Source organism: Epinephelus lanceolatus, chromosome 18 (assembly GCF_041903045.1).
Source record: "Epinephelus lanceolatus isolate andai-2023 chromosome 18, ASM4190304v1, whole genome shotgun sequence".
In the NCBI taxonomy this organism is placed as follows: Eukaryota; Metazoa; Chordata; class Actinopteri; order Perciformes; family Serranidae; genus Epinephelus; species Epinephelus lanceolatus.
Window position 1 is genome coordinate 31,142,979 of NC_135751.1, and position 67,928 is coordinate 31,210,906.

A 67,928-nucleotide genomic window follows, 5' to 3' on the forward strand; every position below is an offset into this window, starting at 1 on the left:
TAAACTGCTAACTGACACCAAGGTTGCAGCACTAAAGACAACTTTATTTACTTTGTGATGTCAGGTGGAGGACTGGGCCTCACATTCTTCAACACTGCCTGGACCCAGTTGCGTCTCATCCCAGAGGTCATAGCACAGAGTGTGTACACGCCATCTCTGGTCTGTGGAAACAGAAATATTACAACGTTAAGGGGAATGTGGTGGATGTGTTGGCTTTAAGAAATGGTTTCTAGTCGTATTTATGTATCCTGTAGTAACATCTTGTCACAGTTTATCTAAAATGTTGGATTACCTTGATTTTCTCTCTGATGGTCAAGCATACAAAATTAATTTTCTTAAAGGGACAATTCACCCCAAAACAAAAAAAACAACAACATATTTTTCCTTACACCTATAGTTGTTTTATCAATCTAGACTGTTTTGGGTGTGTGTTGCAGAGTGTTTGAGATATCAGGTGTAGAGATGTCTCCAGGTCATGATTACTGGAAAGAGACATTACTCCTAAGTTTTCAAATGTCTTTTTCGGTGCTTAGAGCACCACAAGCTGAGTGCCATCTAGTTCATTTATATTCAATAGAAGGCAGACATCTCTACAGCCAGTATCTCCAACACTTGGCAACTCACCCCAAAATAATCCAGATTCATAAATAGCACTACAGGTATGATGGAAAATATGTAATTTTTGATTTGGGGGTGAACTGTCCCTTTAAGAAAATATGTTTTGTTGTTAGTGATATAAATGTGTGTTGTGAAACTGTTTTACAAATGTAGTACAATAGGCTGTAAAGAAGAATTAGATGTGCATAGACTGTAGCAGATTTAGATTGATTGTTATTGGTACATACAATAAGAAAACAGCACAATACAAAATACTACATAACAGGAAAGCAGGAATATTGGACATTTTGTATCAGGTAATTGCAATGGCATTCAAATCCAGACAAATATCACATACTGTATTCAAGAGTTTCTGTAGTTCAGAATTATTTTGGTTCCTCCTATCTTTTTTTAAAGAAAGTTAATTTCAACTTTTGAAACTGTTGCTTCAAGTATTCCTTCAACTTCTCCCTACAAAACAACGTGAGAGCAGGCCAAAGACAACAATGTAGTTTACGTCTGACACCAGAAAAGAACTGGACTTAGACTTACAAAACCTCAATGAAACAATGTTACAGTAAGTAAGCATATTTGCCTTCAGATCAAATGAAGTCCAGCTAAGATTGCAAGGGTACAGAGAAATAATCAGTTCACAAAACGAAGGGGAGGAAACACAGGAAGTGGAGTTTGCAGAGAATACTAAAAGTTTCCAGATATTTAACAACATAGACATTTGAGGGACACAAACCAAAATCAACCTTGGTACAAGTGCAATGTGTGTTCACAAAGTTTCTCCATACTAGGTCCATGCCTAAATGCCTCAAAAGAAACATCTCACCAAACAGTCTCTGCACACCGAGTCGAAAAGTCAGAATGAGCATCATCACAAATGATCCATTCTTTTCTAGCATCAACCAGCATCAACTGCTGGAAGACACTGTTTGACACTGCCACATACTATTTAGCGTACCTGCCTCCGTAGCAGCTAAATAAGTTGATTTTGAATTGCTCTAAATATTCATCAAGCCATGAATGTGTGGATACAATGAAATCATCACCATAATTAATTAAAAATTAATTATGATGATATATGTGCTTTTACGTGCATTACTCATTTATTTCACTGTTAATTTGAGCAGGTATTGAACTCACATGAATTTGAAAACCACAGTTCTTCTGAGCTGGGTAGTCTTTGATGTCAAAACATGTGGACAAGTTTATCTCACCCTCCACATCAGCTGCCTGAAATGAACAATCAGGGAACAAGACAGCTTAGGGCAAATATGTCTGTAACATAAACCTGCATTCAGACATTCACTCACAGTTAATGTTGAGTAAAGTGTCATGAATTTCTTTTTAAGTTTGCTATAGGATCAATCTCCATATGAACAGACATATAAGCTGTAAAATTACATTCATTTTTTAATTTAATGAAGCAGAATAATGCAGAAACAAGCACACCTCCTCAGCTATTGAATCTTTGTAGAACCTCAGGATTTGGTCAGTCAGGACACACCAGTGTCTCTGCCACTATAAGTAGAGCAGGACGAGATTATTAGCTTGTCAGACCTGTTATCATGCCACTGTTCCTAAAATTTCAAGTGACATTGTATTGGCCAATTCACCTGTCCAGATGCATCCTGCCGCATTATCCATCCTTTCCTAAAGTTGAGCAGGTCAGGCTGAAGAAGAAGCAAAGCATCTTATGTGCCAAAGAAATACTAGGGTACTCCACAAATGTTATCTATTACTTTACCAATGATCATCATTTATTATCTAAATGTGTTTTCATACACCGACTTCTGTGAGAATGTGTCAGGATCAGACTCACAATAGCGGAGGCCTCAACATGTCTGCACTCAAGGGATTTTAGCCCAAGGTAACAAGGGAGTGCCGAGCGTGAGATGTCAGGAGCAGAGCGTTTCAACTCCTGGGAGAGAAAAGAGGATAGTACTACAACTGAGGGGATGTGAGAAAATGGGGGATTTGCTGCTGTTTGCAACCAGAAATGCCAGAATTAACAAGAGCAGCAACTAGTTTTGTTCTTATATGCACCTTCTAAAGTACTGGATTCATAATTCACAGCACATGTTCTCTTGGTGGTGTATTTCTTAACATTAGGCCTTAAATAAAGTCATGTTAAAAAAACCCCAATGAATTGGATTTAAAGGCAGCAAAAGAAGACTTCCAACAGTTGGTGGAGAATATAGTATCATCAGCATATACTGGAGCTTTCTACAAGCTATTGGAAATATTACAAAGTGACATTAATTGGGAAATATGAACACTAGTATTTGAATGGCAAGACGAGGGCCTGTTTCCACATGGCGCTTTTCTTCACTAGAAAAGCAGTCACAAGGCCCTGGGGAGCACTTCATTCCAGCACTTTTTCTTAATGACATGCCACGTGTGGGTTTTGTTTCTATGGCGACGACATCTTGAAATTAACTTTAGCTAGGTAGCTATTGTAACGCTACATTAACAGAGGGCTGAATACACAGTTGACATCAAGCTTACAAAGTATACAGTGGTAAAAGCCAAGCGGCAACCCCTGAGGTTGAAAAATGAAGCCCATGTGGATGTGCCAGGTACGGCAGTTTATTGGATGGCTTCTTGAGGCTGGCCCCAAAACAGAGTCAGTCCCAATAGATTCCCATGTTAAAATGCCCAACTTTACAGCGGAAATAAACATGTTTATGGCCTGGTACAAAAAACAGTTTAGGTTTGGTTTTATTGTTAATATAGTTCAATGACAACTGTACGGACTTGGGGTTTTTTTCTATCTCATCTGTTTACATTTTATTAAGGCCCAACGTTACACATATTTAATGGCAGGGTCACTTGAGTGACAGGACATCTGAGAGGCATTGCTATAGTCAGTGAGTCAGATCTACTCTTTGCTCCTCCACAGTGCCAGCCTCTCTTTCAAATATGGTCACTTCTGGCTCCAAAAAAACAAGATGCTGACAGTGAAAATGCCAAACTAGAGGCTTCAAAACAGCAGTCCACAAACCAATGGGTGACATCACAGATGCTACATCCATTATTTACAAAGTCTATGATAAAAGCACACCACTCAACAGCAACATCCAGCTGTTTTATTTTGCATGAAGCAGCAATAAGTTAATAATAATAATAATAATAATAATAATAATAATAATAATAATAATAATAATATATCTTGCAGGGCGCTTAGAGAGAGTGGCTGACTGAACAGAATCAACAACATGGTGTTTGTAGGACAGTAATCATGCAGAAAAGAAACTATCATTTAAATGAATGAACAACACACGGCCCAACATGCAGCATGCCTTCAGCAACCAGCAAGAAACCAGAGTGAACAATCCCTCTAATCATATACTCCTGCTAGTCCCACTCTGTGCATTGCCACAGTCATGAGACAGTGCCATTATTGGCTCTGAAACCAAACTGGTGTGGATTTTATGCCAGCAGACAAATGTCTTAATTTGGCGTTTTTATATAAGCAAGTCAACAAAGAAATTGGGTCCTTAAGATCACTGTAGTGCCCACCTTTATATGGAGGGGCTACATGAGTCAGTTCTAATCAACTCGCAAGAAAATATACAGTTAATATATGTATGTAATATGCAGATTGGTAAAAACAGCAGCAGCTAACAGTCACTTTAAAAATGTACTCATAAATACACATTAAAAGTGGAAGTACCTGTTTCTTTACTTGGTTGCAGTGATGATGACATGCAGTGGCAGAAACTAAAGAGGAGGAAGACTCCAGTGGCTCAGAGGAGCTGCTTGTTTTCATTTTCTCCGCTTGGTCACCATCACATTCTTTGCTGTCCCTTTAAAGATAGAAACACACATGGAACAGACTGACAAATGTATTTCATTTGAAACATAGCACAGTAACAGCATTTCAAATAAAAAGAAAAATCCAGGAGACTGTGAGAAAAAACAACAAACCTTAGTTGCTCCACAGAAGAGGACTGCTGGCCAGAATTGAGGACTGACTTTTCTGTGCTTTGTCCTTTTTTTACTTGTGAACTTGAAACTACACGGTCTGAATCTGTTTCAGAGACAGCAGTAAAGAATCAAAAGTGGTAAATAAAACAATTTAAGAAGCTTCTTCAGTGATATTTATCATTATTTTCTTACAAAGCTTCCTTTTAATTTAACAACTTCTTAGTTGTGGTGCAACTTAAGAAAAAAACCTAACAAATAAAATAATAAAAATTAGCCAAACTATTTAGATTTTTAGACATATATAGGATTTTTAACTGTAATATAAGAATGAAATTACCGTCTCCAGTGGGTCTTTGGTCAAGTCTGCTGAGAGAGCGGCTGTTTCTCATGAACTGAGCAGCAGTGAGAGAGGAAGTGTGGAGGGAGGAAAAGCTCCGGCTGCTACAGAGGCGGAGAGCTGGTCTGGCTGGGCGAGACGATTGTCTAGTACCCTGGTGGCCAAGGCTGCCTCTTTTCAAACTGCCACCAGCTTTACTGCCGCTAGCAGTTAAATCACTCCCTTTGCTGTTGAGGCTGTTCCTCCTTCCACCACTAACGCTGGTTTTACTGCTGCTGGCCTGTTTACCTCCACTAGATGCAGCCACAGTTGTTGCTGCTGGGTCCTTTGGGAGAGAGAGAGAGCAAGAGCAGAGGCTCAACAGTAATTGTTGAGAAAATAAGTCGCAAAATTATGTCGTTCTCTATAGTTTTTAGCTTTGAGGATGACAACATTTAAATATCAAACATCACACCTCGTGGTCACCCCTGTCCCAACATGGACTCATCCAATCCAGTCACCTCTGGAGAGAACATTTTAATCCCCATGAGCTCTTAATTCACTTAAGTACCATCTGACCGACACTGTGATCTTGGACACACACAAACACACACTTGAACTTAATCACACTTGAGCATTGGAAAGCCATCAGACACAGGCGGTCTATTCCAGTCTCTAGAGATGCAGCCTCACCAACTGCAGAGGTAATCAATCTGTGATTGGACCACAAGACAGAGAAATCAATTAGAGGAGGCTCGAAGAATCCTGACTTAGCAGCTTGTGCTGGTTGTAAATGCACTGACTTGAGTTTCAGCCATTAATGGCTACATAAATAAAACAATACATGCACATCCAGCAAAAACCACCCACTCAGAGGAAATAATGTCCATGTGAAGTGAACAAAACAGAACATTTCTATTGTTAATATAGTCAAATGTTATATATTTTAATATCAGTATTTTTATTGGGGAATAATGTTTCCCATTTATGTTGTGAAATGAATATCCCAAGGGGCCTCAGAGCATAGACCAATAATCTAAATACATCTTTGCATGCACAGTCAGGAGGAAGTTGTTATAAAGTAAGATGTCGTACTACGACTCTTCAAACCACATTTGTCAGTGAGCTTCACTGCTGATATGAAAACCGGCAAAACATAGTCAGAGCAGTTTCATATTCAGCACACTTACAAAATGAAACAAAACCTTGCAAATTTCAATGTTTCTGACTTTATTTGTTATGTTGATGTGTTAATTGAGTTAATGAGTATAAGGTCCATGGTTTAGACACTAACATGTATTTTGGGGATCTTATTTAAAGGACCCCACATGAACCAGTTAATTATGAGCCAATTTAACAACTCAGAACATTTCAACAACTCTGCTGTGCTGCACACATGGAAGGATTACTGAACAGAACAAAGGCCCAGGGGCCAAAAGTGTAAGGGGGGCCTCCTGGCCCCTATACATGCATTACTCAAATTAACATGTGCTGACCATAGACTGTATAAAATGGTGCTGACCAGGAAGAGATTCAAAATGACCATGAAGAGATCCAAAAACACTACAAAGAGACACAAACCAACTACAAAAGAAAAACCACAAAGACACACAAACTGACCAAAAACGAACCAAAAATACCTCAAAGAGACACAAAACCACAAGAAGGTACATTACAACTACAAAGACATGCAAAGCAACAACCCAAAACAACTACAAAGTGTGTGTCTTGCCCCTGTGTAGGAGAGGTTGGGGGCCTTTTGTATATCCTTGCTCAGGGGCCCATTGTGTAGTAATCCTCTCATGGTTGCACATCGTTTTAACACAGCTAAGTCCTGGTCTGTGGTGGGAGACGTTTTTTTTTTTTTAAGAATGAAAAATTTAAATGTTAAGTAAGTCATAAGGTCACATATTGCCTTATCCACAAGACACGTCATATCTATGCATCAATACACACTGAATCTGATAAATCTGAATCTGAAAAATGCCAGACAAGGAAACCCTTGGTTAAGGTCATGAGCATCAATTAATTATGAAATGGGCATTTCTGAAGTGAATGTGGCACTGACCTTCCCTCCTTTCTCCTGTGCAGGTTTGTTGGTCCTAGAGTTTACCAGGGTCTCAGGCCACCTGTTATTGATCAGATTAAGATAGTTAAACATGAATCATCCTGTAATCCTGCACTTTCAGGAAACAATTAGTTAGTGGGGGTCACGGTGTTATTATCACATTTTATTTGGCTATATTTAAGGAAAGCATTCCTGTTCTGGTTATTCAAATTTATTATTTATTTATTTGTAAGGCAGCTGATGAGCAGCTTCTGGATATGGCCAAAATTAATGGAAAACATCTGAGTCATAAAGTTTTCTAGCATGCAAGGGAGCCTATATGGCACTGGATGGCATTTTCTTAATTCTAAGGCCATCATAGAGGGTATTTTATCACGTTTTGTCTTCTGTAGGGGTATCCAAGAGGGTATTTTCCCTCCAATATCAGCTTTTCTAAATCAGTCTACTGCGCTGTTTAAAATGTAATGCAAAATCGCTACCTGTGGTCAAGTAATGTTGCAACAAATTGTCACTTTAATTGACATGTAGTCAATTACTGCCCAGAGTTAGCAGGATGGTGCCAGGAATCATTAACATTTGGGAGTCATGAGAGTGTTATGTAGAGACTACGCACACAGTTCATGAAGGTAAGGGTTAAAAAAACACAGACACACACACAAATCTATATCATATCCTTAAGAAAGAAAGAATTCACTGCCAATCAATTGATCAGGTGTAGTGACAAAACAGGTAAAAAGTACAAACTTTTGCAAACACGCTCACTGTCCCTTCTCATTATGTTGTTACTGATGTATTCAATATTTCAACTGCCATATGAGGATACTTTTTTTTTAGAATTTTTATTATTATTGAGATGTTAGGGACAGCACAATCCCAAAAGAGCATAAAACCAGTGTTGCCCTAACAGTAATGTAGGAAACAGTTAGATAATGCTGACTTACCTTGGCGTCTTGGACATCATTTTCAAAAGCACAATTAAAAACCACTAAATGAGGCATAAAAAATTCTGGCTGATACTGTTATCCATCTGCAAAACAGGTGCGCTCCCTCTCACTCTGGCAAAAACAGGTCTATACAACAGTGTCCCAAAGAAACACACACACACACATACACACACACACAATCCCACACACAGTTGACAAACTCTATTAGTGTTTGCAAGATTAAGCCAACAGATTAACAGGATTACGTCACTGTAATGTTGGTGATCTTGACATACCTGCCTACAATGTCTGGAAATGCTGCAAAAGTCTAGTTTCTATCACATCTAAGTATGTAATTTACATAAATACAATCCACAAGAAAAGTCGAAAGAAACTAAAGAAAAATTAGTTTTTTAAAGTCCAACTGAGGGGATTTGACTGCTGACCTTATGTTTGCACTGCTTATGACACACAGTGACAAAGCTGTCACTGCGGATCTGTGAGCTGTGACCTCACCTGGACTATCAAAAACTATTTCTTAGATTCATCACTAGTCTGCATAAAAACACTTTGAGTCTTGAGACTATAGGTTAAAACTACATTATTGGCCATGAGGCAATTCTAAGCAGTGTTGGAGAAATAACTGATTACATGTAACTGGTTATATGCAGCAAATTACATATAATTAAATTACAAAATAAATGTAATTGTGACCAGTGGCATTTACTGAGGAAAAATGTGTGATCTAATTACAGTTGATAATCAAAATGTTGGTGATTGGGGTCACACTGAATATATTCTTTTCAATTAAAAATCTATATGTAGAATAAAAAAAATATCACTCTGTTGCTTTGCTTTTTTTTCTGTGCAGGAATGCCTTGTTTTGCCATGGGCTAGTTTTCAACTTTATTGCTCAGTTTAAAACATACATTGTCAAAAAGTTATCAAATGTAATAAGTTACATTATTTTGATGAATTAATTGAAATGTTTACATTACTTATTAGCCTACATTTTTTACAGTGTAACTAGTAGGCCCAATCCAGCACTGATTCTAATTAGCTGTATCTAGTAGTATCAGGTAACATTACAGATTAAAGTTAGACTGGTGTTGTTAAAAATATACATGCAATACATTTTACACACTATGTAGGCAAGATTTCTTTCCTTTTTTCCAATTCCAAATGACATGGCATAAAAATGAAATGTAACAAATGTTAAAAGGGTGTTACAAGGTGTCTGATCGCTCCTACGTTGAATATCCTCCTGGGACCCTGTCTCCTCATATGATGACATCATATTTTGGGTTTAGTTGACCTTATAGACGGAATCGCCTTGTTGTTTACATTTACTTCTGGGTAGAAAACCGGCGCGTCAGTTGAATGAAGACGAGCGAGACGAACGAGAGGTAAGCTATATATATCATTGTTTAGAATAATTTGATATTTGTAAAGTCTATAAACCAATGATTGAACAAACATTACTACTTCTGTATGCATGTTTTTGTAATTAGTCATGGTTATCGTAGATTAGTTGAGCTAAGGTTAGCTGTTCAATCATTGGTTTTATAGACTTTACAAACATCAAATTATTCTAAATGATATATATAGTTTACTTCTCGTTCGTCTCGCTCGTCTTCATTCAACTGACGCGCCGGTTTTCTACCCGGAAGTAAATGTAAACAAGGCAATTCCGTCTATACTACATACTACTTAACTTATAACTGTTGTCCTCATTCATGGAAACTTTTTTGTGCCACCTAGTGGTAGTAAGAACACAATACACTAATCCATGTAAAAACAAGATGGCAGCCATCTCTGCCAAGTCAGTCTGCAGCCGATCCCGACACAAAACTGGACAAGGACCAAAAGCTGATCGGATTTTATGGTTGAAACTTGTTTATGATTTGTTTATTTATGATTAATAACGTTTGAAGTGTGATATGGCAGCAAATATGACCAATTTTAGCAAAATTTTAGGTGTTTCCGCCTCGGTTGAAAACGCCGCGCTAAAGTGCCCTCTTGAGTGGCGAAAATGAGAGGATGTGCCCTATCAGCTGCCCTGTTGAATGATGAAAACAAGCTGATGTGCCCTTTTGGCTGCCCTTTTGATTAACAAAAATGATAGGATGTGCCCTTTTGGCTGCCCTCTTGAGTGATCAAAACAAGACGATGTACCCTATTGGATGAAAACGAGTGAATGTGCCCTTTTGGCTGCCCTCTTGTCCCCATGTCATACAGTAGGTGCCCTTTTTTTCCTTTTCGCCCTTGCCCTTCAAACATCCTGAGTCCGTCACTGATTGGGACTTTATTGTTGTCTCATTTGAGGACATTGGGACTTTATTATCCTCTCGTTTGAGGACATTTGGATTTAATTATTGTTGACAATGTTTAGTTTTTTATACTTATCAGGTCCTACTGATCCGAAATAGATAAGACAAATTAAAAATGCATACCAAACTAAAGTTTGGCTCTCGGGCGGATATAATAATAATAATAATAATAATAATAACTTTATTTGTATAGCACTTTTCAATATAAATAACAAAGTGCTTTACAGCATAAAATATCAGCACACACTCAATATCAACACAAAATACATACAAATTAAACATTATATCAACTTAAACATAACTTCATAAAAGCCTTCCTGTAAAAGTGTGTCTTGATGAGCAATGTAAAATAAGGAACAGACTCTGAAAACCTGATTTCCTCAGGCAAATCGTTCCAGAGTCTAGGGGCCCTGATTGCAAAGGCCCTGTCGCCTTGTTTTCAGCCTAGACCTTGGAACAGCTACAGTAGCAGGGCCTTATCAGCAGATCTCAGACTGCAAGCTGGTTTGTGTGAGGATAAAAGGTCTGAAATATAGGCAGGGGCTAGCCCAAGTCTGGCCTTAAAAACAAAAGAATTTTAAAATCAATCCTAAAATGAACAGGCAGCCAGTGCAGGGATGCTAAAACAGGGGTGATGTGGTCACATTTTTTTGACCTAGTTACATTTTGTACTAACTGTAGATGGTGAAATGATTTCTGGCTGAGACAGGTATAGAAGCTATTACGATAGTCGAGGCGTTAAGAAATAAAAGCATGGATGAGTTTCTCCAAATCTGTGGCTGAGATAAAAGACCTGACTTTGGCTATGTTTCTCAAATGATAAAAACATGTCTGGACCACTTTTTTTTTTTTTTTTTACATGAAGTTCAAAGTTCAAGTCCTGGTCAAAAATGACGCTGAGGTTTCTGGCTGAGGGTTTTACAAGAGGTGTTAAATCGCCAAGGCTTTCCAAAATGGATATGAGATGTTATTTAATAGTACCATGGGTACAGTTGGCACATTGTAGCTTTGAGTTCTAGTTAACTTCAACTGCCAAAACTAGATTTTACAAACTGAGAGACAAGTTGCCTTTAATAGGCACACTAAAATAAATCATTTGGCAGAGGTATTTTATTTTCTGACCATGAGTAATTAATTTTCACGCAAAATTGGTGGTTCTTATGCCAAATCTCAACCCATAAAACATTTTAACTAAACACACTTTTGCTAACCTAAAATAGCCGACGTTTACTATTACCCTATACAGACCTTCTATTTTCCCAGGTGACCTATATGCAGCATGTGAAACATTTGCGGTCGACGTCAAAGTTCGACGTTTTCAGCTTCAACATTTCTATGTAACATACAGCAGAATGTCTGTTATTAAAACTTTGTGTATAATATCACATTAATAGTTAGGTTATCTCAATTTTTGCATCTGTTCTGCACTGTTTCCTCCTCGCTCGACAACACCAGCACTGATTGGCTGGTTGTCACGTGACCTCACAGCTGATTTCGTTGGATGGAGTGTTTTGCTTTGGCCGTTCATCATTTTAACTAAGTTAGCCATTTCTGGTTAGCATCGCTGCAGGATAGCAAAGCAGCCATCGTCAACTGTACAAAGCTACTATGGCACAGGCAGCACAGGCAAATGTCCTCGACGCAAACAACTCTCAGATCCAAGTGGAGCACGACAAAAAGCGTCGGCAGTTTGTGATAAGACTAAATGGTAAGTTCAACATGGAAACATTAGCATGCTAGCTGGCTAACGTTAGCTCAGCGGTTGGTGTCGCTTTTCTCGCTGCCAACATCGTCGCCGTGTCCTCATTGATAACTCCAGCTGCCATTTCAGACAAAGAGGTGTTTGTCGTTTCACTCAGAACAGATGTCACGTCTTTATTCGGATATTATTTCGTGTCAGGAGTTGAACAGACGACACTGCCTCCTGGTCAAAGCTGCTGACTTCCTTGACTTGTAACTTCAGCAGCTTGTTTTTCGGAAACATTTTCATCATTCCATTCCTGAAAGCAAATACGCAACCTTTAATAGCATCCATCACAAAAGACAATTTAATAGGCGTCAGTAAATATCAATCATTAGCGAAGTTCCCGTACAACAACATAGTTCCTCTCCTTATTTGTTATCCGTTATGCTTAAAACACCCATCATCTTAATTTCCTTGATTAATCAAGATCTGTATTATATTAGTTACACTCATATGGGTTTAGGCAGTCATTTTTGAAACGTTTAAATAAAAGCCAGTGTTGACAAAATGATATATATATCGTTTGGTAAGTTTAAAACTCAATGTAAGTTGTTGTTATGTATGAATTCAGATATGTGAGATGTGTTTACAGCATAAAGGTGGAAGCCATTTTTCCCTGAATGAAGATCTTTATCATGTCTGTTTCTCTCCACCCAGCTATTATCCCTATCCACAAACATTGTCTGCAGCACATCACATGGTATCAAACCAGTCACTCTTTTGTTTTAAGTAGACTGAATGCTCATTCACTTATCGAACAGCCATGTTGCAGTGTTATATGTATATTGCAAGCTACTACAACTTGATCGGTAACTTCACTTGCAGTCTGGTACTCAGATTTAAATGTCATAGCTCCATAGTTAAACCAGCATGAGATTGTGTTGCAGGCATGAGGTAGAAGTCTTTGTTTGTTGTGATAGCAGTGAGCAGCAGTATTAATTAATCTTCTCTGTAAGTTTTGTCCTCAAACACAGACAGTTGCCCTCTTATGTATTATTATCATGTATTGTCAGTATCTCCTACAAAGGTGGGGTCAGGTTACTTTTGGAAAGCTGTAGGAAACTAGGTTGGGTGGAGACAAACTTAAAGGTATACTGAGCAGGATTTTCCTGAAAAACAATGTATAGACTCATACAAAAATAATCCCTCTCAATCATCACTTACAATCCACTAGTGTGTGGCAGTGTATTTATCTGCAGAGACTCAGCCCTCTGCCTGAATTTTCCTAGTTTCTTCTTATTGTGTTATGTTCTGGACATTCCTGGCCACAGTGTGCAGATGAGGCTGGGACTATAATAAAGTAGCACCCAGGGGGCATATCAGAAGCAGCACGCATGCAAGAGGAAGCTGCAAAAATCACAGACACAGCAGCAAAAAAGAAACTAAAAACACAAATATAACGAGGTCAGTCTGGGGTTGGTTTTCACTTTCGCTGGTGATACTGTTTACAAAAAGTAGCCTATAATTAAAGAAAAGAAATAAGAATAGAATACCTTTAACACAACAGAGACCTATGACTTCTGCCTACCCTCAGGATCTCATGATCGAGCAGTTCTTCTGTATGAATATGTTGGGAAGAAGACAGTGGACTTGCAACACACTGAAGTTCCAGATGCTTACAGAGGAAGAGGAATAGCCAAGCACCTTGCCAAGGTAAAACTCATAAGCACTGGTTATTTACATCTATCATGATCTCAAGAGAAGAGATTGTTTCTCTCTGTTCATTTCTTAAAGGCTCAATCTGTAATCTTTTGACCATATAAATTATGGCATATAAAAAACAAACCAAAAAAATGTATAGACCGTTTATTGTGAACTGCATTGTCTGCACATGAATCCAAATTACACTAACGATTAGCTGAAGACTCATCTTACTGTATTAAGAGAGAAGTAAGAGAATTAGTACCTTATTTTAACGACTTCACTGGTGATTTTACCACTTATAAAAAACTGAAGAACACCACATGAAGTTGAATTTCTCAAATATTAAAGTCAATGACCAAAATGTCCATATTAAAAGCTGTCTGATAAGATGCCTGTCAGAACTGTTTTGATGCGATTTTATGCTTCTGTGATGGCAGGCAGCCATGGATTTTGTGGTGGAAGAGGATCTGAAAGCCCACTTGACCTGCTGGTACATTCAGAAATACGTCAAAGAGAATCCTCAGCCTCAGTACTTTGAACATATTTATCAATGACCCCACATGGCTGCAACAGAGAAGGCGAGGAGACAGAGACTCCCAAGGAGTTAAGTACTGTGTGGCATCATGCATTGGAGTTACAGGCTGACATACAACAAAGGACCTTCCAGGCATTGTTAAACGTGACTCTGAGTGACTCCAGAGACAACTGATCTCGTGGCAAAGACGTCCGTGAGCTGAACGTTGGGTCTACGGGTCAGTAACACGGGGATACACACTCACCACAAACAGGAAGTGAATCAGCTGGCCAGTACTTGTTAAAACATGAGCAAATAAACTAACCAAAGCTGAAGCGTGTTACCTCAGAAAGAAAAATTCAGGATACAGACCCATCACTGACTGGAAGCAAGGTTTTAGGCCTGTATTGAGAACAGATGTGAGTCAAATCTTATGTTGCAAATTTCCTGTCCTCCTTTAGACTCACTGGTTGTGAGGAGCGCTGCAAGATGAACGACCCAGTTGTCTTTCTCCATGATAGTTTGAAAGGAAGCAATGACGGCTTCACTGATAATCAAACAGCAATGACTTTTATATTTCAGATTCCTTTTGATATTGTTTTGCTGTATTTTTTTTTTTAAATTTGCTTTCCCTTCCTCTCAGAAATAGTGTTTCTGAGGGCTGAATTACTTTTTTGGTAGACTGTGAATGCTAAACGCATCTTTGTCAAGCTACTCAAAAGAGGTATTTTTTAGGTGATTGCGAGGAGGTATAGGCATGAATTTGGTGGGTAATGGGTAATTTTTGAAAAATATAATCTGCATTTTGGAGACGTTTATTTTTCCAAACTCAGTTTGGTTCCAGCATAACTCTAGCCACTTCTGTTCGTACCAATAACAGAAATGTACTGTTGATTATTGGGGTCATGAATTGATTAGTCAAAGGTGCAGGGATTTGTAAACCAAAGAAGACAAACTGAGTCTAACTCTGGAGACAAAACTCATTATTTTCGTCATTATAACTGTCAAATATTACGGACACCCGTGATAAATTGGGTTTGAAGCTTGTCAGTCATCTAAGTGTGGATATGGATAAATATCTCTGCTCAAACCAGCATTTCAAAATCAGCACTGTTACATTCAGGGCATTTACATTCTGTGGTGTCCACTGTCCTTTGTTCTGTCTGACAGGAAAATGACACTAGATGGCCGAAGGTTATACACTTCTTTTCTCTTGTCATTTGATCTGTTTTGTTGTTGTTTTTTCTTCTTGTATTCACAAGGCTGCTTTCACCAGCTCATGTCAAAATGATAAAAGTCGTCACGAAAGAAAAATTTTACTGAAAAAAAAAAAGGTTTACTGTAGTTTCCCTTTTTGGCTCATTGGGAGCTTTTGCTGTCGACAATCTTCAGTGTTGAGGAGAAGAATACCTCAGGTTACTCAACGCCTTGGCAGGACACATCAACATGCAAGGCAGACTCCTTTTATCTGCTTTAATCACTTAGAGGTAATTGCAGGAAGCCACTTTCCCTTTGTGAATCTTTACTTTAGGTGACACACTCACCTATTGATAGGCCAAGGTTTTGTTTCATTTGTGTGTGTGTGTGTGTGTGTGTGTGTGTGTGTGTATTTCCATTTGTGTGTTTTCTTGAGAGAAAACAAATGTCTGATTTAACACTTGAGCAGGTGGCTCTACCAAAATGTACCAATTCTTGTTATATTGTTTTGTGCTGTGTTTTTTTTTTTCATTTTCTTGTTGTCTATAAATAAATAAAACAATACTAATCACATTGTCAGTGTCAAAGTATGTATTTATACCAAAACAGGGAAAGGTGTGCATACGCCTAATTCTAAAGAAAAGATAAGATACTAGTGTGTGGTATATTTTAGTCAGGGTGCAACTGAGCTGTTTACTACGGTGCAAGTTTCTTGTAGTGTGGCTATAAAGCAATCATGTTTTTCCAGTAGTCATACAATGAACAGATTTTAATCTCATGGTAGTACAGTAATCTTTTAAATCACCGGTGAGCACAGATTGGATAAAGTGTGGATTATTATTCTCTAAGTGCCTAAAAGGGGACTGTGCCTCTCGTTTCAACATTTGGAAAATATCTTGATGTCCACCTCAGAGCGCTATTATTTAGTCGTGTAGTGGTAGTAGATGAGGTGGGTGTACTGATGGGTAGATTACCAAGGAGAAAGTGGTTACACTCATTTGTTCCGGTGTCTTTTGGGCTGATACTGGGTATACTGTAAACAGGACAGAAAAAGAGGTGGGTATATTGTGTACCTGTGTATACCCTCCATTACAACCCTCCATTACACCACTGTTTTTATCCTGTCAGATTAATGCATTGCATAAGTGGTGCATGGACAATCAGAGATATTTAAGTACATACAGCTTTAAACTATGTATATATGTAATGGTAACTTTAAAGATACCATAATAAACACATAAAACATTTTTTCTGATTGTTTAGGCACTGTCTTTGAAACTGTAAGCTAATTTTGCAAAACTCTACACATTTAATACAAAAACCAAACCAGAAAAACATGACAAACAATTCTAATAACATCCTGCAACAGACGCTACTAATTTTAAGAAAAACGGAAGAATGTTGGCGCCATCTAGTGACACTTTTAAGAATTACCTGAGCTCTGTGTCACATGGTGTGCTGTTAACAATGCAAGGGTGAGCGCCTTAAAATGGGTGAGATGGAAAGAAATCTGCCTGCTTGTCTCCCATTTGAAAGCATGGCAGTTCAGCCCAAACCCAGCTGAGTCTTTAGGACTCTCATTAACTACAGAACATCTCCTCATTCCTTAAGAAGACCAAGAAGAAGTGATCTAAGTGAAATGAGGTATCGCTGATAAACTATAAATTCAAAACACGAACATGTAGGCTATAAACCCATATTGATACCCAAAGTTCTCTTAAATCAAGAGTCTTGAATGGCCAAGTGTTGGTGTCGGTGAAAGTGATTTAGGTCTGCAACCAGGGCCATGGCTACTACTGAGGACACTGAGGTCATGTCCTCTGTCATGTCTCTGGGAATCTGGGGCAGGTTAAGTTCTTTAATCAAAAACTTTTCATTGATAGTTATTTTATAGGCTTATTCGAGTGTGTAATAAAGGACTAGAGCTGTGTATTGAATTCAGTGTCTGTTAGATATCTAACGTTGAGGAATATAAACATATATTATCTCACCCCAGTTCTTTTTAGTTGATAAAATATATCAGCATGCTCAGAGCACCAGTAGTATAAATAAAAAGCTTTGCCTGAACAATTATACTCTACAATTTAAATCAAGACTATCTGATCCAATAAATAAATCAACATAAGATTCAAATAAACATGTCTTCAAAAAGCAGACATCAGGTGAAAGGTTTCTTGATCGCATATTGAAAATTAGAGGTTCTAGGGGGGACATGACAGGTCGAGCAACCATGGTTAAACATCATTCAAATATCACACCTTTATAACGCCGGGTTGATTTGCATTGATTCGCCATGCATACATCATTTAGCCTCCTCGATTATGAAGCTCTTATAATTTTTGTCACAGGCGCAGCATTTGGTTTCAGCTGATCGCACATTCCTGAACGTAGCCATTATAGTTGTTACATCCAAAGCGCTTCAGGTTACAGCACGCGGACAGGGAGCCCGTGCTCGCGCACGGGGACACAGAGACAGAGCACGCAGAGCACAATATGGGTGAGTACAAAACACAGATTCAACCACAAATCTTGTAACAGAGCCAGATGGTTGGGACACTGTATCACTATGTCACATATATGTTGTAACTGATGCATGCAATCTACATGTGCAATTGACGATTTAGATATCTAAATGGTTACTGTATTTATTTGATGCACAGTTTTAAAATAGTTACTTGACTAATCGTTATATATTAAATACCTTCGTTAACGGTGTTAGATTTATTTAGAATGTGGTCTGACCTCTCAAACTTCTATGCGCTATTATAAAATACGTAAAGGCAGGTACTCATGCTGTATAGCATTATGGGAATAGTAGTCCGCGTCGAGTCGAAGTGATGCGTCGTCTGCATAGACACACTACATTACCCAGAAGGCTCTGCGCTCTCATACGTCAACTGCAATCACGGTTGTATCTCCAACATGGCGTCGCTGGGAAGGAGGCGCGGTGTCCCAGTAAGCAGGGAGAGGTCAGTTACTCCACATCTAAGCCATTTAACGAAAATATTTTAATATGATACATCCTTTTGTCGATGTCGCCATTCACCATATCCCGAACACGCATATCGTTCGGGACTTAAAGTGAAATGCCAACACGACAGGTCGGAATTTTATCCCAGGGTTAGCTAACATTAGCAGGCTAACGTGTACAGCTAGCTAACGTTAGCAAGGAAACAAACTAGCAGCTCATGTGATGTTTTGGTTATTCCTCAGCAGCCGATTAACCGTGGGAAAAGTTACGTTTAACCGTCCGTAGGGTCGGATGCTGGTGTGATTCGCCACTGTATACATGCTACATAATTGTGGTTGAGCTAACAGTGTTGTTCGCTATGTTTGTCGACCTGTTTTGAAAGTAAAACGGTCCTCAACTTAGCCGGTCAGTCCTCCAACTTTTTATCATGCGAGCGAGTATCTAACCGACGCTCTGTACATTATGTCCCTTGCACTGTGGTCCTTAAATTATTTCCACAGTTATCAAGTACTTCTTTAGCCAATGTCCCGCTGTCTTTGAAGCCGAATAAGCTGATTGTCTATCTAGGTTGTCGTTAGGGTCTGTTTGCCATGTTGTCAAAATTTACTGGAAGGCCTCGGAGTGTTGACATTGATTCAAATAGACGTGTTGGTCGTATGTCAAGTTATTCTACCAATAACTGGAAAATTATACATTTACAGAAAATATTAGTCGATTAATCATCCAGATGGAAAGTAGTTATTGGTCGTAATTTATTTGTCAAGATTGAAAAAAATAAATAAAAGTTGTTAGTTACAGATTCCCAAATATATAATTTTATGTGTCATTTCATATTTCACGCTTTGGTGGTTTTGGGCTGTTAGTCAAACAAAGTATTGTGTTGAAAGCACTTAAGATCTGAAAATGTGTGATCACCATTTGGTTTCTTTCACATTTTATGAATTTATGTAAAACAATATGGAACAAAGTTACCAATGCGATCTGAGGGCATTTGAAGTAATGGATATCCACATGTTGATTTACATGTAGTACACAGGAATATGAATTAAAGTGAGCCTCATAATGTTGTAAAAATGTGCTTACACTCTCTAACACCATTTTATTAACTAAACTTTTTTATCTAGAATGTACCATGTTAACAAAATGCTTTCAGGTTTTTGGTCATGGAAATTGTTTGTAACTGATCATAGGCTATGTTACTTTTACTTTGTAATTGAAAACAAATATAAAATTCATGTATGAATGTTTCAGATGACATGTTAGTAATGGGAGTAACATGTATATTTTTATAAACCCTCTCATGGTAAAATCACTCCCAGATGGCAGTGCCCCCTCCCCCTTCAGGACAATGTGCCATGCCACCCCACAAAAACTGCTCAGGAATGTGACAAAGAGCTCAAGGTGTGAACCTGGTCTCCAGTTTCCCCATATCCCAGTCTGATCAAGCATCTGTGGGACATGAGGGTACATCAACTTGCAACCCACCGGACTCAAAAGGATCCGCTGCAAATTTCCTGGTGCCAGACACCACAAGACACCCCCTAGAGGTCCTGTGTCCACACCTTGACAGGTCAGAAACCCCACCGTGGATCAGACTTGGCTCTGACCTGCCAAGGAATGGACACAAGACCTTTTGCGTACCAGCACGTCCCACAGATGCTTGATTGGATTGGAATCTGGGGAATTTGGAGGCCAGGTTGATGCCCTGGGCTCTTTTTTAGTGTATCATGGCACATTGTCCCGCTGTCCCACATTGTCCCCCGGGCACTGCCATTTAGGAATGACATTGCCGTGAGGGGGGGTTACTTGATCTACAAAGGTGTTTGTGTGGGTGGTGCTTGTTAAGTGGAATCTACGTGAATGCCAGCAGAACATTGCATTGTAACGAGATGATCAATATTATTCACTTCACCTGTCATTGGTTTAAATGCTTTGGCTGATCTACACATACATGTTGTGATTTGGTAAGCCTTGTGGAATTTCAGTTTAGAAACAATTTGTGTGAAATAACTAGCTGGGAATGAACTATTCCAGACAAAAAATATTCTTAGGTCCATGAAAATGGGCAGTTCGATGTAAAAATGTAGGCAAACCAGTCTTAAAATTACCGAGTCTAGTTACTCCATTCTCTATACTTTGTCTCACTGCTCCTTGCTGGTTTTTCTGTTTCCGAACAGGGGAGTGATGGCGGCGACAGACTGCTACATTGTGCACGAGATCTACAATGGGGAGAATGCGCAGGACCAGTTTGAGTATGAGCTGGAGCAGGCACTGGAGGCCCAGTATAAATACATTGTCATTGAGCCCACACGCATCGGAGATGAAACGGCCCGTTGGATTACAGTGGGCAACTGCCTGCACAAGACGGCCGTGTTGTCAGGCGCTGCTTGCCTACTGACGCCACTTTCACTACCCGTTGAATACTCGCGCTATGTGGCATTGCCCGCTGGTGCCCTCAGTGTGGCCTGTGCTGCCCTCTACGGGATTTCATGGCAATTTGACCCCTGCTGCAAGTACCAGGTGGAATATGACAGCCAAAAACTCTCGCGGCTGCCCCTGCATACACTCACCTCCTCGACGCCCGTGGTATTGGTACGCAGGGATGACATCCACAGAAAGAGACTCCATAATACGATAGCACTGGCTGCCCTGGCGTATTGCGCCAAGAAGATCTATGAACTTTATGCAGTATGAGTGCACTCTGAAGAGGGTTTAAGAACCAACAGAAAAAAGGAAAAAACAAACAAAAAAACAGAACCTGTCCACCCCCAAATGTAAGAAAAGTGGAAGTCATGATCGGGCCCAGCAGTTAGCTCCACACATGTGATGGGTGCTTCCATTTTGAACTTTGATCAGAGGGATATAGTTAAAACTAGAAGGAATTGTTTTATCCCTTGCATTTCCTTTACTTCTATATGACAACAACAGCACACTTATCTCCGTAGTACCCTTGCGCCTCCTCCCCTGCGCCCTCCACCTGCATCCTTGACACACAACAAGCAAGTGCACAAGGGTACGACAGCAGTTCCTCTGGATTGAATTGCATTGCAGTTGAAACGGACCGACATGTTTTGAGTACCGAGCTGTTTCCCCCTTCCCTCGTAGTTTTACTGTACCCCTTTCTTGCTGATCAGTACATCACCCTTCATTAAACATTAGGATATTTCAAACTAACTTTTCTGTATTTTATTTTACTTTTTTTCATTACATCATGTCCATAAAAGAGCAAATAGCTGCAACTTATTTGAGATTGTGTCTTGTTCATGTAGATATTCTTGTTTAAAAGAGTGCAAGAAAGATCTTATGTGACAATGCTGTGGCTCAATGTCCTCCTTTGAAACACTACAAAACTACTAACTTTTGGAGAGTCACATTTCACACGTGCTTCTAATAATGTATATTACATTGACATCAAGCCAAACCCTCATAAGTGAAATTAAAATGTAAACATGATTTGACACTAAAGATAACAATTATACAGCAAATTATGAATTCATAGTTTTCTTGTATATGTTCATCCAATGGTGCTTGTTAAGAGTTGCTGATTAGAGATCAGCGGCTTTAAAATTTTGGGTCCCAGGGAAGGTAAAAGTACAGACAAAGTGAAAGATGAGTTATGATACAATGTGACCTGCAATAATTATATGATTAAGTGGAATTCAGATATGAATAAGTTGAGTACCAAGAGTGATGGTAATCTCATTAGGGTCACTGATAAAAAAATACATCTACATTTAAATTTCCATTACAAGCAGAATAAGGATTGTCTTTGCCAGCAAGATTTGAGCAAATTAAAACCTGTTCATGAAGTTTCCTGAAGAATTTTGTGTAAATCCCTTAAAGCTCCATCAAATATTGTATCAAATAAATTGTAAAAAATAATTCAAGGTTTGAAAACTGGTGGTGTTTTAGTAAGTAGTGTGATCACATAATATGTCAACAGACAGCTGTGATTGTTGGGTAGCAGTCTATCACAAAAATGTAAAAGTTTTGCTTAACAATATTTTGTCAATTTGTTTTTACATGAACAGGGAATCTACAACACATATAACACTAGATGAAAAGGACAGTGAAGTGGCTGCAAGTAGTTGCTCATGAAAATGCTAAACTGTGAACAGTGATAATCGCCATCTGTGTCCCAAAGCTTAAAACAAGTTGCTTTTGTTTTTAACTCAGTAAATGGTGCTTAAAGGTAAAACTTACCATTTCTTAATAAATGTGTACACAGTGTATGAAAGCAGCACATCAGGCAACAGACTGACCCAGGCTGTTAGCTTTTTCCTGGAGATTCACATTGCAAACTTTTCCCAGCTCTTTGGTTCCTGCTTTTGCATTTCTCACTCAGTCATTTTACAACTGGCTGAAATAAAAAGCATTTATCCACGAAGAGTATGCAAAACTTCCAATGCCATTTACTCCCACCACGTATATTTACATGGGATAAACAGAACTGATATGGGGAGAAAGCAGCCCTGAGGCAGAGCGATGAGTGCTCAGCGGATGACCTGATACAAACTCATTAGTTTGCTGATTTGTGGCCAGAGCAAGCTAATTATCTGTCAGCTGACCCGCTGCTGACACAAGTTGGGCTGATTGATAGCTGCTTGTCAACCATTTTAAGGTAGAACTGCTGGGTCTGGAGACTTAAGATTGCCACAGTAGTCATAATATGTAAGTCAGGGCTGCCTTAAGTGGGGCCTGCAAGCCAAAGTTGGACTACAATAAGGTTCAGTTTAGCCTGCCAGATGTTTCTAATGAAAAAAAAAGTATATTTTTAATCGTAATACAAATTGCTATTTATGCTATTTATTCTTTAAATATTAAAAATATGAGAGGCAGAGAAAGTGGCAGATGAGCAAAAGGCATTTCAATTAAGGGAACTTGGTATCCTAGTACCATTTTGCATCTTAATACAATACAACAAGTATTTGCTGTTGGCCTGTGGCCCACCATTAACTTTCAGTTTTGGCCCTCCAAGTTTTGGGCACCCTTGATGTGAGCCTCTGACAGTCGTGGTAACAGCTCACCCCATCTCTGTTTGTTACTCAGTCTTTGTCTCTCCATAACTTTTTAGGATGCCCAAGATTCTCCTGATATGCTGTACACTCCAGATCAATCATTCCCAACTGGTGGGTCCCGGGCCCCATTCTAAATGGACCGCAAGTGACTCACAAGCTTTTCAAGATTGTAAAAAACACACTTTATTTTGAAGTACAGTAAATTTCTGGCACAGACCTTTCATTTTGAAGTATCATTTTCTGATGCAGATTAAGTGACTAATTGAAAAATAGTGGACAGAGACAGCAAACTAGCTTGACGACATGGCCAAACACAAGTATAACAGTGAATGTGTTAAACTGTATGGAAGTAATGACAAAGAAGAAATCCGGACCAGTTGGGAACCACTGCTCTAAATAATTTGAGAGTTTATCCAGAGTTTCAATCATGGACCCAAACCAGATAGTTCACAGTAATGGAGGGTAGCCAAATAATTGACATACTGATGTTTGTTTTTTTTAGTCATGCCTCTATTATCCCATATAAATATTAAAGTAATAATAATACTGTTGTCAGACCTTGTCTGCTCTTGAAAAAGCCTAGCCATTCCTAAATTGTTTTAAAGACGGAATTAAATAATTAAACTCTTGTCTTAGGTCTAAAATAAACATAAAGCTCTATAGGTTTATTTGGCTGCTTATGTACTACAGAAAATTCACGCTGGACAAAGAATCTGTGTCTGACAGACATAAATTTGGCACTTGAGCCCAGTAATGCTCGCTCAGTCAGCCTACCGGCGTACTAAACTTCAACTCCCAGAATACCACGCGGTTAACCGCCGGTAGCCCCTCATGAAACATCCTCCGGTCGTCGGGTCCTTGTCAGACGAGCCCGGAACTGCTCATAACACAGGCTCACGCTGCTGTGTTGTGCAGCAGGACAAACCCAGGTGAGCTTTAACAGTCTATGGCTCTAACTAAACACTAATAGTGTATATGAATTTATCTTTTATAACAATGTGGTGTGTAAGTGAGCTAACGTTAGCATTAGCATCCCCAATCATTTAACTTCATCGTGAGTAACACACGACGAGCCTCCCTGTGCAGTGCATGCCAAGCTCACTGTCATTTGAAAATTTAAGTTTTGACATCTTACCTGTTTTATATTGTGTGCTGCTGAGGAGGATGAATGTTGACTTTATTAATATTGTTAATAAACCAGGTATGCTTCATTAAATGTGCCTGTTGATGCACTGACAACAGACAACAGATTTTAGTTTCAGTAATTACAGTGATTTCAAGAAAAGCACCATATCCTTTTAAGAAATATAATCTATACAGCATGGTGCTCCAAAATACATTCAAATCAGATGATCTAATTTGGGAAGTTTGTGGTGGTGTAAATATAAAGTAAATTTCATATCAGATGCTGTTGTCATTGTGCTCACAATCACTAATATATACAGCTGCAAGGACAGACCTAGAAGAACACACACAAGAATTATGCATGCTGTCTTCACACAGTGTCCCATTTTACTTGGGTGTTCAGTATCCAGCTGATAAAATTACTTGTTAAAAGAAAAATCAGCACACACTGAGGATTTGGAGAGTATTGCCTTCTTCTAAATGTAGAGAATATGCAAACCTTGCCACTGTTACTTTAGTACAAGGGACTCTAAACTGACAAATGCCATATTAGTTTCTGTATATTGTCTCTATTTTCCTCCTTTAAAAGAAATTCCTAATATCTTTGCTAAATTTTGTCATTTCATCTGGTTGAGTGTGTATGTGTGCTCATTCTATGCCAGTTCATGCAACTGTTGCCATGCTGGTTGTTTGTGTTGTGCTTTGGAGACTGGACAAGTGGAAGAGGCTTAGCTAAATGCAGGGGACATTAAAACATTCCCATCCCTTTGGCATGGGGGCTTGAGAGATTACAGAGCACACACCTCAAGGTCACATTGTGGTTTGTTTTAATCCCCTTGTTGGTGTTGTTTTTAATGTTATATATTTTCCATCCAAATATGGTAGTTGTTTATGAATTGAATTCTAGCGCTGCAACAAGGACTTGTTTTCCTTGTCAAATATACTGTATATCCATTATCTTTTAAATGATCAGCCCCAAATCATTTAGCCTGCAAGCTGTCAAAAATTATGAAACTGAAATTACTCACTTATTCTGAAGTTCAGCCAATAGAATCCCAGCGTCCATCCAAAACTCTGGCGTTTGATTTAATATCTAATAGCTGCAAAAGTTATTTGATATCTTTTATCATTGATAAACTAATAAATTATTTAGTATCACTGATGGAGCACAGGAGTCACCTGTGGCTTGATGCCAAAAAAAGTGGGGTTCATTTGATATCTTACAGACATATATTGGATGAAAATGTTCTGTTTTAAAGGGACAGTTCACCCCCAAATCAAAAATAAACATTTTCCTTCTTAACATGTGGTGCTTTTTATAAATATAGATGTTTTGGTGTGAGTTGTGAAGTGTTGGAGATATCAGCCGTTGAGGTGCCTGCCTTCTCTGTAATATAATAAAACTAGATCGTACTCAGCACCATGCAGAAGCAAGCTTGTTCCATCTAGTTCCATTATATTCAAGAGAAAGCAGACATCTTTACAGCCGATATCTCACACCAAAACCCACACCTAAACAATCTAGATTGAGAAATAGTGCTGCAGGTAAGAGGAAAAATGTGTATCTTTGATTTTGGGGTGAACTGTCCCTTTAAACAGACCCTTGGGTCTGTTGGTGTACTTCTCTGTACAGGAGAAATGAATTTAAATGTTGTAATACAATAAATGAATAGTTTCAGTTGGAAATAAAATGTTCATAGCTATAATTTTTGATCTTGTGTCTGCAGGTAGCGTGTGTAGAGCAGGTAGGGTGATTGTCAGACATGGAGCGCATCATGGGAGGAGGAGTGCTTCAGATGATCTTAGCAAGTGTGGGATTCTTGCTTCTTTATCGGATACTTGTCCGCCTCAGATCAGGAGCTGCTCTGCAGGATGCTGTGGTGGTCATCACAGGGGCCAGCTCTGGACTGGGGAAAGGTCAGCCCCCTGATCATTTCTTCTTCTCTTCAGCTTTTATGTAGAAGTTACACTGATATGAAACAGTTCATTCCTGTTGGGTAATTTAATAGTAAGATAATGTACACTTACATGTGTCAGTGTTGTGGTGCATGTGCTAACCTACCCTGGTTTTGATATTCACCATTTAACAGAGGTATGATTTTTGTGTTGCAGAGTGTGCACGGGTCTTTCACGCTGCAGGTGCACGGCTTGTGCTGTGTGGACGAGATGCACACCGCCTGCAGCAGGTGGTCCAGGAGCTTACAGCAAGTTCAACAGGCTCGCAGCGGCAGGTGTGTACACACACTTCCACATAGTCAGACACAACCAAAGACCAAGCAGTGTCAGGTCCTGAGACCATTTAAGCCACTATTGCGCTATTATCGCACCACAGTTCCCTGCTGTGTGTCTCTAATTGTGTTGTCAGAATATCAATTTAACGATCCACATCAATTCTGAATATTTGAAATGGTTCTAAAACTCATTTTACATAGTATCGATATACCAATATTATCTGTGCTTTCTGGCTCTCTCATATTGTTAATGTTTACTACAGTCATTTTGCTGTGCTCTGCCGCTAACAAAGAAAAGAAAAGCTGTCGGTGTCATGTTATAGCCTTGTTATATCTACCTTTCAATCAAATTTCAAATCGGAAACCCTCAATGTCAGTTTTTCCCCTTGGTATCAAAATGGTTCCCATTATCAGTATTTCTCAAGGTGTTGTTTCAAAGTTAGAAATTAAAGTATTACGACAATCAAATCTCTAATGCCAGTGTATGACTAAATAACTTCTGTTATGTAAAATTGTCTCTCAAAACAACTATTTCAAGTAAATGGAAGGTACTTGTCTTCTATAAAAAAGTAGCTCTGGTCAAAAATTAGGGTAACATTTTTGCTGCATTATCAATATCACTATTACCACTCCTTTTACAAGAACCCAACACTATTCCACATGGGAAGGGAAATGTTTTTTTCTCAACTCTGTGTGTCAGCCATTATTCAAACTCTAAGAAAGATTTGAAACAGCATGAATACTCGCGCAGACAGATGGTAACTATTCTGTTTTGTTAATTCACCAGACTTACACTCCCAGCACTGTCATCTTCGACCTGTCTGACACAAACACAGTGGAAAGAGCTGCAGAGGAGATCCTGAAATGTTACGGCCAAGTGGATGTCCTCATCAATAACGCTGGAATCAGTTATCGTGGCAACATACTGGATACCCACCTGTCAGTTCAGCGGGATGTTATGGAAACAAATTACTTTGGGCCCATTGCTCTTACTCAAGGTTAGTGAGGAGTGCCTTTGGTTGCCAGATCTGAGGAGTCATGCTGTAGTTTATAAATACACAAAGAAGCCAAACCATAGAGAAGTTATTTAAAGGATCTTGACTTTAAAAAGGAAAGGGAACTGGTTGAGGCATTAACATAACAGAAGTAAATTTAGTTTCAGATTTCCTATGAGAGGAAGCACCATATTGTACATCAGTCAGCTGTTTCTCTTTCTTCTCTCCTCCTTCACAGCTCTCCTGCCCTCCATGGTTCAACGGCGCAGTGGCCACATCGTCGTCATCAGCAGTGTCCAGGGCAAGATAGCCATTCCTTACAGATCAGCTTGTAAGTTGTCTTTACTCAATTGATTTAACCAAACAAATACCCAAGAGATTTTTGTTCAGTCTATGCGGCTGATTGGAATTGATGCAGGATTTTGGTTTGTGCACACTTTGAACTTTAGATGCAGCCTCTAAGCACGCCACCCAGGCCTACTTCGACTGCTTACGGGCCGAGATCGAGCGCTACGGGATTCCAGTGACTGTGATCAGTCCTGGGTACATCCGAACCAGCCTGTCAGTCAATGCTGTCACAGGAGACGGCTCTAAGTATGGAGGTGAGGCAGTAAAACAAGTGTGTGTTTACACTAACAATAAGACAATGTCAGTGTTACAAATATGCACTGTACACATGAGAAGACGTTAAGATGAGATATAAATGATGATGGAAAGAGAGACATAAAAAAGCTAAAAAATAGTCGTTGTTTCTTGTTTGTACAACACTATATACAGTTTTGGATAAAACCACAGCAATGGGTCGGGACCCCGGGGATGTGGCTCAGGCTGTTCTGAAGGCTGTCCGTCAGAGGAGCAAAGACGTTATTTTGGCAGGACCTCTGCCCCATCTGGCCATCTACCTTCGTACACTGTGGCCTGCGCTCTTCTTCAAACTCATGTCCTCTCGCGCTCGCAAGGAGCAGAAACCTAAAGATGAGTGATGCAGCAGCTGGTGAGGACCCACGAGGCTCACATGGACCAAAGCATAAAACTGACTGCTTCACATGGAGGCCAAATGGACAGGAGGTGTGAATACATGCAACTCTTCAGTAACACAAATTAGACACCTGTATGTTGTAACAGCACCTACGAGTGTTTTCTATTGTTTTGACCAATGTTTGTGATTGAACAGGTTAGCAAGACATGTTGTTCAGCCATTTCAGACTTTATTTTTTAACTTTATTTTCAAAATCACCTTTAGAAACTGTACATTACTAACAAGACTCAAAGCTGTGGAGTAAAGACGTAAGCATGTGATGCTGTTTTTCAAATTGACTCTTTAACATAAATTTGGTTACCAAATAAAATGCCCAAACTGTTATCTATTTGTGCAAGAACTAAAGCTAAAGTGCAGGAGTTTTACATGTAAATGAACATACATTTAAGCCCTTGCCAGACGAGTTCACACCATGCAGATTAAGCCTATCGCCGCCAGGGAAAACTGTCTGTATATTCAAGTATACTGGAGTTGGGATGTCTTCGGTGACTCTCCAATGGAAAGTGCTGGTGCACTGGAAGTGTTTTACATCAACCAGCCAGAGCTGAAGGAGGCAGAAAGGGAAGGGAGACCATTTTGATGGAGCATAAGGTACAAGTATGAAGGAAAATCCCAAGAAGTGTCCAAGAAAAGTTTCTGAAGTAGATGCTCCAGAAGAAAAATAAACTAGCATTTGTCAGAAGTAGGAGGCATCTCCGAGTCAATCCCCATAGACTCCCATGTTAAAATGCCCAACTTTACAGCAAAAATAACCATGTTTTCAGCCTGGTACAAAAAATGGTTTTGGTCTTATTAGCTAATTTAGACATTCATGGCAACTGTACGGGAGATGCATTTTTATATAACTCACCTGTTTACATTTTATTAAGGCTTAAAGTTATGCATAATTAAGAGTGTGGCCGCTTTGAGTGACAGGGTGTTTGCGAGGCATCACCACAGTCTATGAGTCAAATCCAACCCTCACTTTCATGTAAATATTGTCATTTCTGGCTCAAAAAATCCAAGATGGAACTAGCCCAAAATGCCAAACTCAAGGCTTCAAAATGGAAGAATCAGGGTGGCTGCGTCCATTATTTTTATACAGTCTATGATCATATGCAGGCGTCCACAGTGTGTGTGTAATTTCAGTTCAATTCAAAGGGCTTTATTGGCATGAAAGTTTCAAGAACAGTGTTGCCCAAACACCAAAATGCAATTTGTCCAAGAGGGGGTAGACAAAAGTTCTATACTCCAGCTTTAATGTTTGATTTGTGATTCTATCAGGTCAGAGAAATATTGTTGTCCATGTCAGAGCACTACTGCTACTACTGTCTCAATGTCTTCTGGTTTTCCAAGTCATGATAACCACCCTTATAAACCTGAAGTATCACAGAGGAGATATAATTTGCAAGCATCACACTGAACTGCTGCCCATCTAAACAGTGTGAACAAGTATATGAATGTACCAAACTGCAGGATCTGATAAAAGTACTATGTATGCTGTTTTGGCAGAGGATCTAGCCACAGTTGCAGACAGAATACAACACATTATGGTTAAGAAAAGCAACGATCATGTCTTTCTTGGAGATGTGGTACAGCACCTGACATGTTGTTTCTGGGTCACCTGTGCCATATGGCAGACAGAACACCACTGTAAATGTCCCTTGAAACAAAGTGCTTTTAATACATGTAGGGTGAGGAAATATTGCTTATTACTTACCATTTTCAAATGTTGTATAATTTAATTTCAGCCCAGATGAGTAACATCACAACCCCCCTATATTTTGGTTTGACGAGTGAGATTTTATGTTCTTTAACAGTCCAGGATTCAGCATGGAGTCAGCAGAGAAACAATCAGCTCTCTTTGGAAAAGCTGACAAACCTGAAACTGTTAGTAACAACTTACAGGCCACATACTATCTGTGTTCAAGTTTGCATTTAAACAGGTTTTACCACAAAGCACACACAATGAATACAGCAGGTTTTTATAACTATCTTTATACATGGAATAAAAACACCTTTTACAAACTGAAAACTTTAAACAGGTTTTTCCTTTTTAGTTGTCATCTTAATATTAAGTTAAACAAACAAAAAAAACACCTTTTCTGAAATGTTAACAATAAATAGTCCAAATAACAATTTATGTTACAAAAGCGCAGTGAATACTGGAATAGACATTTGTACAAATAAATCCTTCAACAAAAAAATAACATGCCAGATTCAAACACAAACCTGCCGTTTATTCCTTATGAAGAACCATCTTCATTGTATCTAGTGTGAGAAGATGAAGCCTTTTCACAAATGACTTAACATCACAAGAGCTTTTACACTGTAGAGTCAAAGCCCTCAAGGTGCTTGAAGGAGACAAACATTTTTAATCTCATTGGTGGAATGACAACGAGAGTTCTCCTACAATATACACTCAGAGATGAAGTTAGACATGTTGATGAGACAAAATGTGTCACAATACTGCATATTGAGGATGCTGGTTAATTGAAATCGATCGAAAATCAGTCTGAATTTCACATGGTACGTGTGTGTATTGTGTACATCGCAATGGTGAAACTACATGGGGAAATTAAGAGAAAGCACTTAAAAGCATTCATTAACCTTTAACTCCACCACATAGAGAGCAGGCTTATGTTAAAGGGATGGTGAACATGTTCAGCCAATCATGTCGACATTAGCCACAGTGTTTTGGCTAGCATCTGGTATTAGTACAATGTTCAATGGTAAGTTATGTTTTGAGCACAACCAATCAGAAGCTTCTACTAGTGATTTAAGAGTGACACACAATTTAAAAATAAGAGTGTCAACTATGGCTCTTTAGTGTTTGATTTCATTAGAAACTTCTGACTGCTTGCTCTTGCAAAGTTGAAGCGGAGTGTAACACTACTGGGAACTTTGAATGGTACCCATGGCATGAATAATTTCAGTCTGTCAGTGAAGATGAGTATGTGGTTGGTCACATTAGGCCTGTGGGTTAAAGACTAACTTTGGTATTTACTCATATTTACTCATTACACCCCTTAATTCACCCTCTTACATGTGAAAACATGCTGACTTGATACACACTTAAAATTACTGTTTATTTAAACAGAGTCTGGTGGGTTTGGCGATAGAGATTTCTGGGCTGTTTCTGATTAAACAAAAAGGATTTTAGTCTTTAACTAAAAGGTCTACCTCTGTAGGGACTCTCACCATAATGTTCTCAGACACTAAGAATAATAATGTAAGCCTGTTAGTGACAAAAAATTGAGAGCATAATTGCCCCGAGTGGTTACACTGCAGCCCTCTCGCTCAACACTGGACCAATTTTAAAAAAAAACTGCCCACCAAGGTACCCTTTAACAGTGCCTGTGTTTAGTCCTTCATTGAAAACAGCTCAACTTGCCTCTGTGTTTGAACTACTGAGGACTTCGAGATACAAGCAAGACTAAATATGCAATGTTATTTGTCACAGTAGTTGAGTGAAAATACTCCTAACTATTGCGACAAGGCCCTTTAAAATAGTTAATTCAAGACCATTGCATCAGTATTATCATCTTAACATATGTTTAAAGTGATGAAAACTGCATGAAGCAACTGGCGATGGACACTGAACTCCATCGTGATTTCAGCAAACACATTGAGGATCATGGCTGCAGATTATCAAAGCTGCAGAGCTACTGCCAAATGAAGATAAACTAACAAAAGCTGCCATTTTGCATGTGACAATGGACTGTAAGAAATGACAAACCTGATTCCAAACAAACATGACAGGCTATGTTCCTAAAATGCGACCAATAAAACCTGAACTGATTCAAGAGCGCGTGAAATGGAGGGCAGAATCAAAGGATTTTACTCCTACCTGCCCTGCTGTGTCTTGCTCTACTTTTGCAACTGAGGCCACAATAGCAACTGAATAGGAACAAGCATCTCACCACATTCAACCTCTTTTCTCACTGCCATTACTGTCAACATCACCCTCCAGCAGCCGTTTGCCACCAGCTGCACATTTTGGCGGATTTACACATTTTATGGGGTTAATCTGAGAGAGTAGAAGACGGACAAACACACAAAGAGCAGGAAGAGACATAAAAGATCAGTGAAAATATTTTGTTCAGATATGGCATAGTATTTTCCTGTACATGAGGTTCTGTTTTGTAAACGCATTTGTTTTTCTAAAGTGTTTGTTTTTAAAGGGCATTTCAACTTAAAAGAACAGTTCAGTGAAACCAACAAGTTCCGAACTCGCGTTGAACAAAGGTCACTGTTATTATTGCACTTTTACAAACAGGGCAGGGATGGCTTTAAGGGAGGGGGGTTCGGTCTTTCTCCACAGCCGTCCTCTCATCAAAGTAGAGGGGACAGCGTTGCGACAGTCTAGACAGCGTAAACTCATGTCCTCCAGATGGCTGTAGGTCATAGAAGCCAGGTCCTCTCTTCCTCATGGCGGTGGGATGGAGGGCTCGGTCACAGCCAGCTCCTGAGCCAGGTCATTGAAGCGAGCGATGTAGTCGACGCTGCTCTCACTCATCATACAAGCAAGCTGAGAGTCCATCTGCGAGCACAACCAACCCGTTTTCAGTGTACAACAGTAATGTCAACGGTCTGTACAACAGCATTGATTAGTATCCCTTTATTTCCCGGGAAATCTGGAATTTTAAGGAATAGTTTGAGGGATTTTGTTTCCCCATTTCCAGTCTTTATGCTGAAATAAGTCGAATGTAGCTTCATATTTACGTGAGAGTAGTATCAATCTTTTCATCCAACTCTTGAGCATGCAACTGAATAAATGAGACCTGGATTTAAAGGCGTCCCCCTTTTACTCCAATTAATCAAGAATGTTCTCAGTTTTTTTGTAATTTTGCCTCAACATGGCTTTGAGTGCATAACTCTCATACAATTGGGGCATGAAGTAATTCTTTCAAACCAACATTTTTTGCATTTACATATCCCTTAATGAGAAAGGGCTCAACTTACTTCTGCCACATCAGGAAGGCCACGGGACTGAAAGGAGTCATGGGAGTTGCAGTCCAGAAGGCTAGGACCAAGCAAGGCCGTGCCACTGGAGGGGCCAGAGGGGGTTAGGGTGGTCCGCTTGCCCTTATCAGGAGAGACCATGCTGGCTGGAAGAAAAAGAGACAGACAGTAAATAGAAGAGACAGCTCACATGAAGAGTGGAAACAAAGTCGTCTTTATGGGACATTGCTGCAAGAGGAAGTTTACAGCTGTGTCTGTGTTACTGTGTATTAATAAGAGAATTAAAGTTTGAAGGCACAATAAGTTTTTTGTGAAGGCTGAAAATTTAAAGATTTTAGTTATGTGTCTCACAATTTAACAAAGCTTTCATTTTCACAACACAGTTGGAAATAGACCTTTTGTGTGTTCAGCATTCAAAATTTAAATGCTGGACAAACTAATCACATATTAAAGCTATAGTGCGTAACTTCGGTCGCCTCCCAGCGGATAATGCGTTATTACAACTAATAAGCCGGCGGCACTTCCATGTACACAGAGTAACACTCGCCAGTTGCCATACACCATACACAGAGTAACACTTGCCTTTGTGGTAGGATCCACTTCTGAACCGCGTCTCAGCCGCTTCTCCGCCAAGTTGCTTTCTCTTTCTACCTGCGCTCTACTGCTATGAGAGTCTCCGCTCTTCCTCCCCCTCCCTTCTTGTTGTGAGGAAGCATTTCCTGTGTGCCAGCGTGGGAATGTCGCCGGTCGACACGCATACTAAAAATGATATATATTGAAAAATACCGCGAGATGTTAGAGGAGCCGATCGGCTTAATCAGCATTGTGTCATCTCCTCTAGTAGTGGCTTGGGTGAAACGGACATTTATGGACCTGTAGAAGTTACGCACTATAGCTTTAAATGAACTGATTTTTAGAGTTTTCATTGACACAACAGAATCAAAGACCTGTAGTCTGAACTTTTTTTAGTCAGCTAGTCCATCTCAAACTTTAACTTTAATTTCTCGTATCAACTCTTTGGATGGGAGGCACACAGTAGAGCTAAACAGAAGATCTGTGATAGCATTGCTTGTGTGTGTGTTTTTTAAGAAAGAACAAGACTTACAGAGGAGGCATCCCAGTGTGGAGTCAGATGAGTCGCTGGGGTACCACTGGGGGTCGTGGCTGGGTGATGGGATCCATCCTCTGGACGGGCTGACCGAGGGAGACGAGGCCAACAGTTTGGAGCCGTCGTTGTTGCTCAACTTGGCTGGAGAGAGAGCTGCCTCCTCGCCTGCAGCAGAACAGGTAAACAGCTGTCATATATAAGAACACAAACATTTATACAGCACAGCAAAGCCCCTGAGCCTCCTTACCAGAGTGCAAGTTAAAATTGTCACAACAATATAAAATAGTAAATCAAATATAACAACCAACATAACCGTTAGCACATAGAATAGAAACACGCACCATAGTGGGCAGAGTTGATGGCGAGCTCGATGATGGAGTCACTGATGTGTGTCTGAGGATCTCCAGGGGCCAGAGCCTCTTCAGGGGGGCCTGGGAGCGAGATGTCCAGAAGCGAGGCTACGCTGGGTGGAGAGAGGAGGGAGTCCCCACCACCTGTCACTCCAGGAGACGGTGGAGGCTGACCATTCTGTGAAAAGAACAAGTGTAAACACTTAATCGGCGCTGTTAGATTTTCTAAAGTTTTTAGAGCCAAGTCCATCTGTTTTCTATCCATCTGGGCAGGCTTGTGGACAGAATGACACTAAAATCTGCATAAAAAAACAAGACTTCACTGTTGTGAGTCCCAACTCAACATCAGTATCTTATTGTTGCTTACACTGACAACAAAATTTAACACAGTGTATTTCCAGCAGGCTACATCATCTGATTCTTGTACCTCTACCTGTGAATAGAGCCTGCACAAGCAGCACTTCATTGTGGCCTTTCCCAATGGAGTCCCACTTCATCCTCACAGTAAAGTAGTTATTCTTCATCATGCACGGCAGCCCTGAAGGTTTTACTGTGTATCCTAATCCTAAAGTTGTGACCTGCATTCATGTTGAACCACAGATAGTCAGCCCAAAGTTCATCCAGCATTGATCCGGTGTTCAGAGACCGGGCATTATAACCACTGAATTTATCAATCATCACATCTGATCTAGTGGTACGTATTCAGAAACTAATAACTTCTGAGATTTGTTCAATGGTCATGTAGCAAAAATGTGGAGGTGAGGAGGAGACATTAAACCCAAGAGGGAGGGATATGTAGACACCAAGTGAAGCAAAGCTCCTAGTATGTATGTTTGTGAGTGTGTGTGCTGCTGACCTCTGGGACATTGTGCTGGAGGAGTTGAGCGTCTGGCTCAACATCAACGATGGGTGTGTTCGCGAGCAGGGTGCTGTCATCAACAGGGGGGGAGTTCGGCTCCTGACGGGGACTGCCAGGGATGATACCTGCAGACTTAGCTGCCAGGTCAATGGCACCTGAAAGAGTATTAACAGTTTAGAAACACAAGGGATTTGTCACATCAGCACATACCTAATGCATATTAATTGTAACTGAAGGCCCAAATGCACTGAAAGTGATAACTGACGCACCTCATTTGACGTGCATCAGTTGATGCTCCCATGGCACGCACACAGCATCAGATTTAAAATGCAAACGCCACAGACTCAACAGTATTTTAGGAAAAGGTCGCTATTTAGTCAAAACTTTTGTATATGACAGATAGGGATGCACCGAAATGAAAATTTGTGGCCGAAGCTTAAGAAAATTAAACGCTTGACCGAATACCAAAGTACCGAATACCGTTGTTTAGTTTTTCATTAGTTTTTGCAGATGAACCCCCTCCAGATTAGTGTTGTCACGGTACCAAAATTGGGACCCATGGTATGATACCAATGAAAATATCATGGTTCTGAGTAGTATCACCATACCACAGCGAAAATGAGGCAAATGTGCCTTTTGTCATTTATAAAAAGATAAATCAATTCTCTATAATACATCAATGATATTTCAATGGAATAAATTACTTACTGACTTATTCATACCTCAAAAACAGCATCAATAAGTGATTAACATAGCGGGGATCAAAATAAAATAAATAAATAAAATAAAAATCAACCAGCCACCCTCCTCCCCTGACAAGTAAAGAACAGTCCCTTCATAAGTAAAGAACAGTCCCTAAAGTGCGGTGAGGTTTGTGGACCGTTACCTGCCACAAAGAGAGTAATGTGAACGGCCCGTTTCTCCTCTGACACGTCACATACCTGTGTGCCGTCACGGCTCGGCTGTCCAGGTACTTTTGGGCAGTCATGACGCCAAGAAGAGGACATTATTGGAGCCAGACTTCTCCATCACCGGTAAGCCTATGGCCGCCGTATTTGACAGGAATACATTCCTGTCTGTGTCTGTGACCCCCGTTCTCGCACAGCGTGCTGAATGATTTATTTTGCTCGAACAAAACTATTTTTAGTCACAAATGCAAATGTAGTGACGGACGGAGTAAAATATCGCCACTGCCGACATTTTACTCCGTCCGTCACTGCACGCTGTTTGATTGCGTTATCAAAACACGCCGCTATTATTTGGCCTTGCTTTTCACTTATTCCACTGAATACCAAATGTGTGTTTTTGTGCAATATTTGGCCGAATATATTTGGTTACCGAATATTCGGTGCATCCCTAATGACAGACTCTCAATTCATTTTCTATTTATATCTATTTGAGTAACGTTGCATGAATTTCCAAAACCACAGAACAAGGAGTACTTGGGGAAAAGGTCGCTATTCATATGTAGGCAGGCTCTAGTTTGTATGCTTTACAGAAACCCCCATTAAATTTCCATACATTTCTATGTGAGTAGCCAATGACGTTAAATAAGGCAGGAACACAACTGTTTGTTGCGTGCTGCTTTGGTCAGTTGGTTGGCGGCAGAACATTGGTGAAACAGCCACCTCATTTTATCCTTTATTTTTTCTTCCAGGTGGTTGACAGCCACATACAGCACAGTTAATCAAAAGGTAGCCTACTGTGGCTGCAGAAAAAAGCAGCTTTGGTCACTGGATCCTCATTTGACACTCCATAAGCAAAACAACGTTCAAGTAGGGTCTTTAAAGCAGTTTCACATGCCTCACAACGCTTTTGGTGCGTGTTCCGCCATATAAATCAGTAAGTGTGACACACTTGCGTCAGAAGCTTTCAGTGTGTTTGGGCCATGAGCATGTGAAGATGGACCAAAAAATTTCACTTCACCATTTAGCTCAGCAACCAGCAGCAATTTCAATTTTATATGAACATTTAAAGTATTAAAAATCAAAAACAAAAAATGGTTCTTCCTCATGGAGAATGCTCTTTTTGTCTTATTCTCCTGCACAAAGAGTACCGTTCAAAAACATATTGACTGTCAGAGATCATGTGGGAGTAAAGCCTGCACCTGGAACATGACTTAGGATAAAAATCTAGAGAATTCAGAGAACAGTATCTCACACAAAAATAACTTAATTTTACAACCTTTTTTGACAAAGGACAAATATTTTTAAGAATATTGTTTGTGGTGTGTAAAAAGCTCTTACCAAGGACTCTTAAGAGATGGCAGAACAAAAATATACAAACTAAAAACCAGCCAACTGCTTGGTAATGTAGAGGGTTACTTTTAATTTGAGAATAGTTAAATTGTTTAATTCAATTTTGTGGTTTATGTAGTCTTCCTGTTTTGTTGAACCCATTTAGTGAAAGAGTCACATCATCAAATATGTGATTAAAACCTAGTTAAAATAAGAGTGAAGATATAAATACGTGCTACTGTTTTTTTGTTTGTTTTTACAGGCAGACAGTAGATGACAGTAGATTTACAGGCAGACAGTAGATGACAAGAAGAGGTTAAACTAACACTCAAACTTCAACAGTGTAACATAAATTATACTCCATCTATACTCCATGTAATAAAACAAAAAACTGATTAAACAATGAAAGCAGTACATACTGGAGAGCTGGCTGGACGCTGCAGAGCTGGACGCTGCCGGGGATGTTTTGGACAGGAGGGGGCGGGAGGAAGGAGCTAGGCGAGCGTGGATTGGCCGGAAAGATCCAGTTCCTGAGGGAAGAAACAGGAAGTCAGAGAGCGAGAGATTAGCAGAGTTGTTTTTGAAAAACAGAAATGACATTTATGTTACGTACAAAGAGCACAGTAAGCAAGTATATTACCAACAGCTGCACATAAATAAGCCTATTCAAAGACCTTTTTTCAAGCACACAAGTATGCTGTAGTTTAACAGTTTTATTCGAGGTTTAAACATTTCTCTCTTCTACTGACAACAAATTGTCCTGATGTCCTGATGAAGTGTACCTGTTGCAGAGGAGTTGGAGAGGATGGAGAAGGAGCAGACATGCTGAGGAGTATCTCCTGTAGTTCGGGGTAGGAGTGTTCGCTGTGGACAAGACAGAAGCAACTGAACTGAATGCACAGTTTGTGAACACAGCACAGAGAAGCACTATAAAGACATTGACAACACAAGTGCCCCTAACCTGGTATGTTAGCATTGACCTACTTCCCAATCAAAACCCCACCACAGCCGACTATGTAGACTGTGGATTTTGTACAAGTTACAGAATCAAGTTTTTTTTGCAACAGTTCTAACACAAACTCAACATTTAAATATGTTTTATGTTTTATGCTACATGTTCAATACCTGTAGAAAGTTTTTCCTCCGTATCGTCCATACCATGCTGTCCATCGTGTTCAACAGGACAGTTTACACTTTTATATAAAGCAATAGAGATGTGCTGGTGTTCATTGTGATACTACATAGTAGATAATTAAAACACACTTATGCTCTTCTCTTACCTGAACTACAAGTGGTTTCCGAAGTTGTCTGTTTCGAGGTTTTCTCTGTCTTGAAAGGAAAAGATCTGACTGCATCTGTAAAAAAAAAAAGCATATTAATATTAGTGTATATTCCTGTGAATGACATATATACATTGCGTAAAGACTAATGCATTGCTCTGTCTTACACTGATGGAGTCAAGCTGCTGTTTGAGGGCTAGCTCAGCCTCCTTGTTGGGGGAAAACATTCTGTTGTGCCGCGTGCTGTTGGGAGGCAGTGTGGTGGGAACTGCAAACACACCGCTTTCTGTGTCGCTGCCCACCGTTGACCCCAGTAAAGAGCGGGGGAGGTTGCGTCCACCTAAAGAGGGGAGGAACAAGTGAGATATGTCATGTTAAGAATAACATGTAAAGCCATTAAGCAGCAGCCGGTGATTCTTTGTGTTAATTTCCAAACAAACACAACAGCGAGTACAGTTTGTTTGAGCAGTGGTTTTCAAACAGCACTGGAAAATACAGGACACACAGTCAGTATTTAAACAATTACCTATTAAGCAGGAAGGAGTTGCACTACATAATTACTTCTCATGTCAAACACAAACAACTACAGCAACATCAGCATAAACACAGATTTTCATTATGCAAAAACCTAGTAGCCACCGTGCTAAAGACCGCAACTACAAACTTAACAAGGAATGAGCTACACTGAAGCTGGATGGACATTTAGTTCCTGTGGTAGTATGTGAGAAAGAGCCACAGATACCTGAGACTCCAGCATTTGGCAGGTGTAACCGGGCCCCTCGGATGGAGGCCTGCTGCCGGCCACAGCTGGGGCTGCGAACACCTGGTATGGGAACCTTCCCTGGAGGTGTGAGGGCCTGGTTTTGCTCCTCTGGATGGTTCTTGAGTGGTGATGTGGCTGTAGAGCACAGCTCTGGAGCCTGGCGGAGAAGACACATTGTTGACACCATCCGCTCTACATGTACATTTCTAAAGTCCCTTTCGCACATGCACTGCAAACCTGAAATTATCTAGAAATTAGACAGAGGAGCTGTATGCGAGAACGCAAATGTCCGAATCATTTGGATCAGACGTTAAACGAATTTACCCTGCCAGCTCCCTGGTACAAAGTCTGTTCAATTGAGCCCCATGTGTAAATAGAGCAGGTCATTGTCCAGAGACCTCACAGTGAGCTAGTGGGCGTGTTGATGACATTTCTATCATGCAGCTCACACAAAAACATTTGAGGGTGAAGAAGATGGGTCACTTACTCGAAGACACCAATAAAAATGTCTTTCTGGAGAGACAAGATTCAGAAGCTTTTGTCAGTACGGGCCAAAAACCGAAATCCAATCGTCAGACAAATCCAAGTAACAGCAAGAGACTCTGTTGTTTATGACCAAATTACAAACCAGCTACATGACCGTGAAGAAATCCGCATCATGTCCTGCCTCCAGCACACTCTACCCAGGCGCCACACCTTACCTGAGCCAAATGGAGTAGGTCCAGTAGGTGTAAACGCTTCTGACCCTGACAATCCCCTGCTGTGTGCTACGTGTGAAAGGGAAATTTTGGACGATTTCCGGACCTGATTCTCTGGACATTGTCCAGTATTTGTATGACAAAACGGCATAAGTCATGCTTTCAGTAGAGTTTGAATGTGCCACAGAGAAAGTCACAACCCATTCCCAGTGATAAATTTTACAAACACATTACATTGTACATGTACTTGTATTTAACCTCTCACTGTGGAGAATTTGTTGTGGATGAATTCACCTTGCAAGGCAATTTTGTGAATCCACAGGAATATGCACCCTGCATACTGCCATCACACTGTAGAATGGGATTAAGGACTACTTGCATTCTTCATTTATACTGCTGGAATGCATGAAATTACAAGTCTTCCACCTTTTGCCATGTATCTTTAACTTCCAAATTGTAACAACTCTGCACAAATAATCACGACATTCAGAGGTTCTGTTCACAAACAGAAGATAAAATGAGGATCTGGCAGCAACACTGTAAGGAGTAACCGTTAATCCCTACCAAAGGTTTAGGATTGACCTCAGTGGAAACCAGCTTGAGCAGGCAGCGCAGAACCCGGTGTGTCCTGTTGGGCTTGAGCTGTGCCATGGCTTGTCCATTTTCTTCATTGCTGTAAGGACCTGCAATCGGCTGCCACTCGTACTCCAGCTGCAGCTTGCCAGGCTTCCCAAACATCAAGTAGAGTTCAGCCAGGGTGACGTTCTCTGCGTCACGGGCGCTCCAGCCCTCCCCTCTGATCTGCTCAACAGGCCGTTCTCTGGCTGCCGGTGCAGAGCCTTGCGAAATTCCCTCCTCTGAGCCAGTCAACGGAGGTCTGGCTGGGGGAGTCTGGTTGGCCTCTGGGGAAGAAGTGCTGACGTTCTGTTCGTCTTTGCACGGCTCTGATGAGCTATCTGTACCGCTACACAGTTTCTCCACTGGTAAACCAATACTGGCCTCCACACCAGTGCAGGTCTTTCCCCCTTCAGAGGGTCCGACCCCAGTTCCCTCTTCCCTAGGAGCCAAAGTCTGCGTAGAAGAAGCAGGGGTAGAAACCCACTGAGGTCTCCTCTCCTCTGCCTTTGTAGAACAGTCTTGTGAAGGATCAGGGTTAAGGGGTTCAGGTCGTCGACTGTCACCCAATACAGTCACTGAGGGACCACCAACAGCAGCAGCAGTGGCGGCGCCTCCTCGTCCAGATTTAGTACCAGTCCGAAGCGGTGGAGCCGTGTGAATACCCAGAATCTGAGCAGCTGGCAATTCCTTGGCATTAGGCCGGTTCTTGCCACTCTCTAGCCAGTGTACGGTGCAGGAGGCCTTGGAGTGAACGACACGTGCCACACCAGGCAGTGTAGTCAAAGTGCTGCTCTCAGCTGGGTAAAGAAAGAGCTCCTCCTGCTGGGATTTGCTGGGAGAGGCTGTGCCGGACTGGCCACCCTCCAGAGCCTCCCTCTCCCTGAGGCTCTTAAGCTGAAGTGTCACTGTCAAGGACTCAGACATAACATGACAGAAATAGGCACATTTACAGTACACTAATGTTTACAGCAACATCAGTGCTCCAATTCACATACCAAAGATGATAAAAATATTGTACTGTGCAACATATTGTAGCACGTTATTAGCAGCTGGCTCTATAAAACAGATACTGTATCAAAGGGTGATAGAAAAACTAATATTAAATTGTTATCATCTTATCCCATCAAACTCATATAAAGGATTGTTTATATGAACAAGTTCACTGCTCCACTGTCACATGATGACTTTGTATCACAGACATGCTCTCTCATACTCTGTGCAACCATTTTTTTCTAAACTGAAATGCAATCAATACAGCTCCATGAAGTTGCAAAACATATGATGTTTTAAAGGATACAATCCGCTGGTCATGGTACGCCCACTTCTGTTTCAGATACTCAATGAGGCTTGAGACTTTCCTGTGAAGCTCCACCACCATCCTGGGTTGGAGAAGACACCAAAAGACATACTTGATGATCTACAAGCTGCTGTAGTAACATGGAGCAGAACAGTGCTGGGCTGCTTCTAAAATATACAGTTCTTTAGGTCACACTTAACTATTAATAAACACATATGAGACTAGAGATCAACTTTAGTCATTGATCTGGGCAGCGAAAAATGCTATTACATGTATTTAGTTAGAATTTGTGCTAACCATTTTCCAAAGCATGCATGTCTGTAAATAGATTTCTGTTTCTTGTGATTATTCTGTTGCAAACAGGCAAGCATTTATTTAAAACGGCTTGGTGATGCATCCATGCAAATGCCAACATCTAAAAACTGGCATTTAATTACCAAAAGGCATCCCAGGATCCCAAGTAATTCTTGTGTTCCCAAGTAATTCTTGTGTTGTCATATGTTATGCTTTTGAAAATGTTTGTTGGTAATTGACTTCTCTTAGACATTATTAAACAGGCATGTCTGACCTGAGACGAGGGTTGTGGGCTAGACTCTGAACACGGGCCCAGGAGTGATTACTGCGTGGTTGAAGCTCCACTGCCACCTTCAGGGGTAGACGCACCGGCTTCTGGTCCTCCTCGTCACTCACTCCTGCGGACACACACGGACACAGTGAGACTGAATCAGAAACACCAACAAACATCTCTCCGTGAGAAAAGGTCAGATGTTTTTTAAAGAGCAAGAGCAGGCGCCCAGTCAGAGGAATTTTGTGAAAGTATGAAGTCATAAAAATAAAAAACTTAGCATTGCCACAAGTATTGCCACAAGTACACAACAACACACTGAACCTAAAAAAAGACAACCTCCGTGGTACTGAAGAGGAAACTGAACAAACCAGGATGAGGCCCTTTGCCAAGATTTTCTGCAAAACACTGATACAGCAAAGGCCACAGCCACAACGATTCGTTTGCATTTTAAAATAAAAACAATCTCCATACACACAAGCTTTGTAGCACCATTTTAAAAAATAATCCCTACTAACACACCTGAAAATACATATGATATGTCCATTTACGTACACTGAGCACAAATGTGCCGATGTAAACAGGAAGCAGATTGTCTACTCTGCAGTTGGTTACATAAAATACTAGAGAAGGTGGTAAATAACACCGCAGATTTCTTTGCTTGGACCAACAACAAGATGAACTGTTAATAAAAGTAACACACGAGTACAAGGCAGTCGAGGTGGTGTAAAAAAGACTGAGAGTTGGTGCAAAGCAAATACAGTAACGTTTTAGAGCAATAACGTGAACATTATCCACTGCTGACGGAAGCCATGGCGATGGAATTATGTAATCACAAAATATCTGTAGACCTATAGGTATCATAATTTGGCTTGACATGTCGTGACTGTTTAGACCCATTCAGCAAGCAAATGTGGGTGTCTGCTTCATTGTTTTCAAAAGTCTCAGTCTCTGCGCGTCCAGATGAAAATGCAGTTTTAAACTAAAATGGGGTCAGCTGCATTTTCAAAGGTTTCTGTTTTAGGGGCTCCAAAACAGTGGAGCGGAGTGGACGCTAGGGGTAAATGTAGCAATAGTTATGTGGATTAAAATGGAGATGTAGTAGGGTTGATGTAGCCCAAAAATAAACACTGCCTACATGAGAGAGACAGCAGATGAACGGTGGGATTCTAATTTTCCATCCTTTGATCAAAGCAAATGTTTTCTCCAAGTTTGGTGAGTGGCTGTTATTGAACAGAGGAGCAGATGCCAGTCGGTCAGACCAGTCATCTCCATCATCTCCCTCCTGCTCCTCCTCCTCACTTTCCTCCCACGTAGTTACCATGGAAACACCACTAGCCCACACGCTGCCATTGTTATTGCCAAAACCCCGCCCCCACAAACCCTGTGCCTCACTATTGCCACGGTTTATATTTTCAGCACTGATGTTTGTTTACTTTGTATGTATGCGTCGGCTGTCTGTGCATCACATGCTCACCATCTGGGTCACAGAGTTTCTTCAGTGCTCGGCACATGGGTGCTTTGATACGCAAGTTCCTCCCTTTAGAGCGCACAGTGGTGGCCCTGGATAAATAAGACAGAACAGCAGTGAAATGTTGAGAAAACTTTTCTAGATTACATACACATCACAGAATACGTTAAACAATTGTCATAAACAAAAATGTTTTAAAACTCAGTAGCCATGCAGTAAGTAATTTAATGCCATATCAAACAATATTTTGAAAATGTTGCTTTAAAGGGACAGTTAACCCCAAAATCAAAAATACATTTTTTTTCTCTTACCTGTAGCGCTATCAGTCTAGATTTTTTTTGGTGTGAGCTGCGGTGTTGGAGATATCCACTGAAGTGTTGTCTGCCCTTTCTCAAATATAATGGAACCAGATGGCAGTTGGCTTGTGGTGCTTAAGACACCAAAAAACTCAAAACTCAAACTCAAGAACAATGTCTCTTTCCAGAAATCATGACGCCATTACTCAAGGTAATCCACAGACCTTGTTCTGAGCATGTAAGAACTATTTTCTTTCTTCCAAACTACACCCACCAACTATATCACCAAGCAGAAGGAAGTGTGCATCTACTCGTGGACAAGAGGCTCGTGCTCGTGACAGTGCGAGATGTAAACCACCAAAAAGAAAATAGTTCCTACATGAAACTGCTTACAACAAGGTCAACGGATTATCTTGAGTAACCGGGACATGATTTCTGGAGAGAGACATTGCTGTAAAGTTTTTAAAAATATTTTGGTACTTTAGGCACCACAAGCGGAGTGCCGTGTAGTTCCATTACATTCAAAAGAAGGCAGACATCTTTACGGCTGATATCCCCAATACTCCGCAACTCACACTAAAGAAATCTAGACTGATAAATAGCACTTCAAGTAAGAGGAAATATGTGTATTTTTTTCAATTTGGGGTGAAATGGCTCTTAAAGATCACTGTTCCTGCAGCTTATTTCTTGTAGTTGTCATATGTCGTCATGACCTAACACTGAGGGTGAAAGCTTATCTGTGTTTTGCAGATGTGACATAGTAATTAAAATCAAAATCTTGACAATCCCAGATGTGTGTATGTAAACACAAAAAGCCAATGTTTATTAACAATACCAATGAAAAAAGTGTGAGTGGGCGAGATGTTTTTTCAACTTTACTACAGACTTACCCTTGCTGGATTAGTTCGTTCAGCTTTGTCACGTTCTTATCATCCATTACTGTCAAAGACAAAACACAGAGCTGTTTATGACATTGTCCCTCAGGAGCAGCTGTCCCCCGTGATTGGGAGGGTGCAGCATTTAATCACATCCCTTGCATCCCAAACTAACAGCAGAAAAACACCCACACACAAAACAACTTTTAAAAAAGGCATGCATTCATCCATTCATTCACATGTGCAGCCTTCACTTACATCCTCCAACTTTTTTGCGGAGCTCAGCATAGCAAATGAGGCCGTACAGCTCTTGAGAGGATTTCTTGAGCACTCTGGAGTACACTGGGAAGAAAAAGGTGGCACAAGTCATAACAGTGCTGTAACATGTGATGTATGCGTGCTACATAAAGATAACACAGCGGTCACAGTGAGGACTTTCAAGCTTATCTGGAGAGGTTTTTAAACATATGTTTTGGGACAGAGTCTCCCTACCTCACAAAGTGCTATAAAATCAGTGAATAATAAACACTAAGGCCCAATTCAACCCCAGACATCTCTAACGGACACAAAAGGATAAGTGGGATGAGATGAGACAGTATAAGCTGTATGCTAATATCATTTAAAAATTGAGAGTAAAACCCTTTGTAAACTCAGATTCTGCAATACTGATCAACAATTACACCGGCTCTGCTTTTTTTACACTGAGCCAAACAACATCTGCAAAATTTTAGATAGCATGCCGGTGTGCAGCACAACAGTGTTGGCGTCTAGTGTGTAATTTTACAGATGCCGATTCAGCTCTGTTTCTACCTTTGCTTTGCTATTTGTACATTTTATACAGAATAGCAAGGTAGAACTCTGGCACGACATTCCCGTTTTGAACCAGCTGTATAAAAGGGGCTTCAGTAAGGGTGTTTTTGGGTGACAAAAATAAAGAGCAGCTCACCATTGGCAAAGTCAATGTGTTTGGAGATCTTGTGCCAGGTCCGGTAGTAAAAGTGGCGAACCTGCTCCTTGTTCTTCACCATGTTGGCTGGCTTGCCCCTTTTCTTGTACTTCATTGCAATGTTGTTCTGGATAGCCTCAAAATCCTTCCCGTGCTGCAGACCAGAATAGTAGAGGTGATTAGAAGATGATAAAAACAAATGCAAACACTTCAAATGAATGCTATGTAACATAAGGTAGTGTCCATTTTTGACCTGCGACAATCTATTTGGGTCTACGCTTTACCTCGTAGAGCCCCTCAAAAAAGCTGTTTTTGTCCTCTGTGCTCCACGACTCCCACTGCCGACGGGCTCTCTTCTGGTTACCAGCTTGCTCCTCCTTCTCAGAAGACCCTTGGCCCTTGGAGGCCTTCGACACACCCCCCGTGGAGCCGGCCACAGGCCCTGACTGTCCCACTGTCCCCTGGGAGGAAGAGCCATTCTCTGCCCCTGTGTTACACAGAGACGAGAGCCCACAAATCCATCAGTCATGAAACACTACGTCAAAAAAACACAACTTTAATAGAGTAAAAAAAATTAAGGATGTAGCCAAATATTTGGTTGACCGCCTGGGTTGTTTTGTAAGGCATGGAAAGAAAAATACAATTGTAGTTTGTGGTTTGGGATATGTTAAAATGCATGCACACAAAGCCACCCACTGCCATTACACTGCACAACCTGCAGAGCTTCCCCTTCTGTGGTTCAGCTCTGGCAAGGAGGCAGGAAAAGCAATCAGTCCCTACGGCCAGGTCCACAGTACACAGGTCCAAAACCAACTCCTGGTGGGCTCCAATAGCTGCGTTTACCCCAGCGCAGAGCACAATGCCAAAGGCATTAACACAATCACAGAGGCAGTCCCTGTTGAAGCGCTGCACTATTTTAAGGCAAATGTAGATTTTCAGCCAAAACAGGGGTTCATTTACAAATACAAATCTCTGTGTTGGTCACAGGCACTAACCTAGATTTGTCTCTTTCAAAATAGATGAGCACAAATATAGCATCATATCAAAATAAGTGGGGCTTCTTGGTCAACTGGTTGACTCTTAGCCAATCTAAATATAAAATTGATGAAACAATCTGTCTCTCTACAACAACAACAAAAGAAATCCACTAGTCATACCTGACAGAACACACCAACTCATCGATATACTGTACACAGTCTGTTTGATCCGAGTCATTTATAAAAGCATTTTTAAAGAAAGGAAACTGACACACTGTCATTGCAGAGCAGCATAATTACACAGACTGAAACAAGGCAGTGATAATTTCTCACTAAATCTACAAGACAAAAAAATGAGCAAAGAAGATGAGGAGGGTGCAGATTGGTGTCGCACTTCATTAACAGGCTTTCAAAGTGAGCAAAAGTCACCTCAGCTGGTTTCACACATACTGGACATTAATGTTGCTGCCCCACCCCACTGCCTCGCCTTCTGTTAGGGTTTCTTTTGTGTTTATCGTTGTTTGTGAGCAAAGGTGCTCCAATACCATTTTTCTTTCCCGATATTGAATCGGATACTTGAACTTGCGTATCAACCGATAATGACTACTGATACAATACCATTGCATTAAAAATAAATAAATGAGTAGCTGTATACTACTAACCCCGTACGGATGGGAAATGATTATTATCAGTGTTGTGTAGCATGGCTCAGTTTAAACCCTAAACTGATGAGACTTTTCAGTGTAAAATATCACCAAATTGCTGACATTTTGCTGACAGCTAATGTTGCACCATTTATCTGAAATCAGTTCTTCTTTTAGAGCAGCAAAAAATTCATTTAATTTTTGACAAAACTGCTGTTTTATCTGGGTGCAAAACCACTTTAAAGTTTATTAATAAATCATATGGTCTTGCTTTGGCGCATAGACTTGGGTACTCGCCAATAGCTGATCCAGCATTTAAAGCAGTATCAGAAGCATTTTCAATACTGGTACTGGTATCAGAACAACTCTATTTGTGATCAGTAATGAGACAAATTATTCTGTGTGTTAACAAGTCAGCAAAGTCTGAGAGCCTTCAGCTATCTCTGGCTTTAGTTTTTTGTTTTGGCACAATGTTACTGTTTAAATTTACCAATGACAGTGTCTAAGAATTGCTAAAATGACAGTGCACCATTAAGACATTTGCTTTTTGTGTTGTTATTATTTGTGTTGATTAGTACGGATAAAATCAATATAAATATTACTTTAATTGCATCCAAAAAATAAATAATAAATAATTAAAAGTGCTAGCAACTGTCCTGTTTTCATTTCCATGCAGGGACACTTAAGTCTAAAACTTGTGGTTTCCTATGCATACATTCACTTGATAAGACAGTCATGGCAGCCCCATGTTTTTAACGCCACAGTGGCAAGTTTCCAAAAACAAATTAAATTGGAAATAGTCTGATTTTCATTGATATTGAAGTTCTGGTCTATGACTCTTCTCCTTTTCACAGAAATGGTTCACAGGATGGTTTTGCAACTTGGGCAGGAGCAGCCAAAAAATCTAACCAGAGTATAACCCAGCCAGAGCCCCAGAGGGAGTATACAGCGACAAAACCTGCATCAGTTTAGCCATCACTGATAAACAAAGTGTAAACACTGTGACAACTGGGGGCAGACCCCCTGCTAATCCCACCTATGCACACTTTTCGCTGAGCTGGACACACACAGTACCTTTCGATTTTGCCCCGCCATGTCCATTGATGGTCGAGCCGATTGAATCCTTCCGGATCCGTTTACTCGGAGGTCGAACGCTTGATCGGAGAAAATGATGCTGGTCGTGACACGGAGGGGCGGACTCAGTTAAGGTCTGGGAATGCTGGGTTGAGCCAAGCCCGGCTCGGTTCGGCGGAGAGGCGGGGAGAACCGGAGCTGAACCGGGGCTGAGACCCGTGGTTGATGGATTAAGAATTTCCACTCCGTCGTCTCCCTTTGTACTGCGCTCCTCGCTCGCCTGCTCTCCGCTTTCCTCCTCGTCGCAACCTTCGGGCTTTCTGGACGGATTCCTCCTCCCATCGACACCGATCCCCTCCCTGGAGCCCAGTGTCATGCTGCCAAAACACATTCAGAGAAAATTTGTCACATTAGGAGCAAAGCGGTGTGCAAAATTAACTTCTAAAGACGACGTTCACTGTCTCTCAACATGGCCGCCGCTGTTTGTTTCAAATCCCCTCACCAGTCCCGACAAAACAACACCAAATATATGCATTTAACGTCTTGAGATAAATTACATTCAACAACCAAAATAGTTTAGTAACTGACGGCGGTGTTTTACCAAGTGTCTCTCGGCTCAAATGGCCAATATTTTAGGTTGAATTTCAACTAAATTCAAATGCGAGCGCTTTTCAGTTTAGCGCCCTGCAGAAACGACAACGAAACCCCTCGGTGCATTCGACCTCTAAATAAAGTGTTTATTTAAAACATAATTTTACCCATTTTCGTGCTCTTCGCTAGTAGGCGACGTCTTCTTTCTCTTCACCATGAGTCCAACCGGTTATATTGACAAATACTGATCAAATTGAGCATAATAAAACCGAGACCGATCTCTCCGCTTTCTGCCCTCTCCTTGCTCCTGCTTCGACTGAGCTGAACTCTCTGCGCAGTTCAACTGTTTTCTATCAGCAACAACATTACTCAATGCTTCTTTGCATCAAGAAATAAAACTATAAACCCACTGACAGATACGATACATTCACTGCATGCACTGAAGAATAATTTACTGTAGCATGTGGCAGTTGAGCCCATTTGAATTGATACGCATAGATAGTTTTATTAACCTGTGAGCAAGTGGACTTTGCTTGTCACTACGTCACCATCGCCTGCAGAAATAATGTCTGCAAAACAATTTATTTTATATACATCCTGTAATTGTAAGGCTTTGTGACAATACTCTATTTGCAGATATTACTATCACTTCATACAAATACTTCAAAATATGTCAGCGGGCTGAGGAGCGGGCTTTAAGCGCTCGGTATACAGCAAGATGTGGTGTATTACGTCTGTAAAATACTGTCATGTGTAAACATGACTGCATTTATAATATTGTGTTTACTCGATTGATATCCACTAATCTATATATTTCTAAATAATCTGAAGTGTACCAGCCCAAGCGGATGACAGCAGGAGGAAGCTCGACAAAGAAAGATTAATTGGATATGAGTAGCTTGAGCATGAAAATGACGAGGGGCGTCCCCCTTTCTACATTCCCATACAGCCTTTACATTTCTGTTGTGTGTCATTTAAACGCAAAATCCCAGATTTCATCATCCACAAACTATAACTGATCTAACAGCAGTGAGAGCCCAAAACTAGTAGAAAAGTTTGTTTTTACTTGTGCTCTTAGAAATCTTACAACTTCAAGTAACTGGAATGCTGGTAAATGAATGTCACTATAATTTAACTTGTGCTAAATGTCAAAATATCGTTTCACCCTAGCTCCAGGTTAATCTAAAATCTTACAGCATCACACTGATTTCTCAGTTACATCGCATATTGCCCCTGCAATGTTACAGTCATATCAGCCTTGTGATTATAGTAGTCTAACCACTGGTCTGGTGTTACACCGGAAGGTTGACATTACTCAAGAAGTGTAATGCCGTAATAGCCAATAATAAAGACATTATTTAAACTAACGGTTGTCGTTAACTTTGTTGGAATAAGCTGTATTACATGCTTATAAGAGTCGCCTCCATACATAACGTGGTACCTAGCATGGCTGCTGCTGTTGGCTAGCTAACGTTAACGCTATGACTGTCAAACAACCCACAACGCCGCAAAAACGGCTTGTAACACGATGGTTATTTTACGGAGAGCCTCAAACAGTTTGTTAGATAAATAACAGTGATCAAAGTTTGGGAATTACCTTGGGTGGAAGCCTGTTGATGATATTACCAGTCCAGACACAAGCTAGCATTGCTAGCTGGCGGCAGCCGTCCAGCTTGTTACCGATGGCAGTTCCTGCGGTTCATTGTACACGCGTTTAGGCACGCCCACTACAACTCGACAACAAATCCTGTGATTGGTCAGGAAGACACGAGGACGACGGTTAGAATTTGATTGACAGGCAGCTCCGCCAATTGTTAGTGGGAGAGGCCTTGCGATGGACCAATTGACATTCTCTTCCTGTCGTGCCATGTAAGTTATCGAATATATGTTTTTAAAGTTTAAAGCTAGATTGATTCTTCAATAATCTAAGATTTTCACTCAGTAATAAAGCGTTATTTCAACGAGATTGGATCACCGCAGTGGGGAATTTGGCGCTCTAAAAATAAGTTCCGCCCAGAAAGTGATTGACATTGTGACGATCAAATCACTAGGCGGAGCTCAGAGGTTGCGCTTGAATTCAACACTGGCGTACGCCGAAAATCACCCGGTCAAGCAGAATCAGAATGTGATATTTACGACTGGGACCCAAACACTGATTTACAGCAAATGTTATAACGCGCCAGCAAGAAAGCACAGAATATATGACACAAAGGGATTCAACTAAATAACATCTGCGCTTCAGTTTAGTTGATATCACAGACCCAGCTCACGTTGCCTTTGTTCGGGCCAGGCGCCTCAGTGTCAAAAACAAGCGCAATATATGGAGATTAGTTTATGGGTTTGTTCGTTTAATTTCTCTAGGAGAGACTAGCAGGGCGGAGTTTTTGTTTATTTGTTTTATAAATGACATGTATAAAAATTACATTTATTAACCGATGTATCAGTGGCTTAAGGATTGCTGTTACTAAATAATAGTTTTGTCTCAAAATATTTCTAGACATGGATTACTCAGTGCATTTTATCAGGAGGGATACCATGTGACATGAAACGAGCGCCTCTCATCACTCAGCAGATTGGCAGTGGACCAGTTATATTCCTCTGTGTCACAGTTGGGTGGACTGAAATTCTTCACTACGGAGTTTGGTTGGGCACACGCAGGCAGGGGGAACTCGCTGGTCGTCCAGTTGGCAAACTGACGAAGTTGTCTTCGGAAACTTGAAGGCTCACAACAAAACCACTATGACTTCGACGAACATGTTTCAAGGGTTGGATAGTGCTTCAAAACCGAGCTCAAGGTGAAGAATGTAGTCGTGTACTTTGGTTATCTGTGTAAGAAATGGCCGACAATGTCTTATTACGAGTGTAGGCAGTCGCTCGGTCAGCTAGTTTCTCAATGTAGGTTAACGTTATGTGACAGGAGCTCTTCGTGGGTTTTTGCACCATCACTTTTATGCTAACGCCTTAACATAACGCTAGCAATCAGCGGTGTTATAAGTTAGTTAAGATAAACATCTGTGTGGTAGCTCGACTTGAGATAGTTTGGTTTGAGTTGTCTTGCGTTAGCAAACTTAAGAGTCAAGAATTAACGTTAGCTTTCAAGCTAACAGATCAGGCGTTGTCTGCTGCGCCTGCGGAAGTGTGAAAGCCACTTCTGACTGCTCTTCTTTGTACTCGCCAACAACGGCTTTGTGGCCACATTGTTCGAAGGAGACTTAGTTTCCTCCTACTGATTTGAAAGCGTCAGTTCTTGTATCAGCTCGGCCAAATAGTCCAGTTTACGTATCTTGAGGCTTTTAATAACGTGGGAAACATGGCCTCAATTCTAACAAGCCGGAGATATCAGACGTATGGCGCCATGCCCTGTGTGTAATCAAATAACCTGTTATGTAGTTGCGCACAAGCTGTCGGCTGTACTTAAACATTTATAGACAGGTTTCCTTCTGTTTTCTACAGGTCCTCTTTGTGTGCCCGATTGCTAAGATGACATCATGTTTTAAACAGTAGTCAGTAAACATGAACCTCCATGACACAGAGGCACTCTGAAACCATTAGTGTCCACTCTCATTTGGCGAGGATAAACATCCTCTGACAAGTGTGACTCCTTTAAGAAATTGGCACCCTTATATACAGTATGATATGATTTAGTGAGATGAATTACAAGTAGATCAGTAAAAGTATCCTCTATCAATATTTGAAGTCTGGCTTTGCCAGGTCACACTTGCGCAGAGTAATTGATTTTAATGAGACATGGATGAATACATTGAATAGTATCCTATAAAAGTAGTACTGTAATCTTTCATCTCCTGCAGGGTGTTGCAGCCTCCTGGAGGTGGCTCCAGTAACCTGTTTGGTGGCTATGAAGACGACTCTGCAGCATCAAGAAGACCTAATAAGATGGCCTCTACAGTCTTCGCTCCACCAGAGGAGGTCCGGAATGTACCCAGACGCTCCAATCCTCCAGGTCAGATGAGCATGTCAGAGCGAATGGATGTGCTGACTGAGGCAGGCCAGTCACAACATCTATCAGTGTCCAGGACTGTGTGAAAACTGCTACTATGTTGTGATAATTCCAGTGCAGACACTTTCACTGTTGTCAGTGTCTGAATGTGATCCATCTCCAGATTTTGTGGAGTATCTATAGTGAAGTATGTTTTCAGTCCAGTCTGCTGTTGAGAAATGGTCTGAGTGCCACACAGGGACTGCTGAGTCACCCTGCCTTATCTGCCTATTTTACAGGGGCATTAGCATCCCTGAAGTGGTTAGTGCATTGCTGCCATTGTAGTGTGTGTGTGCAGTATATGGCCCTATAATTTTCTAATGCACATGATAAGACGCCATAGGGTGATTGGTCTTTTTAAAAGCACAATTCAGGTATCAAACTGTTTCTTAACCCCATAGAAGTAACCGTAAAAAACATTCTTCCACTGTGTCATAAATCTAAAGGAACACCAATTGGGCAGAGCAGTTCAAAAGCTAATCAAAATGAAATGTGACAGAGTGGAGTGTGTTATTATGACGCTGTCACTGCTGCAAAACTTAACACACATCTAATACTTTATGTAGGTGGCAAGAGTAGCGGAATATTCGGGGAACCTGAACCTCCAGCTCAGCAACAACAAAAACCAAAACCTCCCGGCGGACCAACCAGCAACATATTTGGTGCTTCCGAGAGTGCACCTGCCCAAAACCCAAGTCGAAGCCATCCAAATAAGCCAAAGGTAGGCCATGCACCTGAATTTTAGACTCACTATGTCTATACTTTGACTTAATGTTGTTGTTATTTTTTCTGTTTTTTGTTTGTTTGTTTTTTAAATTCCTTTTACCCCAACTAGCTCACCAGCTAGTCAGCTTTTACAGGAGTAGTTCCCCTCCAAATGAAAAAGTAATTATTTATCTACTCAACACTGTGCAGTTAGGATCCAAAGGTCTGCTAGCTGCCTCATTTATCCAATACTTGATCCTCATGTTGTCCTGTGTCACATACTCCAGTGTATCAGTCTGTCTTCTCCACGGTCAATAATGTTTGTGCAATTGGACTATTGTTAGCTTAGGCTGCTGAGGCTACTGCAACAATCTCAGCATTGACACAAATAAATTTCAAGCAGAAACTTCTAAGAAATCACTTCATTTATCAGTTTTTTGTAAACTTCTGTTGAGGTAGGTGAAAGTGTTTGTATTGCATACAGCTGTTTGCTTGTAGCCCTGGAAAGGCATGTAAACACACAGAGGTGTTTATCATGCCTGGAAAAACAGAAAGTATTTTTTTTACAAGTTGCTGTGCTTGGATTCATCTTGAAAGGCCTTATTTGCTGGCAGACTGGGAAGACTTTTCAATATCAACAATATTAATGATGATTTACTTATCATAGAAGTTCAAAATGATGATGGGGTGTAAGCCTAGACTTTTTTTAAAGCCTTAAAATATGTTGCTCTCCTATACCATATTATCCTTTACTTCTTGCATGCAAAGAATGTGCTACGGATGCCACTAAATAATTCATTTATATGGTAATCTGTATCATAGATTTTCAGAGTTGCAAACTTGGTAAGACCACTCACAGCGTGTGTAATGGTCAATTGTTAGCTATGACTCGTTTGGTCCTTTACACAGTGAAGGACAACTTCCATGACAATAGTCATGGAAGTTGCACTGTTGTACTAAATTTGAGCAGCCGGTTTTGTTTTCTATTTAAATGAAAAAGAGATCCTGTTTTAAGTCCTTTCAGTGATTACATAGTGAAAAATCTCATTTATCTTTAATTTTTTGCAGGACAATCTAAGTGTGGGACCTGAACCTGAAACACCAGGTGAGTTTGTTACATAAAAGAAAATGTCCTTTTTGGAAAATTTGTTTTATATTGAGTCATCTTACTGCCTGTAGCAATAAAAGTACTTTTGTGAAAGGGTCTTGTTCTTTAGACCACAGAGATTAGGATATAGCACAGTCTTTGTTTTTGGTTAATGAAATGTAGATTTTAAGTTTTGCCAGGGCTGGAAATTAGCACCAGTCACTAGCCAAATGCTGGTCAAATACACAAGTGGCAGCTAGATTTGCTTCACTTACCAGCCAAAACAAACAATGGTAATCTATTGATTGACTGCTAGAATTTGGAAGCCACCAGCCGTTGTGGCAGATGGACAAAAAAGTTGATAACCAACCATGAGTTTTGCATCCATCAGTTATGTGAGAGATGAATAAAGAATATTCACTGTTGCTTCGAAGCAACGTAACGGAAGAAGTTTCTTTACAGTTTGAGAATGGCACCACTGTTGTAAATGCAAATTGTGCCTGCAGGTCGCAGACTGTTTACACTGTGCTGACGTAAACTGTAGTGATCTGTCTTACTGTTAATGGGAGAACAACGATAGTACAACAGGGGAGGGCATATCCCTGCCAGTGTCCCTTTTGAAAGATTGCATTCTGGCAAATATGATGCCAGAAGCAAGAACCATGTCGACTGACGGGGTGCGGTAATATCACAGGATTTTACACAGATACGACTCCACACAGTTTTATTTATTGTGACATTGGAGATGATCACTAACCTAACAAAAAGAATGACAGTTTTAGGTTTGCTGAAATACTGCTTATGGTTTCAGCCCATATACATAGTTTGATGAGCTTTCGCATGTAGCCGTTGGCATCTGTAAAAATATTAGTATAATTTTTGTATGACCAATTGTGTTTGAGGTTTGGATTTTCACAACAATGTTTTCATTAACGTACACTTTGGTCTCTTCGCCTCACCAAAGTAACATAGTGTAAGAACAGAGGTTGAGTGCACAGAGTGGGAATGACAAATGCCATTCTGTCTATTACAAGTCTGTGTATAATGTAAGTCAGGGTGTGAAACATACAGCCCATAGGCAGGAACCGGCCTGCCAAAGGATCCAATCCAGCCCACTGGATGACTTTGCACACCTAATAATGCACTTGTGAAGGCCAAGAGCAGTCAGGTTTCAGAAGTTTAACCCTGAGTAGCCCTACTTAATGTAAAATGCTGCTTCAGAGATTTTTCCACCCTGACCAGAGTATGGTTCCCAGAAAAAACTATGAACACATATTGTGGTCATATTTAAAAATATTCAACATTGAGAGAATATATCAGACTTCTATCTTAAAACTATTGGTGGAATCTTTTTTGCTAAGATGTGCCAAAACGTTTGATTTGTAAATGGTTTGTAAGGCAGAGGTTAACATACTGACTTCCTCAATAGCTTCCACTTTAGTTTGGTGTTTCGATGCCAGTGTTACTTATATATGCATATTGTTTGAATTGCACTTAATGATCTAAAGACATCTCAGGTTGTTCATCATGTTTTATGAATGGATGAATGTTTTCAGAATGCACACAGGAAAAAAAAACTGTCTGTTTTTTTCACTAAAGTCTCAACTGTGACTCTTAAAAGATGTGAATTCTATAATTTGCTCTAGGTGGAAATGCTGTTTGTACTCTTAGGATATTATTTTGTTTAAAGCCTCTTTCTTTCCCTCTCCAAGCACCGGCACCAGCACCGGCACCCGAGGCAAAGGTGATTCAGCCTGAGGTGAAGGAGGAAGCTGCAACCCCAGCTCCCATGCCAGCCAAGGAAGAGCCTGCAGCTGTCCCAGCCACTCCAGAGCCTGAGCCACCTTCTTCCACTTCTTCTTCCTCACCTCCTACTGAGACTGGTGAGCTGAAGAACCATGAGCCTCATCTGGGACCGAAGCCTCGCTCTCACAACAGGGTCCTCAACCCCCCTGGTGGAGTGTCTAGTGTGGTATTCTACTGATCAGCTGAACACACCTCTCCTCCTTGTTTGTGTCCATACACTCCTTGTCTGCTCTCCTCTTAATCTTCTCTCATTCCAACTCCCCTCTCCCCACGGTTACTTCACCTGTACATTTAAACACAGAACAGGAATTTTTGTTCTTCTCACCAGATTCCTATTCATATATCTTTGCCTCAACTTCTTGCACTTTCAGCCCTGTTTCTGGCTTCCAGCCCTTCGTCCACTTCGTCTTATTCTTTGATGAAACCTGCAATAATTCAATCTCCAACCAATCAGTCGACAGGCTCGCTATTACCTAATCACTTAAACTGTGACACTGTTTTATCTCCATGTTGCGGTTACTCGTTTCACGGTTTCTGTGTTTGTAAATGTAGTTTGGTGTAAAGCACAGTTTGTCATTTTGAAAACATTTTTGCATCTCAAGAATGGTTAAGACATTGGAGTGCTTGTTCAGCTTTAAACAGTCCTCGATTTTATTTTTTCAGCGTAAAGAAAATCCTGGCGTAAAAATCCACTGCAGACATTTGGTCACATTTCAAGGTGTTGTTTTAAGCCATAATGTGTAGGCGTTCAATCAGCAGGGGGGGAATAGATCCTCTCACCAATGTAAAATGTTTCAGGGAGTTCCACTAGTGCCACCTTTATGTGTTGCTGGATCCTTAGGATGACTACATAAAACCTTATGTTTGGTAGTTTTACAAAATAATATATGTAATGACTGTACAATCGAAGCCTTATATCAGCTTATCTTTTTTCTTTCTTGCCTTCTCATTATTCGGCCCTTCATTTCATCATGTATCTAACATTAATGATCTTCTGTCAGAGCACAAACTCTGTGCCAGCATAGATGCCAAAAATTGACCTTGACACAACGGTGAATGCAATTGTTTACTCCCAAATGTTTCTGCTTCCTTAAAGAAAATTCCATTTTGATTGTATGTGGATGTATTGTGCAGGTACTTTTCTGCTTTGTCCTCATTGCTTGCTTTATCTGAGAACATGGCCTTTTGTTTTTTTTGCTTGGGGTAGGCCTCTGTTTATGTTTTAAATTAAAACGGCTGAAGACAAGTGAACTCTGGACAAGCGTGCGGCCTACCTGAGTCCAGGTGGGCTCATTGATGATCACTTTTTCACTCACTTCTTGATGCACATTTATGGTATTCTGGTGCCAGCCTGTCCCCTGTGTGTTGATGTGCCTGGCAGGCAATGAGCACAGCAGAAGAAGAAAATCCTGTGTATTGCAATAAAACTGTTGTTTTGCATTTAAATTTTGCTTATTTTGTTCATTCTCCAAAAAGACAGAAATAGACCTCTCAGAATATTAACTTTTAATATTACTCATTAAAAATGAGTATAATAAGTGAAATACTTAGTTTGACTTTACTTTTCAAGAATGGAAATACCATGCATATTTTGTGAAATGTTTCAGTGTAAATGTGACCTAAAAACTAAGACTTGTCTGCTCCACATTTATAGCTCGTTCTTGAATCACTGACACTCATGCTTTTGTCCAGATTTGCCCTTTGGCAGCACTCTGTGCAAGCTGCTTGTGCTAAGACAAAAGGGCCCCTTTTTGGCCAGGAGGAAAATGTAGTTTTAGCTTTGCAGCTACACAATGAAATGTGCGGTACTGCTTTTTTATTTTCTCTCTAAAGCAACACTCTAAAAGAGCAGTCAAAATAATACTTGTACATGTGAGTGTACACTGACACTGAGTGGTATAATACTAAACTAGGTCTCCTATATTCTAGATTTAAGCATTGCTTAACATTTTATGGCTTAAAAGAAAAGCACTTCAGGTTAAGGAACAATCAGTTCAGATTGCTTTAGTGTGTGTTGTGGAGTGTTGGAGATTTCGGACGTAGAGATGTCTGTCGTCTCTCCTTGACGGCACTTAAAAAAAATACATTTGGAAAAACTCAACAGCGTTGTCTTTTTCCGTAAATCATGACCCGGTTACTACAGATAATCCACAAGCTTTGTTGTTAGCATTCTTGTGTTGGAAGCAATTTCTTTATACTGAACCACACTAGGGTTGCAGCGATATACCGGTTTTAAGGTATACCGTGATATAAAAGTTGATGGTTATCATACCGTGTACATTTGCTTATCTACAAAAAGCATCTGGATGGAGAATCTCTCCTTTAGTTTGGCTATTTTCAGAGGGGAGAAATTCTGAAGTACTGTGATACCGTTAAACTGATATTTTCTTAGATGTTTATCATACAGTGAAAACCTCATACTGTTGCAATCCTGAACTACACCTGTGAACCATAATACAGTGCAGAAGGAAGCATGCATCTGCTGCTAACTGACGTAACACCACTGGGCTAGCTAAACAATCTAGACTGATTAACAGCACTACAGATAAGAGGCACAATATGAATTATTTATTTGGGGGGCTGAACTGTCCCTTTAAACATGCATTTCCTAAAAAGCGACAGCCAGAAACAGCAGTCAGGAAAAAAATGGGGGGGTCTGTTACTTGTACATGATGTCAGCCTTGAAATCAAAATGTCACGCCTGGCGTCCTTTGTGCTTACATTTGGGTCACAATGGCCTGGCATTGGGGAATAATGAGTTCTGGCTGATTGCTTGGACCATTATGACCAGCATCTTGAGTAACCAAAGCCTCTTTCACAAGCAGCCTGTCCGGAAGAGAGTTTAACTAATGTTTCATGAGTACCAATGAATTAGGTATGAGGAAAACTACAGGCAATTGTGCAACCTCTTCAACCATTACTGTGCACTTGTGTGTGATATATGAGAGCTGGATGGATCAACAACATGTTTCAATTGACTTAATGACAGCACAGAAGGGCATATGGTGCATGCCGGGCAATAACCACATGGGACAAGTGATCCATACATACGACACTCATTCAGGTGTTTTCAGTTAATTAGGCACACCTCATTTCAGGTTGAAGACAGTGGAGCTGCTGTGAATTTATGAAACCTATTGTACCAAAAGCTCAAGATGTTAACATTACTTTTGCACCACCTTGATGTCGAGCATCCTGTGACTCAATGGCAGGAGGAAAATGGGGGCTGAGAAATCCCAAGTTACTCGAGTAAGTCAAACTTATGTTCAGATTGATATGTATGAAGCTACTCATGCTGATTTCAGTTTAAACTATCTGCCCTGTGCTGTGTCGTTTTATGTTCATTGTAACTTATTACCTAAGTAATATTGAATTGCAAGATGTTTTAAAGAAGATGTTTAGTTGCCAAGTATCAGTAGCAAAGCGATACCAAGTAAATTCTGCTAACATGTTAACAAAAATGAAAGCTTATTTATGTTTCACAACTCAAACTGGGTTGATCCCAGTTCATGTGAGTTAACATCTGGTTTTCCCACTTTTGATGCAGTACCAAGCAGCAGGCCTAAACTTCAAACTGCTTCTTGGTTTCAGAGGACCACCCACCTACTGCGGTGAGCCTGTGAGGAAAACTGAACTGTGTGAAATGTAAATATTATCAGTATTTCACTGCCACCTACTGAGTGAAATAAGAACAACGGAACCCTCTGTGTGACTGTTGCATATTGAACATTAATTCAGCCGTGTTCCTTTTCAGAGTTCGATTTAAAGAGAACCGTATGAGTATTATTATCAAGTATTTACTATTTTTAGTTTAGGTTGTGCCGTTGGAAATACTTGATGAATATGGAGGTAGTTAAGAATCATTTGGCTTTGGAGCTGTGGGCCCTTAACCTACCGTTTTTATGCTTCATTGACCAGTTTTTGTCTCCATTGTTAATCCTCTCGGGAGCAAACAATAGCCCAAGCTACACTTGTCTGACTGAAAGAAAGTTCAAGTGAAACCTGTTCGTTCTTAGCTCCTTCCCAATTTTTTATTGTCTGGAAGTGATTTACATATGTATGCTGTCCTATTTGTGGGGTCTTGAGGCTGTAACCACCCTACCCTATTATTTTAAGGCATTAGTGTTGCTGAGCATAAATTATACCTGTTGATCATAGAGCAACTGACAACATCTGCAAATCATTTCAGAGACGAATCATTTTCAGAGTAGTGGCAGATCCTTATCAGGCCTATGTGATAAGCTTTCTTGTGGTTAAATTTGCATGTTTAAATGTGTGTGTGTGTGTGTGTGTATGTATATATATATATATATATGTATGTGTGTATATGTGTATATATGTATGTGTGTATATATATATGTATATATACAGTACAGGCCAAAAGTTTGGACACACCTTCTCATTCAATGCTTTTTCTTTATTTTCATGACTATTTACATTGTAGATTCTCACTGAAGGCATCAAAACTATGAATGAACACATGTGGAGTTATGTACTTAACAAAAAAAGGTGAAATAACTGAAAACATGTTTTATATTCTAGTTTCTTCAAAATAGCCACCCTTTGCTCTGATTACTGCTTTGCACACTCTTGGCATTCTCTCCATGAGCTTCAAGAGGTAGTCACCTGAAATGGTTTCCACTTCACAGGTGTGCCTTATCAGGGTTAATTAGTGGAATTTCTTGCTTTATCAATGGGGTTGGGACCATCAGTTGTGTTGTGCAGAAGTCAGGTTAATACACAGCCGACAGCCCTATTGGACAACTGTTAAAATTCATATTATGGCAAGAACCAATCAGCTAACTAAAGAAAAACCAGTGGCCATCATTACTTTAAGAAATGAAGGTCAGTCAGTCCGGAAAATTGCAAAAACTTTAAATGTGTCCCCAAGTGGAGTCGCAAAAACCATCAAGCGCTACAACGAAACTGGCACACATGAGGACCGACCCAGGAAAGGAAGACCAAGAGTCACCTCTGCTTCTGAGGATAAGTTCATCCGAGTCACCAGCCTCAGAAATGGCAAGTTAACAGCAGCTCAGATCAGAGACCAGATGAATGCCACACAGAGTTCTAGCAGCAGACCCATCTCTAGAACAACTGTTAAGAGGAGACTGCGCCAATCAGGCCTTCATGGTCAAATAGCTGCTAGGAAACCACTGCTAAGGAGAGGCAACAAGCAGAAGAGATTTGTTTGGGCCAAGAAACACAAGGAATGGACATTAGACCAGTGGAAATCTGTGCTTTGGTCTGATGAGTCCAAATTTGAGATCTTTGGTTCCAACCGCCGTGTCTTTGTGAGACGCAGAAAAGGTGAACGGATGGATTCCACATGCCTGGTTCCCACTGTGAAGCATGGAGGAGGAGGTGTGATGGTGTGGGGGTGTTTTGCTGGTGACACTGTTGGGGATTTATTCAAAATTGAAGGCACACTGAACCAGCATGGCTACCACAGCATCCTGCAGCGACATGCCATCCCATCCGGTTTGCGTTTAGTTGGACCATCATTTATTTTTCAACAGGACAATGACCCCAAACACACCTCCAGGCTGTGTAAGGGCTATTTGACCAAGAAGGAGAGTGATGGAGTGCTGTGGCAGATGACCTGGCCCCCACAGTCACCGGACCTGAACCCAATCGAGATGGTTTGGGATGAGCTGGACCGCAGAGTGAAGGCAAAGGGGCCAACAAGTGCTAAACACCTCTGGGAACTCCTTCAAGACTGTTGGAAAACCATTTCAGGTGACTACCTCTTGAAGCTCATGGAGAGAATGCCAAGAGTGTGCAAAGCAGTAATCAGAGCAAAGGGTGGCTATTTTGAAGAAACTAGAATATAAAACATGTTTTCAGTTATTTCACCTTTTTTTGTTAAGTACATAACTCCACGTGTTCATTCATAGTTTTGATGCCTTCAGTGAGAATCTACAATGTAAATAGTCATGAAAATAAAGAAAACGCATTGAATGAGAAGGTGTGTCCAAACTTTTGGCCATGTAGCGCTTGATGGTTTTTGCGACTCCACTTGGGGACACATTTAAAGTTTTTGCAATTTTCCGGACTGACTGACCTTCATTTCTTAAAGTAATGATGGCCACTGGTTTTTCTTTAGTTAGCTGATTGGTTCTTGCCATAATATGAATTTTAACAGTTGTCCAATAGGGCTGTCGGCTGTGTATTAACCTGACTTCTGCATAACACAACTGATGGTCCCAACCCCATTGATAAAGCAAGAAATTCCACTAATTAACCCTGATAAGGCACACCTGTGAAGTGGAAACCATTTCAGGTGACTACCTCTTGAAGCTCATGGAGAGAATGCCAAGAGTGTGCAAAGCAGTAATCAGAGCAAAGGGTGGCTATTTTGAAGAAACTAGAATATAAAACATGTTTTCAGTTATTTCACCTTTTTTTGTTAAGTACATAACTCCACATGTATTCATTCATAGTTTTGATGCCTTCAGTGAGAATCTACAATGTAAATAGTCATGAAAATAAAGAAAACGCATTGAATGAGAAGGTGTGTCCAAACTTTTGGCCTGTACTGTGTATATATATATATGTATGTATATATATATGTATGTATATATATATATATATATGTGTGTGTGTGTGTGTATGTATATATATGTATATATATATGTATATATATATATATATATATATATATACAGTCAGGTCCATAATTATTTGGACAATGATACAGTTGTCGTCATTTTGGCTCTGTACACCACCACAATGGGTTTTAAATGAAACAATGAATACCTGCTTAAAGTGCAGACTCTCAGCTTTCATTTAAGGCTTTTTTCAAAAATGTAGTATGAACCGTGTAGGAATTACAACCATTTCTTCACACAGTCCCCCAACTTTAACATAGGCATAGGCATAGGCATCATCAGATGCTGTGTTTCTTCCCTGGTGATGCGCTGCAAGCCCGTTACTACAGCCGTCTGCACTTTCTGCTTGTGTTTTGGGTGTTTTGCCCTCAGTTTTGGCTTCAGCAAGAGAAACGCATGCTCAATTGGATTCAGGTCAGATGATATGACTTGGCCATTGCAGAACATTCCACTTCTTTGCCTTAAAAATGTCTTTGGTTGCTTTTGCAATATGCTTCAGGTCAATGTCCATCTGCACTGTGAAGCATCGTCCAATGAGTTTTGAAGCATTTAGTTGAATCTGAACAGATAATGGTGCCCCAAACACTTCAGCTGCTCATCCTGCTGCTCTTGTAAGCAAGACAAGACTTCACTAGAATAAATACAGAGGGTTTATCACAAGATGCAAACCACTGGTTAGCCTTAAAAATGGAAGACCAGATTAGAGTTTGTCAAAAACCATCTAAAAAGCCTGTACAGTTGTGGAACAGCATACCATGGACAGATAAAACAAAGATCAACTACCAGAATGATGGGAAGACAAGAGAAGGAAGAAGGGAAGGAACTGCTCATGATCCAAAGCACACCACCTCATCAGTGAAGCATGGTGGAGGTACTGTTATGTCATGGCCATGTATGGCTGCCAGTGGAACTGGTTCTCTTGTATTTATTGATGATGTGACTGCTGAGAAGAGCAGCAGGATTGCCCATTGTGGTGGTGTACAGAGCCAAAATGATGACAACTGTATCATTGTCCAAATAATTATGGACCTGACTGTGTGTATATATATATATATATATATATATATATATATATATATATGTATGTGTATATGTATATGTATGTGTATGTGTATGTATATGTATATATATGTGTATATATAACTGCTCACAACAAGGTCTGTGGATTATTTTAAGTAACTGGGTCATGATTTCTGGAAAGAGAATTGCTGTTGAGTTTATAGCAATACAAATTTTTGGTGCTTTGAGCACCACGAGCCGAGCGCCATCTAGTTCCAGAGAGGGAAGGCAGACATCTCTACAGCTGGTACCTCCAACACTCGACAACTCACACCAAAACAATATAGATTTATAAATAGCACTACAGGTAAGAGGAAAAGTGTGTTGTTGAATTGGGGTAAAGTGTCCCTTTTAATGTGTACAAAAGGTACTAATATAAAACACCAACTGGAAATATGCTTCCTTCCTTATACTAATATAACACAACAAGACTCTGTTCATCTCTTTTGCAGAGTCATGTGCATTTGCAGCAAGTACCTGAGAAAAGTCTGACCGTGGAAAGCGACATTTCTCCACATTTTGGTTTGTCATGGACAAAAATTGCAAGGTAGGTTCTGACCATATTTTAAATTCCATCCTGGTGGCAAAAACTCTGAAATCTTACTTGAGCCTAACTATAATTCTATCTCTTCATGCATTAATTTTCAATGTGGAGCTGCTGCTGCGCTTAAACCACTATTGATCCAAGCTGTCATTGCTTTTAATAGAGCAGCACTCGTACCACTCAGTAAGGATGGCACCTGTTGCAAAAAGAAGTTGTATATGCTCTCCAAGATCATATAGATTCTCGATCAGCACTTTTATTATTCCTGATCATTTTTCTTTAGTTACTAAAATATAATTTCAGTAGATTAAATGATTATTTTAAGGTGCTTGGTGCCTATTTGCAGCCTGTTGACTCATGATGGTTGATTCTGCCTTCTGAGCTGCACTCAGTAGTTCCTGCATAACCAAACTGAGAGGTAACTTTTCAAAAACAGAGCTGTTTCTTCTGTGATACAAAATATTTGGTTATAGGTAGTTCTCATATGCTGACCCCTTTAAACAAAGCATTGATGCGCACACTAAAACAATATTTACAGCAGACTGGGCTTTTGCAGGCACCACCTGAACACTGATCATTAAGAAGATGCACTTCTGTTGCCAGTGCTCAGACAATTTTAGCTGCAAGTAAACAAAAAAGTATATTTTAAAATAGACTACCAAATTCTAACCTTTAAGTTAATCTTTTAGGTTTTTTATGGACTAATCATGTATAGCTTTTGGTTGTCTGGGCTATGAAGCATTTATATTTCATTTTTGGAGAGTGCATTGTCATTATTATTCAATTGTAGCACCAGGTAGTGCTGCAGACTTAGGTCAAGTTGGTGATGAAGATAGTTACATTTTCCGGTTTAAACTTCAAAATAAAACCATTGATAAGCATGACGTTATCAAAGTACAAAAGAAAACATTGTAAGCTACTTTTGAGGGCACTTAGGTCAGGCCCACAGTGTTTTAAATGAGAATTTAACAACTAGATCACTATATAGTGAGATATTAGTTACAGGAAATATATCTAAACAAATATTTTATAAAAATGAGGTAAAGAAAGGTAAAGAAACATCACATCAATGTTTGAAATATCTGACCAGCCTGTACAAACTCTCATAAAGATCTGCCATTTTAAAAATGTTTTTGTTGTGTGTTATGGTCATGTCTCACTTGAACTGTTGGCTAATCTTCCCCTGCAATTTCTGGTGGTACTGCTCCATTTCCTCCATTTCTGTAAGGTTTCAGAAAACGTGCACAAATGTGGATGTCGTGAGTGCAGAGTACAGAAGGAAGGCTCTGTCCACATATGTATCTTAACATTGCACATATGAATCTTAACACTGGGTCTTTTGGGGACTTTTGGGGGCTAGCAGCAGTGCACTGCAGGGTGCCTTTATGGAAGTTCAAGGGGGTTTATAGTTGTGGGGGGTCTGAGACCTGGGGTAGGATGGGGGGCCTCTCTGTGCAGAGTTTGCATGCTCTCCCCATGTCAGTATGGTTTTTCTGTGGGTACTCCGGCTTCCTCCCACAGTCAATGCGGGATAGCTTAATGGATGACACTAAATTGCCCATAGGTGTGAATGTGAGTGTGAATGGTTCTCTCTCTCTCTCTCTCTCTCTCTCTCTCTCTCTCTCTCTCTCTCTCTCTCTCTCTGTGTCAGCCATGTGATAGTGTGGCAACCTGTCCAGGGTGTACCCCGCCTCTCGCCCAATGTCTGGCCCCCTGCGACCCCTAACAGGATAGATAGAAGCAAGTGGTTACGGTAAATGACTGCATAAACTGCAAAATGTGCCATTATGGACCACCACTGAGGGGCCAATTTTCCCAATTTTTTTTTGGGGGGGGGGGGGGGGTTTGCCTTGTTTGTCTGTCCTGACAGTGTGC

At 40.4% G+C, this 67,928-nt stretch overlaps 6 protein-coding genes across 9 annotated transcripts in view; 4 read left to right on the forward strand and 2 right to left on the reverse strand.

Annotated features, from left to right (window-relative positions):
• The window catches only part of LOC117268061 (uncharacterized), a 17,924-nt gene extending 9,962 nt beyond the window's left edge, over positions 1-7,962 (reverse strand). Inside the window, exons 1-6 of the mRNA XM_033644220.2 lie at positions 7,862-7,962; positions 6,921-6,981; positions 4,874-5,198; positions 4,537-4,639; positions 4,283-4,415; positions 52-161 (exon numbers count right to left, since the gene is read on the reverse strand). Coding sequence (XP_033500111.1) covers positions 52-161; positions 4,283-4,415; positions 4,537-4,639; positions 4,874-5,198; positions 6,921-6,981; positions 7,862-7,881 — 752 coding nt within the window. The 5' untranslated portion in view covers positions 7,882-7,962. The remainder of the gene's footprint in view (positions 1-51; positions 162-4,282; positions 4,416-4,536; positions 4,640-4,873; positions 5,199-6,920; positions 6,982-7,861) is intronic.
• A 3,699-nt stretch (positions 7,963-11,661) lies between these two features.
• Positions 11,662-15,845, forward strand: natd1 (protein NATD1). The gene is made up of 3 exons (XM_033643988.2): positions 11,662-11,881; positions 13,452-13,570; positions 13,999-15,845. Exons 1-3 carry the CDS (start codon positions 11,782-11,784, stop codon positions 14,113-14,115), a joined length of 336 nt encoding a protein of 111 aa, XP_033499879.1. The 5' UTR covers positions 11,662-11,781; the 3' UTR covers positions 14,116-15,845.
• Positions 15,846-18,147: 2,302 nt separating this feature from the next.
• tmem11 (transmembrane protein 11) lies at positions 18,148-21,728 on the forward strand. Its single transcript, XM_033643940.2, has 2 exons — positions 18,148-18,241; positions 20,421-21,728. Exons 1-2 carry the CDS (start codon positions 18,195-18,197, stop codon positions 20,935-20,937), a joined length of 564 nt encoding a protein of 187 aa, XP_033499831.1. The 5' UTR covers positions 18,148-18,194; the 3' UTR covers positions 20,938-21,728.
• Positions 21,729-24,077: 2,349 nt separating this feature from the next.
• On the forward strand, positions 24,078-28,961 carry dhrs7b (dehydrogenase/reductase (SDR family) member 7B). Of its 2 annotated transcripts, none has more exons than XM_033644778.2 (7): positions 24,078-24,190; positions 26,114-26,303; positions 26,499-26,617; positions 27,405-27,615; positions 27,851-27,943; positions 28,062-28,214; positions 28,390-28,961. In XM_033644778.2, the coding sequence occupies exons 2-7, from the start codon at positions 26,150-26,152 to the stop codon at positions 28,593-28,595; spliced, it is 936 nt and encodes a 311-aa protein (XP_033500669.1). In that variant the 5' UTR covers positions 24,078-24,190; positions 26,114-26,149; the 3' UTR covers positions 28,596-28,961. The 2 variants fall into 2 exon arrangements, with proteins under 2 accessions (XP_033500669.1, XP_078017615.1); XM_078161489.1 differs by having other exon boundaries at positions 24,082-24,190; positions 26,132-26,303.
• A 3,945-nt stretch (positions 28,962-32,906) lies between these two features.
• Positions 32,907-51,939, reverse strand: cramp1 (cramped chromatin regulator 1). Of its 2 annotated transcripts, none has more exons than XM_033644777.2 (20): positions 51,842-51,939; positions 49,654-50,030; positions 47,243-47,445; positions 46,959-47,112; positions 46,271-46,354; positions 46,028-46,076; positions 44,848-44,933; positions 43,374-43,497; positions 42,806-42,887; positions 41,455-42,402; positions 40,172-40,349; positions 39,597-39,769; positions 39,430-39,504; positions 38,932-39,013; positions 38,569-38,679; positions 35,910-36,067; positions 35,045-35,231; positions 34,701-34,868; positions 33,596-33,741; positions 32,907-33,173 (listed from the first exon to the last, which is right to left on the reverse strand). In XM_033644777.2, exons 2-20 carry the CDS (start codon positions 50,027-50,029, stop codon positions 33,060-33,062), a joined length of 3,498 nt encoding a protein of 1,165 aa, XP_033500668.2. In that variant the 5' UTR covers position 50,030; positions 51,842-51,939; the 3' UTR covers positions 32,907-33,059. The 2 variants fall into 2 exon arrangements, with proteins under 2 accessions (XP_033500668.2, XP_033500667.2); XM_033644776.2 differs by lacking the exon at positions 51,842-51,939 and adding an exon at positions 50,412-50,581.
• A 922-nt stretch (positions 51,940-52,861) lies between these two features.
• jpt2 (Jupiter microtubule associated homolog 2) lies at positions 52,862-59,285 on the forward strand. Of its 2 annotated transcripts, none has more exons than XM_078161490.1 (5): positions 52,862-53,039; positions 54,054-54,205; positions 54,808-54,962; positions 56,015-56,051; positions 57,758-58,168. In XM_078161490.1, exons 1-5 carry the CDS (start codon positions 52,984-52,986, stop codon positions 58,015-58,017), a joined length of 660 nt encoding a protein of 219 aa, XP_078017616.1. In that variant the 5' UTR covers positions 52,862-52,983; the 3' UTR covers positions 58,018-58,168. The 2 variants fall into 2 exon arrangements, with proteins under 2 accessions (XP_078017616.1, XP_033501830.1); XM_033645939.2 differs by having other exon boundaries at positions 52,863-53,039; positions 57,746-59,285.
• The last annotated feature ends 8,643 nt before the right edge of the window (positions 59,286-67,928 follow it).

Bases quoted from the DNA above. Each gene is read 5' to 3' on its own strand.
- natd1 (XM_033643988.2), top strand. From the start codon at position 11,782: ATGGCACAGGCAGCACAGGCAAATGTCCTCGACGCAAACAACTCTCAG. The intron at 11,882-13,451 runs GTAAGTTCAACA...GCCTACCCTCAG, and splicing joins GTTTGTGATAAGACTAAATG to GATCTCATGATCGAGCAGTT. The intron at 13,571-13,998 runs GTAAAACTCATA...CTGTGATGGCAG, and splicing joins TAGCCAAGCACCTTGCCAAG to GCAGCCATGGATTTTGTGGT.
- tmem11 (XM_033643940.2), top strand. From the start codon at position 18,195: ATGGCGTCGCTGGGAAGGAGGCGCGGTGTCCCAGTAAGCAGGGAGAG. The intron at 18,242-20,420 runs GTCAGTTACTCC...GTTTCCGAACAG, and splicing joins GTCCCAGTAAGCAGGGAGAG to GGGAGTGATGGCGGCGACAG.
- dhrs7b (XM_033644778.2), top strand. From the start codon at position 26,150: ATGGAGCGCATCATGGGAGGAGGAGTGCTTCAGATGATCTTAGCAAGT. The intron at 26,304-26,498 runs GTCAGCCCCCTG...TTTGTGTTGCAG, and splicing joins CAGCTCTGGACTGGGGAAAG to AGTGTGCACGGGTCTTTCAC. The intron at 26,618-27,404 runs GTGTGTACACAC...TTAATTCACCAG, and splicing joins CAACAGGCTCGCAGCGGCAG to ACTTACACTCCCAGCACTGT.
- cramp1 (XM_033644776.2), bottom strand. From the start codon at position 50,461: ATGGTGAAGAGAAAGAAGACGTCGCCTACTAGCGAAGAGCACGAAAAT. The intron at 42,403-42,805 runs GTATCCTTTAAA...GTGACACTTCAG, and splicing joins CGTACCATGACCAGCGGATT to CTTAAGAGCCTCAGGGAGAG. The intron at 39,014-39,429 runs GTAAGAGAAGAG...TCTTGTCCACAG, and splicing joins GGAAACCACTTGTAGTTCAG to CGAACACTCCTACCCCGAAC.
- jpt2 (XM_033645939.2), top strand. From the start codon at position 52,984: ATGACTTCGACGAACATGTTTCAAGGGTTGGATAGTGCTTCAAAACCG. The intron at 53,040-54,053 runs GTGAAGAATGTA...CATCTCCTGCAG, and splicing joins GCTTCAAAACCGAGCTCAAG to GGTGTTGCAGCCTCCTGGAG. The intron at 54,206-54,807 runs GTCAGATGAGCA...TACTTTATGTAG, and splicing joins CAGACGCTCCAATCCTCCAG to GTGGCAAGAGTAGCGGAATA.